The sequence below is a fragment of the Bombina bombina genome, chromosome 7, assembly GCF_027579735.1.
Source record: "Bombina bombina isolate aBomBom1 chromosome 7, aBomBom1.pri, whole genome shotgun sequence".
Lineage (NCBI taxonomy): Eukaryota > Metazoa > Chordata > Amphibia > Anura > Bombinatoridae > Bombina > Bombina bombina.
The window spans coordinates 257,573,853-257,645,941 of record NC_069505.1 but is presented as its reverse complement, the minus strand read 5'-3'; the positions used below and the strand labels follow the sequence as shown (position 1 = coordinate 257,645,941).

The window sequence follows — 72,089 nt, the reverse complement described above, 5'->3', positions numbered from 1 at the left end:
ATTGCTGATTCCCTATGCAGGACATTATTCATCTGGTATTAACCTTGGTATCCTGTTGGTACTGTAACAATTGGTGGCAAGCGACGGAATGAACCTTATCGCCCAGAAGAGCAACTACACAAGCCAGTAACCTCAGGAAGAGGGGGATTATTACAATACTGACTAAGATGGAAAGAGTACCAGGGACAGAAGGAACCAATGGGCCCAGCATATCAGACAGAACCCCTGAAGAAGCAAGCTTTGATCGGGCGGTTAAAATAAGACTGGCATATTATGGCCCCAACCCATCTGCGGAAATTATCGACCGGGTCATAGCAGCTGCGGAGGCCAACCTACTTCGCCAAAGCGGCGCTTCAGCAGCCCAAATCACAGCAAACCCAGGGGAAAAGGGAAAAGTAAATTTTGCAGCTTTTAAAAACTTCCTGGAAACAGAAGGAGAGATTGATGGGTACCTTGCGGATTTTGAGAGGCAATGTGCACTACACAAGGTACCCGCAGAGGACTGGGTCACGATATTATCCGGAAAATTATCCGGCCGGGCCAGTGAGGCTTTTCGGGCCATTCCAGATGAGGAAGTCGGGGATTATAATACTGTAAAAGAGGCTCTGCTCTCCAGGTATGCGGTTACACAGGAGGCATACCGGAGGCGGTTCAGAGACACTGTTAAAGTAGCTGGAGATTCCTACCTTGAGTGGGCATGTAAGGTGCACCGCACAGCAGCTCACTGGATAGCGGGGTGCCAAGCCGTATCTGGGGAAGAGGTGCTGCAGCTATTCCTGTTGGAACATTGCTTCGACAAGTTACCCGCAGGAGTTCGAGAGTGGGTTCGGGACCGTAAACCCTCCACCCTGCATGAAGCGGCTCGCTTGGCAAATGAGTATACAGATGCCCGCAAACTGGACACTGCTACCACTAAGCCCCCTGCTAGAGTGGAGTACAGACCCCCAGTCACCCCAGCAGCTGCCAGTTACCAAACCCCAGCACACTGCTATACCACACGGCCTCCGGCCACGAACTACCCTCAGAGAACCCGGTTCAATTCGCGGGGCTACTCACAACCGATTCGGAGCTTTGGATGTAAGCAACTAGGGCACAAAAGACCAGAGTGTCCCCTAAATGCAGCGAACCAAGCACAGTCCTGGAGAAGACCTGCCGGCGGAATCACACGTAACCCTCAGCCTGCGGCCCGCTACGTAGAGGCGCAAGAATGCTGGGGCATCCTACATGAGGCAGACCTTGTGCAAGCTGCCCACCGGAATAACCGGCAACTGGTTAAAGTGAATGGGAAGGAGGTCAGTGGTCTACGGGATACTGGTGCTACCATGACCTTGCTTCGAAAGAACTTGGTGTCTGAGAAACAGCACACAGGAGACACTGTGGCTGTGAGGGTACCAGGGGGCACTGTGTTCCGCCTACCTGTTGCCAGGGTACATTTGGATTGGGGAGTGGGCGCTAGACCTGTGAATGTGGGGGTCATGAAGGATTTACCCGCTGATGTTCTCCTTGGAAATAACTTAACCCCCCTTGTTTCTGCCTACGCTCCTATGGGTCCCGCTGATGTTAACCCTGTGACTACCCGTGCCCAGATCCGTGCAGCAGAGACTGACCCACCTGCTGCTAAGCCCCAGGATGCTGAGCTCAGTAAATCTCTATCCGCTATTGATACGTGGAAGTCCCGTTACAATGCGCTGATGAAGGAGAAGAGTCACGTAGAGGATAAAATGGTCACGTTAAATAATCACGTAACAGTGCTAGCGGGAGAGAAGAGGAGTGCAGAGGAAAAAGCACGTTTAGAACAGGAATCTCTGCTAGACAAGCTGCACCGACAGACTGCAGAAAACACCAGCTTGAGAGTAGAACATGAAACCTTAAAGACAAACTTAGCGACACTTGAGGAGAAGCTGACGCTGGCTCATAGTGAGGTGCAGCAACTCAAGGGCACCCTATGTCAGTATGAAGGGATTGTGGATACCTATAAAGAGCAGGTACAGAAAACTCGTAAAGAAGCTGATGGGATTTTGAAGGACTGTTTAGCCCTAGTCTGGGCACTGAGGAAGTTGAACCCTTGTTTGTATGGACAGGAATTCTCTCTCATAACGGGAATACAGATGGATTATCCTGGCAAACTGACATGCCTACCACCTCCTAGTCCGGTCATCCCCAGGTTGACCCGCAAAAGGGTCAAGCCGGGTCTGCCGGAGTGTTCCACAAGGGGGGAGCTATGTGACAGACCCTTCTGTCAGGACTGAAGGAGTTAACTGTGTTTAGCTTTAAGAAACTATTTTCTAAACACAAGTTGCTGGCTCCAGCTATAATTTAATTAGTGCTAAGCATTCTATTGTTTGATCACCTCCAGAGAGAAAACGCCTAAGTGATAAGAAGGGCCAAGAGTGTCTTGGGGTTGAAGTGTTTAAGTAATATAATTCTACTGTATCATGTCAAAGGGCTTGTTCCCTCCATGTAATGTACAACAGTCTTTCAACCCCCATCTGGGGTGGGTGGGTCAAACCTGTATAAATACTAGGCATCTAGCCTTTAATAAATGTCATTCTGTTTTAAACCTGAAAACTGGCTTGGTTGTGAATTGCTGATTCCCTATGCAGGACATTATTCATCTGGTATTAACCTTGGTATCCTGTTGGTACTGTAACAATACTCAAAAGGATTTTGATCAGCCCCAGACTGATCTGGATTTACAAAACCCTGCCAGTTTTAATGTTTCAACATATGTTTGTTTGCAAGACATGTTCAGTGACTGTAGTGCTTTATTGCTAATATGCACTCTACATAAAAATACTATTGTTAGTTTGAATTGAAATTCATTATATGTTGTAACATTTAACGTAAGATATATGATGAGCTTCATAAAAGTTCTTAAAGCATATACAGCAGCACTGAGGCAAAGGAGTAGCAGGGCAATCCAATAGTTAAAAAATATAACTTTTATTTAAACATGTGTTAAAAGAATACACAGCTCCAAACTCCCTGACTAGTTTCGTGCCCTATAGGCACTTAAACATAGGGTAAGTTTGTCAGGTGATAGTACCTCTATTTAAAGGGACCAATACACCTGTATACAATTAAATGAAACAACACATACATAAAATACAAATATGTGCATTTCTCATAAAAAAAAATAAAAAAAAATTCCATTTGCATGCACCAATTCTAAGTAAGAAAAAGCAGCTCACACAAGCTAGTTTGAATATGTTTACATTGTTCGTCATATATTATATATGTTATTTATGTTACTATATGTCTGATACTGCAAAAAATACACATAAAAAAGACACCAATACTACATGGTCTAAAAGACACATTCCAAATGGTGCTTAACTATTCTATGCATAAATCCAGAATTGCTATAAAACTGGATCATTAATTATGCAGTTTGATGGATCATCAAAAAAAGACCAAAAAAGAACAAAAAATAAATTTATTTATAATGATTTGCAAAAAGAGTTTCTTTTCAACAATTTGAAATTGCAAACCATGATTGGTATTTATGAAAGCCCATCAAAGAACACATATGTAAAAAAACAATTATTATGGAAAAGTTTTATATAAAGTTAAGGGATAAAAATTCACTTGAAAAAACAAACAAACAAATCCCCAGAGGGACAATTTGTAAAAAATACACATGATTTCATAATTAACATGTAATCGGATTCACCAATTATTGTTAACTTCTATTAAAAAATAATTTTTTCAAAAACAACACACATACTGTGTATTTTATGCTGAATATGAAATTATTGTTATATGAAAATATCCCTGAACCATTAAATTTATTATATAGAAATATGTACAGATATACACTCATTCACAGAAATGTATGGATCTTAAAGTGACTACTCCACAAAATAGCTCATGTCCCATTCACGATTCAAACCCAGGGGAGTGATGGTTTTCAATTTGTAAATCCAATATAATTCTTGTTTTGACAACAATTTACACCTATCACCCCCCTCATAAAAGTTCTTCCCTTCACTGATGTAGTGCCGGTTAAAATGTGCACCATGCCACTATTTAAAGGGACGTAAAAAATACAATAGTGAAATGCTCTAATATGCAAAGAGGTTAAACACATAAAGTTCACTACAGAGTGGTAATGCAGTGCTACTCCTGTGCCAAGCACAGCTGGTGAGACAAACAGGAGCTGCGTAGGTAAGTAGTGAAATAGCACAATACTGTAGATCATTTTACTGTGGCACCTTATGTCCCTTAAAGACATTCTAGGGTAAAAGTAAATTGTTCTATTTTGTTAGATCATTTTTTTAAAGAAAATTTCTTTATTTTACTATCGCCTAGATTACGAGTTTTGCGTTAGAGGCTATGCGGTGCTAACGAGCAGTTTTCTCTCATCGCTCACTTACATACAGCGCTGGTATTACGAGTTTTTACAAATCCGACGTTAAAAGACAAAAAGTGAGCGTTGAACAAAATTTTGCTCCAAATCTCACTTCAATATCAGCGCTGCTTAAGTCAGCGGTGAGCTGGTGTAACATGCTCGTGCACGATTTCCCCGTAGGAATCAACTGGGAGAGCCGGCTGAGAAAAAGTCTAACACGTGCAAAAAAGCAGCGTATAACTCAGTAACGCAGCCCCATTGATTCTTATGGGGAAACACATTTTATGTTTACACCTAACACCCTAACATGAACCCCGAGTCTAAACACCCCTAATCTTACACTTATTAACCCCTAATCTGCCGCCCCCGACATCGCCGACACCTACATTATAATTATTAACCCCTAATCTGCCACTCCAAACACTGCCGCCACCTACATTATATTTAAGAACCCCTAATCTGCTGCCCCCAACATCGCTGACACCTACATTATATTTATTAACCCCTAATCTGCCGCCCCCTATGTCGCTGCAACCTACCTACACTTATTAACCCCTAATCTGCCGCTCCCAACGTCGCCCCCATTATACTAAATTTATTAACCCCTAAACCTAAGTCTAACCCTAACACCCCCTAACTTAAATCTAAATAAATATTCCTATAATTAACTAAATAATTCCTATTTAAAACTAAATACCTGTAAAATAAACCCTAAGCTAGCTACAATATAACTAATAGTTACATTGTATCTAGCTTAGGGTTTATTTTTATTTTACAGGCAAGTTTGTATTTATTTTAACTAGGTAGAATAGTTATTAAATATTTATTAACTATTTAATAACTACCTAGCTTAAAAAAAGTACCTGTAAAATAAAACCTAACCTAAGTTACAATAACACCTAACACTATAATTAAATAAATGAAATACAATTACCTAAATTAAATTAGCTAAAGTACAAAAAAACACTAAATTACAGAAAATAATAAACAAATTACAGATATTTAAACTAATTACACCTAATCTAATAGCCATATTAAAATAAAAAAGCCCCCCCCCCCCCCCCAAAATAAAAAGAAACCCTAGCCTAAACTAAACTACCAATAGCCCTTAAAAGGGCCTTTTGCGGGGCATTGCCCCAAAGTAATCAGCTCTTTTACCTGTAAAAAAAAATACAAACAACCCCCCCAACATTAAAACCTACCACCCACACAACCAACCCCCCCAAATAAAATACTATCTAAAAAAAATAAGCTCCCCATTGCCCTGAAAAGGGCATTTGGATGGGCATTGCCCTTAAAAGGGCAGTTAGCTCTTTTGCGGGCCAAACCCTAATCTAAAAAATAAAACCCACCCAATACACCCCAAAAAAACCTAACACTAACCCCCTGAAGATCGACTTACCTGGAGACGTCTTCATCCAAGTCGGGCCGAGGTCCTCAACGAAGCCGGGAGAAGTCTTCATCCAAGCCGGGCGAAGTGGTCCTCCAGACGGGCAGAAGTCTTCACCCAGACGGCATCTTCTATCTTCATCCATCCGGCGCGGTAGTGGGTCCATCTTCAAGACATCCGGCGTGGAGCATCCTCTTCATCCGACGACTAAAGCTGAATGAAGGTACCTTTAAGTGATGTCATCCAAGATGGCGTTCCTTAGATTTCGATTGGCTGATAGAATTCTATCAGCCAATCAGAATTAAGGTAAAAAAAATCCTATTGGCTGATGAAATCAGCCAATAGGATTGAAGTTCAATCCTATTGGCTGATCCAATCAGCCAATAGGATTGAGCTCGCATTCTATTGGCTGATTGCAACATTGGAATGCGAGCTGGTTGTGTGGGTGATGGGTTTTACTGTTGGGGGGGTTGTTTGTATTTTTTTTTACAGGTAAAAGAGCTGATTACTTTGGGGCAATGCCCCGCAAAAGGCCCTTTTAAGGGCTATTGGTAGTTTAGTTTAGGCTAGGTTTTTTTTTATTGGGGGGGGGGGCTTTTTTATTTTAATAGGGCTATTAGATTAGGTGTAATTAGTTTAAATATCTGTAATTTGTTTATTATTTTCTGTAATTTAGTGTTTGTTTTTGTACTTTAGCTAATTTAATTTAATTTAGGTAATTGTATTTAATGTATTTAATTATAGTGTAGTGTTAGGTGTTATTGTAACTTAGGTTAGGTTTTTTTTTTACAGGTACTTTTGTATTTATTTTAGCTAGGTAGTAATTAAATAGTTAATAACTATTTAATAACTATTCTACCTAGTTAAAATAAATACAAACTTGCCTGTAAAATAAAAATAAACCCTAAGCTAGCTACAATGTAACTATTAGTTATATTGTAACTAGCTTAGGGTTTATTTTACAGGTAAGTATTTAGTTTTAAATATGAATAATGCAGTTAATGATAGGAATTGTATTTAGAATTATTGTAATTATATTTAAGTTAGGGGGTGTTAGGGTTAGGGTTAGACTTAGGTTTAGGGGTTAATAAATTTAATATAGTGGCGGCGACGTTGGGGCGGCAGATTAGGGGTTAATAAGTGTAGGTAGGTTGCGGCGACATGGGGGCGGCAGATTAGGGGTTAATAAATATAATGTAGGTGTTGGCGATGTTGGGGGCAGCAGATTAGGGGTTCATAAATATAATGTAGGTGGCGGCGGTGTCCGGTGCAGCAGATTAGGGGTTAAAATTTTTATTATAGTGTTTGCGATGCAGGAGGGCCTCAGTTTAGGGGTTAATAGGTAGTTTATGGGTGTTAGTGTACTTTTTAGCACTTTAGTTATGAGTTTTATGCTACGGCGTTGTACCATAAAACTCTTAACTACTGACTTTCAAATGCGGTAGGAATCTTGACAGGAGAGGGTGTACCGCTCACTTTTTGGCCTCCCAGGACAGACTTGTAATACCGGCGCTATGGAAGTCCCATAGAAAAAAAGACTTTACGAAGTTTACGTAAATCGTTTTGCGGTAAGGCCAAAAAAGTGTGCGGTGCCCCTAAACCTGCAAGACTCGCAATACCAGCGGGCATAAAAAAGCAGCGTTAGGACCTGTTAACGCTGCTTTTTTACCCTAACGCAAAACTCGTAATCTAGCCGTATGTGTTTTAACTTGCAAAGTGCAGATAATTTGCTGCTTTATTACAAAAAAAAGAAAAGAAAAAAGCACCAATACTGTCTAATAGATAATAATTTATTATGTGACCATAAGTAACATACAGAAAATAAAAGTTCAAAAAACCTCCAGAAGATAAAAGTAAAATAATCCTTTATTCGGTCTGCATTAAAAACACATCATAGAGTAACATTATTAGCAAGTAACATCTGTCAGTTTAGAACCTTCCTTCAGGATTTAGTTCTAAATGTTTGTTTCTGCTGCACAAATGCCTGGGTATATATATTAAACAATCAAGAATTTAGTTACACAAATATATGATTATGGATAAGCTGGACAGCCAAATTGCCAAGAGAAGACTAGGTAGGCAAGTCCTAACATTTAAATATACCTTGTCACAAGAGCTAACACTCTGTATTTAGTAAATTTGAAACATATAAGAGACAGTGCGACCCAAATTCAAGGTAGTTTTATTAACAATTATTGTTGCACAAATAAAAACACACTTACTAAACGTAAGTTCTTTATTGCATGCCCAAATCAACTGCCCAATTACGATCTAACTGCTCTCCGCAACTTCAGATGATCGGTCACGTTCACCGTAAACATCCGATAGAACACCTGTTGCAGCAGTCAACTACAGGTCTTCATGCTGGACATACCAAGCTCAACGCGTTTCTCCCGGAGTACGCCCAGGCTTTTTCAAGAGCGTTGAGCTTGGTATCGTGACCGATGACCGATCATCTGGAGTTGCGGAGAGCAGTAAAATCGTAATTGGACAGTTGCTTTTGACATGCAATAAAGAATTTATGTTTTGTAAGTGTGTTTTTATTTGTGCAACAATAATTGTTAAAAAAACTACCTTGAATTTGGGTCGCGCTGTCTCTTTTATGTTTCAATTTATCTAGATCTGCAGCTCCACTCGTGGAGGAGGAACCCACAGGAAAAGAAACGGCAGCACCTTATCTAGGAGGTCTGGTGTACAATAATTGTGAGATCAAGACTTCTTGAGATCCTAGCCGGGACTGGTATCTCCTTATGTTTTAAACCAGTAAGACTCCATTACAGTTTCAATCAGTAAGACTCCATTAATCACTTTGGAGCTGTAATTTATTGTTATTTAAACGGGGCTGTGTCTACTATTCACTTGTTGTTGTTTTTTATGTTTATACCTGTGTGCAAGCGCTGCTATATTGCTTGAGTTTATCTTAAGTGTTTTTTCTCTACTCTGCATTTAGTAATAAATATCTTCTCTCTAAGGACTGATGATTAAAAACTCTGGAGAGAAATCCCGCAAAAAGTTTGGTATTTTTTTTTAGCATGACCCATTAAGTCGTCAATTTCCTGGCTCTTAACCAAACATAATAATATAACCATTCACATATGAATAAAAACAGACACATGGATTTTTTTGGTATAAAAATCTGGCTACAGCCTGTTTATTAAATAACACTTACATTTTTAAACAAGACTTATAAATAACCACTATTAAAACAACAATAACTTATTGCAAATCAACCAAACGTTTTGTTTTGTGCTAGCCCCCATGTAACTTAACCTTTTCACCTTTCAAGATTAAAAACGTTTGACCAGGCCGTCTTTTAATTCCAGCTGGACATAGAAAGATGCTAAGTCCGTTCCTTTTTTTGACCTTCTACACAGCTCTAAGGGACCCCATGCCCAAGTAGCTAATTATCCAGCTCTCCCACCCCTTGGCGAGGCTACCAAATTCCGCTTTGTGCCATGGTCTGAAAATGATGATGACTAGCCCCCCGCTGTGACAATACCACAAAAATTCGGGGAGGGAGGGAAGATTAGTACCTATCTACTCCCCTAGTACTAAGTGGAAATATTTTTTTCTAATTAAGTACTACCCTTTTGGGACCTGCCTCTTTCTCCACCCAAAAAGAGCCTCACTCCTCCCAATATGTCAAGGGCCCCCTCCCACTATGTTCCTTCGCTAGCGGGGCCATACCTTATAATGTAAAGTATGTGCCTCCTATTCACACACAGACCCTGCAACAGCTTTCAAGCTAAAATCTGGGTTTCTACATTTATTTAAAGAAATATGAAACCCAAAAAAATTATTTTGTTATTCAGACAGAGCATACAATTTAAAAAAGTTTCCAATTTACTTCTATTATCAAATTTGCTTTGTTCCAATGTTATTCTGTGTTGAAGAGATACCTAGGGAGACATCTACCTAGTGCTGCCATCTAATGTTCTTACAAATGGATAACATTCTTGCAAAACTGCTGTCATATAGAGCTCCAGAAATGTGCTTGCTCCTAAGCATATGTCCATGCTTTTCAGCAAAAAGATACCAAGAGATCCAATAAAATTGAGAATAGAAGTAAATTAGAAAGCTAATTAAAATCACATGCTCTATCGGAATCATGAAAAAAAAATGTGGGTTTTTATATCCCTTTAAGGGATCTTGCTGATGAGATTTTGTAGAGAGGGTTCCAAGCCGTTCTCCACATAAAATACTGGACAATCTGTCTATAATTGGGCACAATGGAACATGGGGTGATACAATGCCCAACCAAAAGCTCTACCTTAGCCTATACTCTTGAAACTGCAATTTATATTTCTCCAACATTGGTGTGTCCAGTCCACGGCGTCATCCATAACTTGTGGGAATATTCTCTTCCCCAACAGGAAATGGCAAAGAGCACAGCAAAAGCTGTCCATATAGTCCCTCCTAGGCTCCGCCCACCCCAGTCATTCTCTTTGCCGTTGCACAGGCAGCATCTCCACGGAGATGGTGAAGAGTATGTGGTGTTTAGTTGTAGTTTTTTATTCTACTATCAAGAGTTTGTTATTTTAAAATAGTGCTGGTATGTACTATTTACTCTGAAACAGAAAAGGATGAAGAGTTCTGTTTGTGAGAGGAATATGATTTTAGCAGCAGTAACTAAAATCGTTTGCTGTTTCCACATAGGACTGTTGAGATGAGATAACTTCAGTTGGGGGAAACAGTTAGCAGACTTCTCTGCTTAAGGTATGACTAGCCATATTTCTAACAAGACTGTGTAATGCTGGAAGGCTGTCATTTTTCCCCTCATGGGGACCGGTAAGCCATTTTCTTAGTCTCAAACAGAATAAAGGGCTTAATATGGGCTATAAAACTGGTAGACACTTTTATGGGCTAGATCGATTGCTTTATTTGGGCATTTTATACAGCTTGAGGTTAAAATTCACACTTTATAACTTTGGGGAACATTATTTTCACGGCAGGCACTGGCTTAGACACCTTCCCAGTCAGGAAGGGCCTTCTTTGTAGTAGGCAGAGCCTCATTTTCGCGCCATTACTGCGCAGTTACTTTTGAGAGCAGGACATGCAGCTGCATGTGTATGGGTCTGGAAGTAGTTGAAAAGGTCCCTAGAAGGCTTCATTTGGTATCGTATACCCCCCTGGGTTTGGTAAAGTCGCAGCAAAGGCTGTAGCTGGGACTGTAGAGGGGTTAAAACTATAAACGGCTCCGGTTTTGTCATTATAAGGGTTAAAGGTCTGAAATTTGGGGTGCAATGCTTTGAGTGCTTCAAGACACTGTGGTGAAAATTTGGTTAAGATTGAACAATTCCTTCATAGTTTTTCACATATTCAGTAAAAAAGTGTGCCCTGTTTAAAATTTAAAGAGACAGTAACGGTTTTATTTTAAAACGGTTTTTGTACTTTATTGACAAGTTTAAGCCTGTTTAACATGTCTGTGCCTTCAGATAAACTATGTTCTGTATGTATGGAAGCCAATGTGTCTCCCCCTTCAAAATTGTGTGATAATTGTGCCATAGCGTCCAAACAAAGTAAGGACAGTACTGCCACAGATAGTAATGTTGCCCAAGATGATTCATCAGATGAAGGGAGTAGACATAGTTCTACATCATCTCCTTCTGTGTCTATACCAGTTATGCCCGCGCAGGCAACCCCTAGTACTTCTAGCGCACCAATGCTTGTTACTATGCAACAATTGACGGCAGTAATGGATAACTCCATAGCAAATATTTTATCCAAAATGCCTGCATTTCAGAGAAAGCGCGATTGCTCTGTTTTAAACACTGTAGAGCAGGAGGGCGCTGATGATAATTACTCTGTCATACCCTCACACCAATCTGAAGTGGCCATGAGGGAGGTTTTGTCAGATGGGGAAATTTCTGATTCAGGTAGAATTTCTCAACAGGCAGAACCTGATGTTGTGACATTTAAATTTAAATTAGAGCATCTCTGCGCACTGCTTAAGGAGGTGCTATCTACTCTGGATGATTGTGACAACCTGGTCATTCCAGAAAAATTGTGCAAGATGGACAAGTTCCTAGAGGTTCCGGTGCACCCCAACGCTTTTCCTATACCCAAGCGGGTGGCGGACATAGTGAATAAGGAGTGGGAAAAGCCCGGTATACCCTTTTTTCCCCCTCCTATATTTAAGAAATTATTTCCTATGGTCGACCCCAGAAAGGACTTATGGCAGACAGTCCCTAAGGTCGAGGGGGCAGTTTCTACACTAGCCAAGCGCACTACTATTCCTATCGAGGATAATTGTGCTTTCAAAGATCCTATGGATAAAAAATTGGAGGGTTTGCTTAAAAAGATTTTTGTACAGCAAGGTTACCTCCTGCAACCTATTTCGTGCATTATTCCTGTCACTACAGCAGCGTGGTTCTGGTTCGAGGAACTAGAAAAGTCGCTCAGTAGAGAGACTCCGTATGAGGAGGTTATGGACAGAATTCACGCACTTAAGTTAGCTAATTCCTTTATTTTAGATGCCGCTTTGCAGTTAGCTAGATTAGCGGCGAAAAATTCAGGGTTTGCAATTGTGGCGCGCAGAGCGCTCTGGCTAAAGTCTTGGTCAGCGGATGTATCTTCCAAGACAAAATTGCTTAATATCCCTTTCAAGGGCAAAACCCTTTTTGGGCCAGAATTGAAAGAGATTATCTCAGACATCACTGGGGGTAAGGGCCATGCCCTCCCACTAGATAGGCCTTTCAAGGCCAAGAATAAGTCTAATTTTCGTTCCTTTCGCAATTTCAGGAACGGACCGGGCTCCAACTCTGCAGCCTCTAGACAAGAGGGTAATGCTTCACAAACCAAACCAGCTTGGAAACCGATGCAAGGCTGGAACAAGGGTAAGCAGGCCAAGAAGCCTGCTGCTGCTACCAAAACAGCATGAAGGAGTAGCCCCCGATCCGGGACCGGATCTAGTAGGGGGCAGTCTCTCTCTCTTCGCTCAGGCTTGGGCAAGAGATGTTCAGGATCCCTGGGCACTAGAAATAGTTTCTCAGGGTTATTTTCTGGAATTCAAGGAACTACCCCCAAGGGGAAGGTTCCACATGTCTCACTTATCTTCAAAACAAATAAAGAGACAGGCATTCTTACATTGTGTAGAAGACCTGTTAAAAATGGGAGTGATACACCCAGTTCCAACTGTGGAACAAGGACTGGGGTTTTACTCAAATCTGTTTGTAGTTCCCAAAAAAGAGGGAACCTTCAGACCAATTCTGGATTTAAAGATTCTAAACAAATTTCTCAGAGTGCCATCATTCAAAATGGAAACTATTCGAACGATTTTACCTACAATCCAGGAGGGTCAATTTATGACTACCGTGGATCTAAAGGATGCGTATCTACATATTCCTATCCACAAAGATCATCATCAGTCCCTAAGGTTCGCCTTTCTGAACAAACATTACCAGTTTGTGGCTCTCCCATTCGGGCTAGCCACTGCTCCAAGGATTTTCACAAAGGTACTCGGGTCCCTTCTAGCGGTTCTAAGACCAAGGGGCATTGCAGTGGCACCTTATTTGGACGACATTCTGATACAAGCGTCGTCTCTGTCAAAGGCAAAGGCTCACACAGACATCGTTCTGGCCTTTCTCAGATCTCACGGGTGGAAGGTGAACATAGAAAAAAGTTCCCTGTCTCCGTCGACAAGAGTTCCTTTCTTGAGGACAATAATAGATTCTTTAGAAATGAAGATCTTCCTGACAGATGTCAGAAAGTCAAAACTTCTAAACGCTTGTCAAGTTCTTCACTCTGTTCCACGTCCTTCCATAGCTCAGTGCATGGAAGTAGTAGGGTTGATGGTTGCAGCAATGGACATAGTTCCTTTTGCGCGAATTCATCTAAGACCATTACAACTGTGCATGCTGAAACAGTGGAATGGGGACTTTACAGACTTGTCTCCAGTGATTCAAGTAGATCAGAAGACCAGAGATTCACTCCGTTGGTGGCTAACCCAGGATCACCTGTCCCAGGGAATGAGCTTCCGCAGACCAGAGTGGGTCATTGTCACGACCGACGCCAGTCTAGTGGGCTGGGGCGCGGTCTGGGACTCCCTGAAAGCTCAGGGTCTATGGTCTCGGGAAGAGTCTCTTCTCCCGATAAACATTCTGGAACTGAGAGCGATATTCAATACTCTCAGGGCTTGGCCTCAACTAGCAAAGGCCAGATTCATAAGATTCCAATCAGACAACATGACGACTGTTGCTTACATCAACCATCAGGGGGGAACAAGGAGTTCCCTGGCAATGAGAGAAGTGACCAAAATCATAAAATGGGCGGAGGATCACTCCTACCACCTATCTGCGATCCACATCCCAGGAGTGGAAAACTGGGAGGCGGATTATCTGAGTCGTCAGACATTCCATCCGGGGGAGTGGGAACTCCACCCGGAGATATTTGCCCAGTTGACCCAATTATGGGGCATTCCAGACATGGATCTAATGGCGTCTCGTCAGAACTTCAAGGTTCCTTGCTACGGGTCCAGATCCAGGGATCCCAAGGCGACCCTAGTGGATGCATTAGTAGCGCCTTGGACCTTCAACCTAGCTTATGTGTTTCCACCGTTTCCTCTCATTCCCAGGCTGGTAGCCAGGATCAAACAGGAGAGGGCCTCTGTGATTTTGATAGCTCCTGCGTGGCCACGCAGGACTTGGTATGCAGACCTGGTGAATATGTCATCGGCTCCACCATGGAAGCTACCTTTGAGACAGGATCTTCTAGTACAGGGTCCATTCGAACATCCAAATCTAGTTTCTCTCCAGCTGACGGCTTGGAAATTGAACGCTTGATTTTATCTAAGCGTGGGTTTTCAGATTCTGTGATAGATACTCTGGTACAAGCCAGAAAACCTGTAACTAGAAAAATTTACCATAAAATATGGAAAAGATATATCTGTTGCTGTGAATCCAAGGGATTCTCATGGAGTAAGATTAAAATTCCTAGGATCCTTTCCTTTCTCCAAGAAGGTTTGGATAAGGGATTATCAGCGAGTTCTCTAAAAAGGACAGATTTCTGCTTTATCTGTCTTGTTACACAAACGACTGGCAGCTGTGCCAGATGTTCAAGCTTTTGTTCAGGCTTTGGTCAGGATCAAGCCTGTTTACAGACCTTTGACTCCTCCCTGGAGTCTGAATTTAGTTCTTTCAGTTCTTCAAGGGGTTCCGTTTGAACCTCTACATTCCATAGATATCAAGATGTTATCTTGGAAAGTTCTGTTTTTTGGTTGCTATTTCTTCTGCTAGAAGAGTTTTCTGAGTTATCTGCTCTGCAGTGTAATCCGCCCTATCTGGTGTTCCATTCAGATAAGGTTGTTTTGCGTACTAAACCTGGTTTCCTTCCAAAGGTTGTTTCCAACAAAAATATTAACCAGGAAATAGTTGTGCCTTCTTTGTGTCCGAATCCAGTTTCAAAGAAGGAACGTTTGTTACATAATTTAGATGTAGTACGTGCTTTAAAGTTCTATTTAGAAGCAACAAAGGTTTTCAGACAAACGTCTTCTCTGTTTGTCGTTTATTCTGGCAAGAGGAGAGGTCAAAAAGCTACTGCTACCTCTCTTTCCTTTTGGCTGAAAAGCATCATCCGATTGGCTTACGAGACTGCCGGACGGCAGCCTCCCAAACGAATCACAGCTCACTCTACTAGGGCTGTGGCTTCCACATGGGCCTTCAAGAACGAGGCTTCTGTTGATCAGATATGTAAGGCAGCGACTTGGTCTTCCCTGCACACTTTTGCCAAATTCTACAAATTTGATACTTTTGCTTCTTCAGAGGCTTTTTTTGGGAGAAAGGTTTTGCAAGCCGTGGTGCCTTCCGTTTAGGTAACCTGATTGGCTCCCTCCCTTCATCCGTGTCCTAAAGCTTTGGTATTGGTTCCCACAAGTTATGGATGACGCCGTGGACCGGACACACCAATGTTGGAGAAAACAGAATTTATGCTTACCTGATAAATTACTTTCTCCAACGGTGTGTCTGGTCCACGGCCCGCCCTGTTTTTTTAATCAGGTTTGATGAATTTCTTTCTTTAACTACAGTCACCACGGCACCCTATAGTTTCTCCTGTTTTTTTCTCCTGTCCGTCGGTCGAATGACTGGGGTGGGCGGAGCCTAGGAGGGACTATATGGACAGCTTTTGCTGTGCTCTTTGCCATTTCCTGTTGGGGAAGAGAATATTCCCACAAGTTATGGATGACGCCGTGGACCGGACACACCGTTGGAGAAAGTAATTTATCAGGTAAGCATAAATTCTGTTTTTTTACAACTGAGCAGACATTTTACCCCTTGGCTGACAGTAACATACAAATAAATAATTGTACCTCTTTGGTTGACAGTAAGACACTTAAACAGAAGTGATTTGACCTGCATGAAGCTCCTCACTTCTTTATGCTCCATAGTTGTAATCCATTGGGGCATATGATGCATTTTATATTTATCTAAGACTCATTATACAAAACCGGACATTTAAGTGTCCAGTAGTTCTGTGAACATTTTACTGGACAGCCTTATAAAATAATGAACTGCCCTGTTGAATACTGGACACCTGGCAACCCTATCTGTAGATAATACCACCAGACCAGAGAGCTTTAGAGAATCAGGTCCCCAGAGAGAGCAGCATTAAAGGGATATGAAACACAAAACTTTTCTTTCATGATTCAGATAGAGAATACAATTTTAAAAAAGCTTCCAATTTACTTCTATTATCAAATATGTTTTTGTGCTACTCTTTGTTGAAGAGATATCTAGATAGGTAGGGAGCACATGCTGGAAGCACTACCTGACAGAAAATAGTGCTGCCATCTAGTGCTCTTGCTAATGTATAACATTGTTCAACTGCTGCCATCTAGTGCTCTTGCTAATGTATAACACTGTTCAACTGCTGCAATCTAGTGCTCTTGCTAATGTATAACATTGTACAACTGCTGCCATCAAGTGCTCTTGCTAATATATAACATTGTACAACTGCTGCCATCTAGTGCTCTTGCTAATGTATAACATTGTTGTAAAATTGCTGCCGTTTAGTGCTACAGACACTCTTGAACTTACCTTCCTGCTTTTCAACAAAGGATAACAAGAAAACAAAGAAAATTAGACAAAAGAAGTACATTAGAAAGTTGTTTAAAATTGTATGTTCTATCTGAATCATGACAGGAAAATGTTGGTTCTTCTGCCCCTTTAAATACTGATCTAAATTTTGTCTCTTTTCTTGTGAGCCTGTAACGGCTGTTTTTGGTTTCTGTGACTTCTATTTCAGGGATTTCTCACCAATATCTGCACTATATTTCGGAAGATACAAAAAAACAACAACAAAAAAAAACACATATTTTTGTGTTCTTAGTGAGTTTCTCTATTTTATTAAAGGAACATTAAATACAGTGAAAATGCACAATCCACGAATGCATAATAAAAAGAAAATGCAGCAGCACTGGCTCTGAATTTCAAATCCTGACTCTGGTATGTATGTATGTATTGGGTACTTGTAAAGCGCGGCTAATCACCCATAAGGGTCTCTGTTCAGTATGCTTTGCCCTTGCGTTGTCTCAGACCTGTTTGTGAGAGCTCCTGTGTATTACCTGGCTGTCTGACGTCCCTCCTGGTACCTGATCCCTGGCTTGTTCCTGACTCTGCTGTTCTCCTTGTTCCTGATTCCGGCTCGTCTGACTACTCGCTTTGGCTCCTGACTTGGCTTGTATGACTATTCGCTTTGGCTCCTGACTCGGCTCGTCTGACTACCAGCTCTGGCTTTGACTCCTGGCTTGTTATTTGACTTGTGGACTTTTTATTATTTTTTGCTATTAAAGGACTAGTCAACACATTAGATTTGCATAATCAACAAATGCAAGATAAAAAGAAAATGCAATAGCACTTAGTCTGAACTTCAAATGAGTATTAGATTTTTTTTATAACACATTTAAAAGTTATGTATATTTCCACTCCCCTTGTACCATGTGATAGCAATCAGCCAATCACAAATGCATATACGTATAGGCTGTGAATTCTTGCACATGCTCAGTAGGATCTGGTGACTCAAAAATTGTAAATATAAAAGACTGTGCACATTTTTTTTAATGGAAGTAAATTGGAAAGTTGTTTAAAATTACATGCTGTATCTGAATCATGAAAATTTAATATAACCTGAGTGTCCCTTTAATAATGGTGTGATTATTTTTAATGGTGTGATTATTTTTAATGGTGTGATTATTTTCTCAGTCTGATTCCTGGCACCCTGACAATAATACAGTATTATTATTTTTGCCCCTGCCCCTGGAACAATACGTGTGGGGTTGGGTAAAACCTTATGTTGCTCTAATTGACTTGCTTAGTTGTATAATATTATTTAACTTAGCTAATTGCATAGACGACCCAGTTCAGTCTCAGGAACAATATTTAATTTTTCCCCTCAATGTGTTCTTGGGAAACAAGGCTGTAGTGTTCAGAATTCCTGTTCTTGCCCCTGCCTAGTTTTTTTGTCTGTCCCGTAATCAAAAAATACCTTTCAATGTTTATCAGACGTTTTCAGGTAGGATTAGGGAGATTTCTAGGCAGTGGCCACAGGTGCATTGTAGGCAGAATCACTGGATGTGACATGAGTGAGGGTGGGCAAGCCATAGGCACAGTCTGGTAGGCTGTGGGCAGAGCTAGAGCAGTAGCTGGTTGTCCTTTGGAAACTGTAACATTTACCCAGAAGAAGCTGTAGGAGGGAGAGCTCCCAAACGATGATGATCCCACAGTATGCAAGGTGGTTGGGGGCTGCAGACATTGCAGCCTTCTCTGGCATTAAAAAGGGTTGATCCCAATCATAGCCCTATGGTGACTGTGAGAATATTATACTGGGAAGTCACATGGGTAAAACCTCAGTATAGTCCAGTGTTTTTCAACTCCAGTCCTTGGGGCACACAAGTGGATCAGATTTTCCTTATATCTGGACTAGAGCAATGGTGAAATAATGAGCTAATGTGTGAGAGCATGTTAGTAACCGTGGTTACTGATCAGCTGGTTATTTCACCTTTGCTCTAGTTAAGATATCATGTAAATCTGGCCTGTTGTTGTGCCCTGATGATTCATTTAGTGCATGCTATTGATATTCTGTGACTGTGATTGGCTAAAAGCATTCGGATACCACTGTAGCCTATAGTGATGTAACATATTCTGACACACTATGGCTAGGGTTGCCACCCAGAGAGTATTTGTAAGATTCTGATAACTGATAATAAAATATAAACATAAAGATAAGGCCCAGGTATGGCTCCAACATTTCCCAGAGATTTTCTGGGACAAGAACATGGAGGGACTTGTGCTGGGACTCACCTGCGCTTCTGTGGGTATCTGCGACAAGGTGTGTGGTATGAGGGGACTGCAGAGATGGGCATATTGTCTGACAGTCCCTAGACACCCGGACATTTACCCTGACTGGGGAAGGTGCGGAAGGGAAAGCGGGCAGATTTCCTAGCCGCCCCAGATCTTACAGGATTGTCACAGGATGATCTGGTGGCTAACCCGGGTGAGGTCACTTTCCTGTACACAGATTCATAGTTATGGGGGTACAGCGTTGGAATTTAAACAAATTAGCAGCTTCTGTCTGAGTTCTAATGCACTATTATTATTGCAAATGTTTACTAATTTGCATAGCTGTGAGCTTACCCTCCGTATGGCACACAAACTATACACAGTATTAGACTAATTCACTTCAATAACTTATTTGTTACATTCGTGAGTAACAGTTTTATATTAAAGCAAGAGAGCTGTCACTCTGCTTTCTCGGATATGAAGGGTTAAATATAACTGTTGACAGTCAGACCCTGTTGCTAAAGCCGAAAAAAGTTACTTAGCAACACAAACGGAAGTGACATTTTACCCGTAGCGTGACACAATCGTTGTCCATTCAGAAAATTGACTGAGAATACACGGTCCAATCAGGATCTAGGGTGTGGGCGGTGCTTCCGGAAGCCTTGGTAACCGCATGGTAACGCGCCGGTGTGAGGCTGATTCCCGCTCTGGTGCTGTGAGTTGTCACCGTGTTCCTTTCACAGACACCGGACTCGTTACTACAGGCAGCGATCACTCATTCTCCTGAGTTTAAATAGTTGGCTCCACTATGAAGATCGAGGAAGTAAAGAGCACCACGAAGACCCAGCGAATCGCTACGCACAGCCATGTGAAGGGCCTAGGCCTGGACGAGAGCGGCTTGGCCAAGCAGGCGGCCGCTGGGCTTGTGGGGCAGGAGAATGCTAGGGAGGTGAGAACCGTAAGAGGGAATAGCTGTAGCTTGAAATGCTGCCTGGCACTGGGCTTTACTGATACAAACAGCACCGTGTCTGAAGCGAGTGTGCACCTCTGTAGTAATAAATGTAGGCAAGTGAGTGTGCACCTCTGTAGTAATAAATGTAGGCAAGTGAGTGTGCACCTCTGTAGTAATAAATGTAGGCAAGTAAGTGGGCACCTCTGTAGTGATACATGTAGGCAAGTGAGTGGGCACCTCTGTAGTGATACATGTAGGCAAGTGAGTGGGCACCTCTGTAGTGATACATGTAGGCAAGTGAGTGGGCACCTCTGTAGTGATAAATTTAGGCAAGTGAGTGGGCACCTCTGTAGTGATACATGTAGGCAAGTGAGCGGGCACCTCTGTAGTGATACATGTAGGCAAGCGAGCGGGCACCTCTGTAGTGATACATGTAGGCAAGCGAGCGGGCACCTCTGTATTGATACATGTAGGCAAGCGAGCGGGCACCTCTGTAGTGATACATGTAGGCAAGCGAGCGGGCACCTCTGTAGCGATACATGTAGGCAAGCGAGCGGGCACCTCTGTAGCGATACATGTAGGCAAGCGAGTGGGCACCTCTGTAGCGATACATGTAAGCAAGCGAGCGGGCACCTCTAGCGATACATGTAGGCAAGCGAGCGGGCACCTCTGTAGATACATGTAGGCAAGCGAGCGGGCACCTCTGTAGTGATACATGTAGGCAAGCGAGCGGGCACCTCTGTATTGATACATGTAGGCAAGCGAGCGGGCACCTCTGTAGTGATACATGTAGGCAAGCGAGCGGGCACCTCTGTAGCGATACATGTAGGCAAGCGAGTGGGCACCTCTGTAGCGATACATGTAGGCAAGCGAGTGGGCACCTCTGTAGCGATACATGTAGGCAAGCGAGCGGGCACCTCTGTAGCGATACATGTAAGCAAGCGAGCGGGCACCTCTAGCGATACATGTAGGCAAGCGAGCGGGCACCTCTGTAGATACATGTAGGCAAGCGAGCGGGCACCTCTGTAGATACATGTAGGCAAGCGAGCGGGCACCTCTAGCGATACATGTAGGCAAGCGAGCGGGCACCTCTAGCGATACATGTAGGCAAGCGAGCGGGCACCTCTAGCGATACATGTAGGCAAGCGAGCGGGCACCTCTAGCGATACATGTAGGCAAGCGAGCGGGCACCTCTAGCGATACATGTAGGCAAGCGAGCGGGCACCTCTAGCGATACATGTAGGCAAGCGAGCGGGCACCTCTAGCGATTAAATGTAGGCAAGCGAGCGGGCACCTCTAGCGATTAAATGTAGGCAAGCGAGCGGGCACCTCTAGCGATTAAATGTAGGCAAGCGAGCGGGCACCTCTAACGATTAAATGTAGGCAAGCGAGCGGGCACCTCTAGCGATTAAATGTAGGCAAGCGAGCGGGCACCTCTAGCGATTAAATGTAGGCAAGCGAGCGGGCACCTCTAGCGATTAAATGTAGGCAAGCGAGCGGGCACCTCTAGCGATTAAATGTAGGCAAGCGAGCGGGCACCTCTAACGATTAAATGTAGGCAAGCGAGCGGGCACCTCTAGCGATTAAATGTAGGCAAGCGAGCGGGCACCTCTAGCGATTAAATGTAGGCAAGCGAGCGGGCACCTCTAGCGATTAAATGTAGGCAAGCGAGCGGGCACCTCTAGCGATTAAATGTAGGCAAGCTAGCGGGCACCTCTAGCGATTAAATGTAGGCAAGCCAGCGGGCACCTCTAGCGATTAAATGTAGGCAAGCCAGCGGGCACCTCTAGCGATTAAATGTAGGCAAGCCAGCGGGCACCTCTAGCGATTAAATGTAGGCAAGCGAGCGGGCACCTCTAGCGATTAAATGTAGGCAAGCCAGCGGGCACCTCTAGCGATTAAATGTAGGCAAGCCAGCGGGCACCTCTAGCGATTAAATGTAGGCAAGCCAGCGGGCACCTCTAGCGATTAAATGTAGGCAAGCCAGCGGGCACCTCTAGCGATTAAATGTAGGCAAGCCAGCGGGCACCTCTTTAGCGATTAAATGTAGGAAAAGCTAGCGGGCACCTCTAGCGATTAAATGTAGGCAAGTGAGTGGGCACCTCTAGCGATTAAATGTAGGCAAGCCAGCGGGCACCTCTAGCGATTAAATGTAGGCAAGCCAGCGGGCACCTCTAGCGATTAAATGTAGGCAAGCCAGCGGGCACCTCTTTAGCGATTAAATGTAGGAAAAGCTAGCGGGCACCTCTAGTGATAAATGTAGGCAAGTGAGTGGGCACCTTTTTACTGATAAATGTAGGCAAGTGAGTGGGCACCTCTTTTCTCAGTGCTTACAAGCTTTAGTAACTGTAGGCTGCCCAACTGTATGTGTCGGGGACCTTCATGCCTTAGTAAATCTTAGGCTGCGCGTAAGTATGTGTCAGGGTGTGTATCTCTCTTTTAGCAGTGTAGGGGCACTAGTGCCAGAAGGACATTATCTAACCATTTAGAGTATGTGATTTCTGCACTATAATGTCCCTTTAATGGCTGACAAATTTAAGTTAAACTTCGGAGCCGGACACAAAATTATAAGGAGCTTATAACTGATTTTACTTGAGAACGAAGAATTGATGTTATCACTTGTACAATATTCACCTAGAAATGTTAGTCCTTTTTTTGTGGCTAGTAAACCAGAGCAGTTAGTATGATAAGCTTGCTCAGCCTGTGTTCTTTCGAAAAAAAGCTACCTTGTCAAGATTAGCTACCTCGATGTGTGCATGCTCACAATTACGTAATTGCATTCCACAGATGATTCAACACAATCTTTGAAATGCAATTAAGTCATTCTAAGCATGTCCAATATTCTGCGCTATGTGCAAATCTACTGTGCAAACAAGTTTTAATGTCAATGGACCCTTTTAGCAAATTACCATTGTCCACAGAACAGTCCTGGGTAACATAATTAGAAAACACACTATCGGAATTAGTTACTGACAGTTTAAAGTACTCATGCGCGCATGGAGATCATTGCTTTAAAATAGAATAGATTTTCATCTGTCAAGATTAGCTGCCTGTGCACATGCTTATAATTATGTAATTGTGAGCATGCGCACATCGAGGTAACTAATCTTAACAAGGTAGCTTTTTTTGATAGAACACCGGGTCATTTTGTCGTTACAAATGAAAACTGTGTTATAAAGATTTGTACACTTTAATTTCATCAAAGTTTTCTGAGCTGAATTTATTTAAATTATTTTAAATATTCTATCTAAGCAGGTGGAAATATTAGTCTGTTGGGAAAGTATTTATTTAAAGGGACATAAGTACAAAAAACTAAATGTTATTACACTGTTGCTGGTATACAACTATATTTAGCCCCTCCAGATGGGTTAAACATATGTAAGCTCTATAGCAGCACTGCACTACTGGGGGCTAACTGAACACATCTTGTGAGCCAATGACATGAAACGTGTGTAGGCACCAATCAGCTGCATGTTAAGAAAAAAGACATGGCTTTATTCAGATAAAATAAATCCTCTTAAGATAAATGTTAAATGTATTTTACGTTAAATTTTGAGCCATATTAAATGTTTTTCATTTGATGCGCTCTCTGGTTCTGATCTGTACTTTATGGCAGTTTAGTCAGTGAAGTGATACAGAATTTGGCGAGCCTGCTGTCAAGCTTTGCCATGTGGACCATATTGAGCATTTATCTGATGGTAGCGAACCAGAGCCTGGAACTCTGAGAGAAGACAAGGATCAAACAAGCAGGCGCTTCCATATGCTCTGTGCATGAAGTGAGAGGTCATTTAAGGTAAAAGCCAACTGGTTAGATCAGGGCTTGACAAATCCCAGTAGCCAGGGTGTCACGACTACTAATTTTCATTTTGGCTTAAAACTTTTTGGATTGTTTTAAATGTGTATAAATTCCTCTTGTTAAAGTTATGGTAAACTTTACATGCTTTAAAATCAGATCTGGAATCTAAGCAATATTTTAGATGTAACTTAATTTTAAATCTAGCCGTGCCATTCTAATACTCCGCTCTCTGGCTGCCAACTTCAAAAATATTTTTTTTCAGTTAGCTGGCATTTTGAAATGTTCTCCGATGGGCGCTCTAGCTACAACAAAATGCGTACGACTAGATCGCTGTTCAGAGAACAGTTCAAACAGTTAGCTCACAAAAGGAAAAAAAAAGAGTTCAAAGTGTGTGGCCGTAGCGCGGTTTATTAGAATGGCACGGCTAGATTATAAAGTAAGTTACAGTGCATCTTCATTAGAAGTGATCAGTTAAAGGGACAGTCAACCATATAATTGTTATTGTTTTAAAAGATAGATAATCCCTTTATTACTCATTCCCCAGTTTTGCATAACCAACACAGTTATATTAATTATACTTTACCTCTGTGATTACCTTGTATCTAGGAACCTTCTTCCAGCCCCCTGATCACATGACTGTGACTGTTTATTATCTATTGTCTTAAATTTAGCATTGCTTTGTGCTAGATCTTAAATAACCCCCGTGCCTGAACACAGTTTTATCTATATAGCCCACGTGTACTTTCTGTCTCTTTGTGTTGAAAAGAGATTTAAAAAGCCTGTGATAAGAGGCAGCCCTCAAAGGCTTAGAAATTAGCATATGAGCCTACCTATGTTTAGTTTAAACTAAGAATACCAAGAGAAAAAAGCAAATTTGATGATAAAAGTAAATTGGAAAGTCGATTAAAATTAAAAGTCCTATCTGAATAATGAAAGTTTAATTTATACTAGACTGTCCCTTTAAAGTGTCTGTTAGGTTTTGGACCTGTTATAAAAACATGTTTACCATCACTTTAACTAAATTGTTGCTTTTTTCCAATATTGTAAGTGGCTCCTGAGTTTGCTTTATCTATATCAACCTTTTGTTCAGATCCTAATAAACTACTGTCTGATCATTTACCTTTATTGATGTTTCCTTGTTAATCTCTAATTGTCCAGTAAGGGAACTCCTTGTTCTTATTTCCCCCTCACCTGTTGGCTATGACCCTCATGTGATGTCTTCAGTGCAGCTATTTTCTAACGTGTGTGTGTATTGTCCTGGGTGGAGTTTTGTGAAGCCAAAATGCATATGACTTGCGGCCTTTTACAGTTTAATGTGTTTGTTTTTTTATTTATTTTTGCATGAATTTAATTATTTAATAAAGTGCCTCTTTTTTTTAATCAATCTCCAAGGTTTTGTATTTTTAAACAATGTAGCTGTAACCATATAATAGAGGCATCATCAGTCAATAACCTGGTAGAATAATAGTTCTGTCCTTTACACTTTATTATATTGTGTTTGGCACAGAACATACATGTTAGAATGTGTTCAGGGCTTTGCTAATGTGCATATAGTGATGAGCAAGGGATCTGGGGACAGCTTTGATACAGTCTGAAGGGCCTGTATAATATGTTCCCATTTAATTGCAGGCATGTGGTGTAATAGTGGAGCTAATCAAAAGCAAGAAAATGGCTGGAAGAGCTGTGCTGTTGGCAGGACCTCCTGGAACTGGCAAGGTATTTTATTTTTCAGCATGGTACTATTCACCTGGATCCTATTTAACCATGAAAATTCAATTTCACTTTATATTCTGAGTATTGGTGATGCCCCCTTGTGTTTGAATTCATCAAGCTCTGGGCTACTTAGAAGATTGCCCACAGTATGTACGAAAACCCATCACTGTTAAAACTGTTGTGTGCAAAACTTTATTTAGCTTATAAAGATGCTGTCAGTTTAGCTCCCTGTCTGCCAGAAGCCTGCAGTTTATTCATGACAGTGATTTGGAGCATGCTCTGGCAGTGAATCAGTTAAAATCTTGTACGTTTCAGTCCTACTCTTTGAATTAAAAGATTAATATTGAAATTGAATGTAAACTTAAGGTTTGGGTCTGATCTGAGATATTTGGTTGTCAGAGAATTTGCAGAATCATGGCGTCTAATCTGATGTGCGAATGGGGGGGCTGATTTGTTGAACATATTTTATGTGTCAGGATAAGACTGGGCTAGAACTATGATCCCTTAAACAACTCACCTTACAAAACCCAGCTTGGTTTTTAAAGTGAATGTAAACTTGAGCAAACTTGCTCAAGTCATAGATTATAATTTAAAAAATGAGTGACTTTCATTCATAAAATTGATCATTTATCCTGATCTTCTTAGATTTTTACATTTTAATGCCAGAACAATAAGCGCCATTCCTCCTCCCACCATAGTCATCAGTTAATTGACAGATAACTCATCTGCAATCCACCAATCAGCGTTCAGCCCCTTAGCACAAATGTCACGGCCCCAGGAGAAACAACTAGTAGTGGATTGCAGATGAGTTATCTGTCAACCAACTGAGGACTTATAGCGGGCAGAGGTACGGCGCTTATCTTTCTGGCATTAACATGTAAAAATATAAGAAGATCAGGATAAATTACAGATTTCATGAATGAAAGTTACACACTTTTTGACGCTCAAGTTTACATTCACTTTAAAAACCAAGCTGGGTTTTGTAAGGTGAGTTGTTTAAGGGATCATAGTTCTAGCCCAGTCTTATCCTGACACATAAAATATGTTCAACACATCAGATTAGACGCCATGATTCTGCAAATTCTCTGACAACCAAATATCTGAAATCAGACCCAGTCCCCACAGCCACATATCTGCATCAGACCCTAAGGCAAGGGGAGAAAATAAGTCTTGCTGTCACATTTCTTTATAGAGATCCAGAAAGGTGACAAGTGACATGCTTTTAAATGTTGCTAAGAATGACACACAAAGAATTCTGCCCTGGTGTCAGGCTATGTAAATGTTACACAATAAAACACAGAATAACACTATAGAAACACATTATAAGCTTATGGTATCAATAATAATAAAGGGAATGGTGTGAAAATGTAATTTTGCCCTAAAATCCTGTATTTTATGTGACCTAGGATTGTACCATACATATTCAACTACACAAAATTCTCAACACATGTAAAAAAACTCAAATAAAAACGTCTAACCCTTCATAAAAATGTGTGTATGTATGTACGTATAGGTTTGTGTGTCTAAAATCCCTAATCATGATATCAATTCTGGTCAAGCAGCTTGAAGGTTGCTTTTCAAAATGTTCAGGTACAGCAAGAAATTATAAAAAAAAAAAAAAACTGAAAATCCCAGTTTACTTTAATTATCAATTTACTTTGTCTTTGGTATCCATTGTTATAGAGCATACTTAGGTAGGTTCAGGAGTATGCACGTGTCCTGAGCATTATATGGCAATAGTGTTTGTAACAATGGTTTTTACAATTTAGTACTTGTGTTGTCCTTCCCCTAAGCCGCACCTTACCAGGGAGTGTTTTCTGAACTATTTTGTGGCCCACATGACAGCACGCCTCCATTACCTCCCACCTAAGCTCGCACACATAGAATTACACAGTGCGGGGCAACAGATGCCTAGAGCGTGTGCAACAGGTCACTTCTGCCGAGCTTTGTACACCTCTGGAGACAGCTGTGCACACTCATAACATCGCGTTTATAGCACAATCGGTATTACTGTAATAGGATAGACCTTAAATTAAAGGGCCATTATACACTCATTTTTTCTTTGCATAAATGTTTTGTAGATCTATAATTTTGCTTATTTTTAAAGAACATTGCTCTGATTTTCAGATTCCTAACCAAGCCCCAAAGTTTTATTTGAATACCGTCAGCTACCTTCTCCAGCTTGCTCCTGTTTGTGTATAGGGACTTTTCATATGCAAAGGGGGAGGGGGGAGTGTCTTATGTACCACTTGCAGTGGGCTTTCCAGCTGCCTTTTCAACAGAGACAAACTGACAGCTTCTAAGTAAGTTTTTAAACAGTTTTATACTGGATTTTTATATCAGTATCTGTGCATCTTATTCTTTATAATAGTGTCTATTACATGCAGTTATATGAAAATGAGTTTATACTGTCCCTTTAATGATAAAAAAGCAGCGAACCTGTGGGCGGACTGTTGACACTACCCTGGAGTAAGGTTTGAGTACAATTTTTAGCCATAAATTATGTTTTTACACAACTGAATAATATTGATTAGAAGTAATACTCAGGGCATGGTTAAAATTGTAAAGGTTCAATGTCTCTTTAAACATTAATGATTCCGATATGGACTGTGTGTTACGAAGAAAAAAAACAAGTTAATCTACTTTTTTTTTTTTTTTTTTTTCTGCAGCTCTGATATCTGCTACAAAATCATTTTAATGTATTGGATCCTCTGCTTTTTTTGTTCATTTGCAGACCGCTTTGGCTCTGGCAATTGCGCAGGAATTGGGCTCTAAAGTACCGTTCTGTCCAATGGTTGGCAGTGAGGTCTATTCTACAGAGATTAAGAAAACAGAGGTCCTAATGGAGAATTTCAGACGAGCTATTGGTAAGTTATTGACACAGGTTTATCCGTTTTAGAAACTATTTGTATGGTTAAATGTGGCATAACCTGCTTCTAGGGTTGCACCGAAATTTCGGCCAAAAACATTTTTGTTCATTTCGTTTTTTTTACCTGTTTTCGGTAAAGTTATTGTGTAGCATATTTCATATTTGATGCTAGCCGAGAGCTGCTGTTTGAGCTCATTACTTGACTTACTGTTTTGCATATAATAGATTTCTTGGACTATTTCTTGGACTATACTTTACTTGGATAATTAGTTAAAACTAAAACTGTTAAATCTGATTCTGTTACACTAAATGCAGAATAATACAGTATATTGATATTTAATATTAAGTAGGGATGCAGAAACGTTTTGGCCGAAAATGGCATTATCCTGGATTTTCGGTTTCGATGCATCACTACCTGCTTACCTTATGTGTGTTTGTCTAGAAAGTCTGATGTGGAAATTATATGCACGAAGGTGAAAAAGTTCTGGATTTCTGTACAATGTATTTGCTAAAGCTTGTATGATCTCTCCAAGGTGAAAAGATGCTCTATAATTGTTTCTTTAGCAAAAGCCTGACTTTAGTTTATTCTTAGACTGTGTTAAGAAACATAGATATTGACAGCATATAAGAGCCATAGGCCCAGTAAGTCTGCCCGGTATTTCCTAAAAGTATAAACATATCTTGTTGTTTTCCTTTTGTACACTACACATTTGCTACCCTATTACAATTGTGTACACCCTCTACAGAGGTGGTAGGGACACACTGTGAATAAATTATATGCACATATAGTGCCTGTCCTCTTGCATTTGCCGCTGGAGGTTGAGAATTAAAGGGACCTAAAACCCAAAACATTTAATTCCGATAGAACATACAATTTTAAACAACTTTACCAGTTTACTTCTGTTATCTTTTGTTCAACAGGGATGTAAGCTCAGGTCTGTACACGTGTCTGCAGTATTATAACAGTTATACCTTAGCCAGAGAACCTAGATGGCAGTAATATTTCCTGTCATGTAGTGCTTCAGGCATTTGCACTTTTTACCTAACTAGGTATCCCTTCAACAAAGAATAACATGAGAACAAAGCATAATAGAAATAAATTGCAAAAAAAAAATTAAATTGTATTCTCAATATGAATAATTAAAGAAATAAAATTTGAGTTTCGTTTCCCTTTTTAACCCCTTAATGACCGGACCATTTTTCAATTTTCTTACCCTTAATGACAATGGCTATTTTTACATTTTTGCGGTGTTTGTGTTTAGCTGTAATTTTCCTCTTACTCATTTACTGTACCCACACATATTATATACCGTTTTTCTCGCCATTAAATGGACTTTCTAAATATACCATTATTTTCATCATATCTTATAACTTACTAAAAAAAAAAAAAGATAAAATATGAGGGAAAAAATGGAAAAACATACTTTTTCTAACTTTGACCCCCAAAATCTGTTACACATCTACAATCGCCAAAAAACACCCATTCTAAATAGTTTCTAAATTTTGTCCTGAGTTTAGAAATACCCAATGTTTACACATTCTTTGCTTTTTTTGCAAGTTATAGGGCCATAAATACAAGTAGCACTTTGCTATTTCCAAACCACTTTTTTTCAAAATTAGCGCTAGTTACATTGGAACCCTGATATCTGTCAGGAATACCTGAATATCCATGGACATGTATATATTTTTTTTAGAAGACATCCCAAAGTATTGATCTAGGCCCATTTTGGTATATTTCATGCCACCATTTCACCGCCAAATGCGATCAAAAAAAAAAAGTTCACTTTTTCACAAATTTTGTCACAAACTTTAGGTTTCCCACTGAAATTATTTACAAACAGCTTCTGCAATTATGGCACAAATGGTTGTAAATGCTTCTCTGGGATCCCCTTTTTTCAGAAATAACAGACTTATATGGCTTTGGGGTTGCTTTTTGGTAATTAGAAGGCCGCTAAATGCTGCTGCGCACCACACGTGTTTTATGCCCAGGAGTGAAGGGGTTAATTAGGGAGCTTGTAGGGTTAATTTTAGCTTTAGTGTAGTAGACAACCCCAAGTATTGATCTAGGCCCATTTTGGTATATTTTATGCCACCATTATACCGCCAAATGCGAGCAAATAAAAAATAAAAAACTTTACATTTTTCGCAATTTTAGGTTTCTCACTGAAATTATTTAAAAAAACAGCTTGTGCTATTATGGCAGAAATTGTTGTAAAATCTTCTCTGGGATCCCCTTTGTTCAGAAATAGCAGACTTATATGGCTTTGGCGTTGCTTTTTGGTAATTAGAAGGCCGCTAAATGCTGCTGCGCACCACACGTTAATTATGCCCAGCAGTGAAGGGGTTAAATTAGGTAGCTTGTAAGGAGCTTGCAGGGTTAATTTTAGAGATCAGCCTCCCACCTGACACATCCCACCCCCTGATCCCTCCCAAACAGCTCTCTTCCCTCCCCCAACCCACAATTGTTACCGCCATCTTAAGTACTGGCAGAAAGTCTGCCAGTACTAAATAAAAGAGGTTTTGTTTTTTTTTTAAATAAAAATAATAAAGTATTTTAGCTGTGATGGACCCCTGCCTTAGCCCCAACCTCCCTGATCCTCTCCCCTACCTAATTACCGCCATCTTGGGTACTGGCAGCTGTCTGCCAGTACACAGTTTGGCCCCAAAAAACAAAGTATTTTTATTTTATTTTTAACTTAACTCTTTCTGTAGTGTAGCAGCTCCCCCTCCCAGATCCATTTATATTTGAATTTTTTTTTTTACTTTTCTCTCCCTTTCTGCCCTCATTGGTGTCAGTGTGGCTAATGCGCGCGCGTGTACATGTACATGCGTGCCTCGTGCACGCGCACTATGTTCACACGCCTCGTGCACGCGCACGCACGCTCCCTCCCACCCGGACAACTGCACCATCGATTCCGGTGCAGAGAGGGCCACAGAGTGGCTCTCTCTGCATCAGAGGCTTGTAAAGGGGTATTGCAGGATGCCTCCATATTGAGGCATCACTGCAATACCCTCAGAGCTGCTGGAAGCGATAGTTGTCTAACAGAGTGCTGGAAGCGATCACAGACGTACCAGGTACGTTCATTTCATTAACTGTTAGTTTTTGCATGACGTACCTGGTACGTCAGCTGTCATTAAGGGGTTAAGTTTCTTCATGTAACAGTCAAGGTGCAGCAGTTAATAATAATTTAGTACCCAGTGTGTTTAAGACCCAATCTAAAGAGGTCTGCTCTGGCGGAAGGAATTTTGTCAGTACTTTGAGGTCCCTCAATTTTTTTTTTTAGAAAGGTTAAAGGGACACTCGGGTTAAATTAAATTTTCATGATTCAGATACAGCATGTAATTTTAAACAACTTTCCAATGTACTTCCATTAAAAAAAAATGTGCACAGTCTTTTATATTTACAATTTTTGAGCCACCAGATCCTACTGAGCATGTGCAAGAATTCACAGACTATACGTATATGCATTTGTGATTGGCTGATTGCTGTCACATGGTACAAGGGGAGTGGAAATATACATAACTTTGAAATTTGTTATAAAAAAATCTACTACTTATTTGAATTTCAGACTAAGTGCTATTGCATTGTCTTATCTTGCATTTGTTGATTATGCAAATCTAATGTGTTGACTGGTCCTTTAACTTTAGCCTGAGAGCTGCGCTATGCAGGGGGTTTAGCCTGAGAGCTGCGCTATGCAGGTTTTCCATGTGAATGAGAGACATATACATTTAAATTATAATGCTAAAAAGCAGATTTTTGCATGATTTATTTTCGTGGCAATGAGTTCTTGATCATAAGGACCTTGGAGTTTAGCTTTGAAATTAAATGGTTTTTCTCCTGTTAAGTGTAGTCAGTCCACGGGTCATCCATTACTTATGGGATTATATCTCCTCCCTAACAGGAAGTGCAAGAGGATCACCCAAGCAGAGCTGCTATATAGCTCCTCCCCTCTACGTCATACCCAGTCATTCTCTTGCACCTAACTAATAGATAGGACGTGTGAGAGGACTGTGGTTGTTAAACTTAGTTTTTATTTCTTCAATCAAAAGTTTGTTATTTTAAACAGCACCGGAGTGTGTTGTTTTTTCTCAGGCAGCATTAGAAGAAGAATCTACCTGAGTTTGTGTATGATCTTAGCGGTCGTAACTAAGATCCACTTGCTGTTCTCGGCCATTCTGAGGAGTGAGGTAACTTCAGAACATGGGACAGCAGGCAGGGTTCACCTGCAAGGAGGTATGTTGCAGTATATTATTTTCTAAGGAATGGAATTGACTGAGAAAATACTGCTAATACCGATGTAATGTAAGTGCAGCCTTAAATGCAGTAGTAGCGACTGGTATCCGGCTGATATGTATGTATGTTTACACTGAGGTATTTCTGGGGAATGGAACTTAACTAAGAAAATACTGTATACATTTAAGTTATATTTGAGCCTCCACTGCAGTGAAAGCGACTAGCAGCAGGCTTATTAATAACATTTCATAATTTTATTTTTAAAACGTTTACTGGCATGTTAATCGTTTTTTGCTGAGGTACTTGGTGATAAAACTTTATGGGCATGATTTTTACCACATGGCTGTCGTTTGTTTCTGAATAAAATCAGTTTACTGAGCTTCCCCACTGTTGTATTATGAGTGGGAGGGGCCTATTTTAGCGCTTTATTGCGCAGTAAAAATTCAGTCACAGTCTTCCTATTTCTTCCTCCATGATCCAGGACGTCTCTACAGAGCCCAGGGGTTTCCAAAACTAGTTTTCAGGGAGGTAATCACTCACAGCAGACCTGTGAGAGTGTGTTTTGACTGTGATAAAAACGTTTATATTAAATTGTTATCCGTTTTTGGGTACTAAGGGGTTAATCATCCATTTGCTGGTGGGTGCAATCCTTTGCTAACTTAATGCATTTACTGTGAAAATTTGGTTGCTATAACTAATTTGGTTCATTGTTATTTCAACTGTGACAGTTTTTTGTGCTTCTTAAAGGCACAGTAGCGTTTTTTATATTGCTTGTAAATTTATTTGAAAAGTATTTTCCAAGCTTGCTAGTCTCATTGCTAGTTTGTTTAAACATGTCTGACACAGATGAATCTCTTTGTTCAATATGTTTAAAGGCCAATGTGGAGCCCAATAGAAATTTGTGTACTACTTGCATTGATGCTACTTTAAATAAAAGCCAATCTGTACATGTAAAGAAAATTTCACCAGACAACGAGGGGGAAGTTATGCCGACTAACTCCCCTCACGTGTCAGTACCTTCGCCTCCCGCTCATGAGGTGCGTGATATTGTGGCGCCAAGTACATCAGGGCGGCCCTTACAAATCACTTTGCAAGACATGGCTAATGTTATGACTGAAGTACTATCTAAATTGCCAGAATTTAGGGGTAAACGCGATCACTCTGGGGTAAGAACAGAGTGCGCTGATAATAATAGAGCCATGTCTGATACTGCGTCACAATTTGCAGAACATGAGGACGGAGAGCTTCATTCTGTGGATGACGGATCTGATCCAAGTAAACTGGACTCAGACATTTCAAATTTTAAATTTAAGCTTGAGAACCTCCGTGTATTACTAGGGGAGGTATTAGCGGCTCTGAATGATTGTAACACGGTTGCAATTCCAGAGAAATTTATGTAGGCTGGATAGATACTATGCGGTACCGGTGTGTACTGACGTTTTTCCTATACCTAAGAGGCTTACAGAGATTATTAGCAAGGAGTGGGATAGGCCCGGTGTGCCCTTTTCCCCCCCTCCTATATTTAGAAAAATGTTTCCAATAGACGCCACCACACGGGACTTATGGCAGACGGTCCCTAAGGTGGAGGGAGCAGTTTCTACTCTGGCTAAGCGCACCACTATCCCGGTGGAGGATAGCTGTGCTTTTTCAGATCCAATGGATAAAAAGTTAGAGGGTTACCTTAAGAAAATGTTTGTTCAACAAGGTTTTATATTACAACCCCTTGCATGCATTGCGCCTGTCACGTGGCATTCTGGTTTGAGTCTCTGGAAGAGACCATTAGCTCAGCTCCATTGGATGAGATTATAGACAAGCTTAAAGTCCTTAAGCTAGCTAATTCATTTATTTCTGATGCCGTAGTACACTTAACTAAGCTTACGGCTAAGAACTCCGGATTCGCCATTCAAGCGCGTAGAGCGCTGTGGCTTAAATCCTGGTCAGCCGATGTGACTTCTAAATTGCTTAACATACCTTTCAAAGGGCAGACATTATTCGGGCCCGGTTTGAAAGAAATTATCGCTGACATTACTGGAGGTAAGGGCCATGCCCTGCCTCAAGACAGGGCCAAACCAAGGGCTAAACAGTCTAATTTTCGTGCCTTTCGTAATTTCAAGGCAGGAGCAGCATCAACTTCCTCCGCTCCAAGACAGGAAGGAACTGTTGCTCGCTACAAACAGGGCTGGAAACCTAACCAGTCCTGGAACAAGGGCAAGCAGGCCAGAAAGCCTGCTGCTGCCCCTAAGACAGCATGAAGTGAGGGCCCCCGATCCGGAAACGGATCTAGTGGGGGGCAGACTTTCTCTCTTCGCCCAGGCTTGGGCAAGAGATGTCCAGGATCCCTGGGCGTTAGAGATCATATCTCAGGGATATCTTCTGGACTTCAAAGCTTCTCCTCCAAAAGGGAGATTTCATCTTTCAAGGTTGTCAGCAAACCAGATAAAGAAAAAGGCGTTTCTACGCTGTGTACAAGACCTTTTACTAATGGGAGTGATCCACCCAGTTCCGCGGTCGGAACACGGACAAGGGTTTTACTCAAATCTGTTTGTGGTTCCCAAAAAAGAGGGAACCTTCAGACCAATCTTGGACTTAAAGATCCTAAACAAATTCCTAAGAGTTCCATCGTTCAAAATGGAAACTATTCGGACCATCCTACGTATGATCCAAAAGGGTCAGTACATGACCACAGTGGATTTAAAGGATGCCTACCTTCACATACCGATTCACAAGGATCATTACCGGTATCTAAGGTTTGCCTTCCTAAACAGGCATTACCAGTTTGTAGCCCTTCCCTTCGGGTTAGCTACAGCTCCAAGAATCTTTACAAAGGTTCTGGGCTCTCTTCTGGCGGTACTAAGACCGCGAGGAATAGCGGTAGCTCCGTACCTAGACGACATTCTGATACAAGCGTCAAGTTTCCAAACTGCCAAGTCTCATACAGAGTTAGTTCTGGCATTTCTAAGGTCGCATGGGTGGAAGGTGAACGTAGAAAAGAGTTCTCTATTGCCACTCACAAGAGTTCCCTTCTTGGGGACTCTTATAGATTCTGTAGAAATGAAAATTTACCTGACAGAGGACAGGTTATCAAAACTTCTAAATGCTTGCCGTGTCCTTCATTCCATTCAACACCCGTCAGTGGCTCAATGCATGGAGGTAATCGGCTTAATGGTAGCGGCAATGGACATAGTACCTTTTGCACGCCTGCATCTCAGACCGCTGCAATTGTGCATGCTAAGTCAGTGGAATGGGGATTACTCAGATTTGTCCCCTATGCTAAATCTGGATCAGGAGACCAGAGATTCTCTTCTATGGTGGCTTTCTCGGCCACATCTGTCCAGGGGGATGCCCTTCAGCAGGCCAGATTGGACGATTGTAACAACTGACGCCAGCCTGCTAGGATGGGGCGCTGTCTGGAATTCCCTGAAGGCTCAGGGATCATGGACTCAGGAGGAGAGACTCCTTCCAATAAACATTCTGGAATTAAGAGCAGTTTTCAATGCCCTTCTGGCTTGGCCTCAGTTAGCAACTCTGAGGTTCATCAGGTTTCAGTCGGACAACATCACGACTGTGGCTTACATCAACCATCAGGGAGGGACAAGGAGTTCCCTAGCGATGATGGAAGTTTCAAAGATAATTCGCTGGGCAGAGTCTCACTCTTGCCACCTGTCAGCGATCCACATCCCAGGCGTGGAGAACTGGGAGGCGGATTTCCTAAGTCGCCAGACTTTTCATCCAGGGGAGTGGGAACTTCATCCGGAGGTGTTTGCCCAACTGCTTCAGCATTGGGGCAAACGAGATCTGGATCTCATGGCGTCTCGCCAGAACGCCAAGCTTCCTTGTTACGGATCCAGGTCCAGGGACCCGGGAGCGGTACTGATAGATGCTCTGACAGCACCTTGGGTTTTCAACATGGCTTATGTGTTTCCACCCTTCCCGATGCTTCCTCGATTGATTGCCAGGATCAAACAGGAGAGAGCATTGATAATTCTAATAGCGCCTGCGTGGCCACGCAGGACCTGGTATGCAGATCTAGTGGACATGTCGTCCTGTCCACCTTGGTCTCTGCCTCTGAGACAGGACCTTCTGATTCAGGGTCCTTTCAAACATCCAAATCTAATTTCTCTGAGGCTGACTGCATGGAGATTGAACGCTTGATTCTATCAAAGCGGGGATTCTCGGAGTCAGTGATTGATACCTTAATACAGGCTAAGAAACCTGTTACCAGGAAAATTTACCATAAAATATGGCGTAAATACTTACATTGGTGCGAATCCAAGAGTTACTCATGGAGTAAGGTTAGGATTCCTAGGATATTGTCTTTTCTACAAGAAGGTTTAGAAAAGGGTTTATCTGCTAGTTCGTTAAAGGGACAGATCTCAGCTCTGTCTATCCTTTTACACAAACGTCTGTCAGAAGTTCCAGACGTTCAAGGCTTTTTGTCAGGCTTTGGCTAGGATTAAGCCTGTGTTTAAGACTGTTGCTCCGCCGGGGAGCTTAAACTTAGTTCTTAACGTTCTGCAAGGTGTTCCGTTTGAACCCCTTCATTCCATTGATATCAAGCTGTTATCTTGGAAAGTTCTGTTTTTAATGGCTATTTCCTCGGCTCGAAGAGTCTCTGAGTTATCGGCCTTACATTGTGATTCTCCTTATCTGATTTTTCATTCAGACAAGGTAGTTCTGCGTACTAAACCTGGGTTCTTACCTAAGGTAGTCACTAACAGGAATATCAATCAAGAGATTGTTGTTCCATCATTGTGCCCTAACCCTTCTTCAAAGAAGGAACGACTTCTGCACAATTTAGACGTCTGTGCCCTGAAATTTTATTTGCAGGCAACTAAGGATTTTCGTCAAACTTCTTCCCTGTTTGTCGTTTATTCTGGACAAAGGAGAGGTCAAAAAGCTTCGGCTACCTCTCTCTCTTTTTGGCTTCGTAGCATAATACGTTTAGCATATGAGACTGCTGGACAGCAGCCTCCTGAAAGGATTACAGCTCATTCTACTAGAGCTGTGGCTTCCACTTGGGCCTTTAAGAATGAGGCCTCTGTTGAACAGATTTGCAAGGCTGCAACTTGGTCTTCACTTCATACTTTTTCAAAATTTTACAAATTTGACACTTTTGCTTCTTCGGAGGCTGTTTTTGGGAGAAAGGTTCTACAGGCAGTGGTTCCTTCCGTGTAAAGATCCTGCCTTTCCCTCCCGTCATCCGTGTACTTTTAGCTTTGGTATTGGTATCCCATAAGTAATGGATGACCCGTGGACTGACTACACTTAACAGGAGAAAACATAATTTATGCTTACCTGATAAATTCCTTTCTCCTGTAGTGTAGTCAGTCCACGGCCCGCCCTGTTGTTTACGGCAGGTCTAAAAAATTTTTATCTTAAACTCCAGTCACCACTGCACCCTATAGTTTCTCCTTTCTCGTTTTGGTTTTGTTCGAATGACTGGGTATGACGTAGAGGGGAGGAGCTATATAGCAGCTCTGCTTGGGTGATCCTCTTGCACTTCCTGTTAGGGAGGAGATATAATCCCATAAGTAATGGATGACCCGTGGACTGACTACACTACAGGAGAAAGGAATTTATCAGGTAAGCATAAATTATGTTTTCTTACTCTGAGCATATAAATTAACAATGGTAGCTGATGGCTATGCTTCGAAAGTGGGTGTTAAGTCAAAGGAACATACCCCCTGCCCAAAAAAAGTTAATGATTCAGATGCAGTAGTACACATCTGACTGGAGCAATTTTATAGCTGTTATACATTTAAAAGAATAAAAGTCAAATAAATGTTAGAGCATGTCATTTTAAGACTATTGACCCTGCAATACTGTGAGTTCAGCCACTTGCAAAGGGGGATTAAATATTTTTTTTATTTTATAATTATAAAGGGCACTTGTGATTTACCTTTTATTGGTGGACATTAACCCTTTCAGAGAAGGCATTAGAGATTTAGCTTTATAGCTGGGCACAGTAGCTAATGTCTCCTCAATGGTTTGAGTTCCCGATGTGTGTGAGCGTTTTTCTTGGGAGTAACATAATTTTTTTGCTCAGAAATCTACTAGAATATTGTGAGAGATTGCAGGCATTTGTAATTCATTTGCTGGTTTATAGAATAAATCCGATTTGAACAGTTTGTGCCTTTTTTGTGCTCTGAAATGGCCGACCCTCCTCTGAGAGGTTGAAACAGACCATAACTTATGTACTATGAAAAAGCTCCTAAATTGTTTATTATGAACATAAAATGTTTATTAAAATGCCCCTTTTCTGTATATTCTGTGCTTTTGAACAGCTCAAGCTAACAACCTTGTTTTAGTGTCGGGTAAAGCCGTTTAATGGTCTATTCTAGTGCATTTAGTTCATTTGAATTCAAATCTGATATTGTCATCAATCCGAGCTTTGCTGCCCCTTACAGGACAAGTTTCTTAAATAGAAATTTTAGTTTGCTAAAAAAAACTCCCTAAATATGGTGATTCTTGTGTTTTTTTGTTTTTTTTAAATGTCTTGTTTAGTTGTTCAGTACTAATTCAGGTAAAGAGTGTTACAAACTTGCTGGCAGTGCAGCAGTTAAAGACTAGAAGGAAACGGCCTGTAAAGAGGCGGTTTGTGAACGCATAGATCGAAGAGGATCACCAGGCTGTCTTTATTATTGAAATCACTGGTGATCGTTTTCTGAGCCTCTGTGTCCACAAGCCTTAAAGCCGAGAGGACAAATCTCCCTTTTTAATCCCAGAGTCAAATAAAGCTTGACCCTTCATTGATTTTTTACAAAGAAAGGGGACAACCAACATTATCTAGTCGTTAAATTCCTGTCAAGTCAGGGGTAAAGGGAGGGGAGGTAGAAAAACCTCTTGAGCAGAAATGAAAAGAGAAACGTCTGCAATATTTCCTCCATGTGATGAAGTTGCCTGTCAAGGATTTGGAAATTTGAACCAACAGATGAAACTTGTGTCATCTGCGTTGTCATTCCTAGAGATAAGGGCCAGAGAATTAAATCATCGCCGGCAGCCGGCGATATTGTTACCGCAGAACATTCTCTAAATGTCAGCACGGGCGAAGGTTCTAAACAAATATTACATTCTGTTAAAGGCTTGCATTTATTTATTTTTTTCTTTTAACCTTACACTTTTTTTGTGTGGCTTTTTGGCTTTTCTATTTTTTTTTATTTTAATAAATAAATAAAAATATTTTTTATATATATATATATATATATATATATATATATATATATATATATATATATATATATATATATATATATATATATTCTCTCTATATATCTATATCATATGTAAATATATTTAAACTAATTGGGATCATTTGACACGCGCAGTATGAGAAACCACTTTGGATTTGAAATGACATTGCTGATGATGATTTACACAGCAGTAAAATGTTTGTATTTTGATTGTATGTATATATAGCTGCTTACTAATGTAATAAGTAGATTGACTGTCCTGTGCCCTTGTATATGGTTTCTTGAGACACCACTATATACTATAATGTAAATATATAATTACTGACTACACGGAGAATTAACATAACCTTCTGACTCAATAGTAAACCTCATTATTTGCCATTGGGACACAGATACTATAGAAGATGGAGTAAATGTGCTGTCATTTTTCTCTTTTAAGAGAAACAAGCAGGTAGTTTATATCGCTAAGATTATGAGTCCTGTGTTGTCTGTGAATGAGTAGAACATTGGCTGTGTAGTGGGAATCTTTATTATACAATTACCAGAGATGTGTTTTTACTACTGTAAATATGGTTATATCCAAAATCTGAGGTTTACAGTCTCTATTACAACTCCAATCCTTTTCCCGGCCATTACTCCATCTGTTCTCCTTTATAGCCGCCCAATAATGTTTACATTCATTATTAAAGCTTTTTCTGATCTTTCCACACAGTTTACTCTGCACAGATTTGCCCTGGAGGGAGCATAATAAAAATGGAAAAACAAAATATTTGTAGTGACATCTGAAAAGCTGTGAGTGTAGTAGGGGGTGGTGAAGGAAAATGTATCTTAATGTTGAACAAATCAAAATTTTTATACTTCATGCATGAATTACTTTTTTAGCTGAAATAGGAGTTATTTTTCTCCTCCACAAAGGGCAAAAGAAAATTGTTTCTGCCAATGATTTAAACGTCTTTCATGTGCTTGTAATGAATTGTCCGCTGGAGGCCAGCCCGTGATCTTATTTAGCCTTAGAAATTTTACAACACTCATAACTCATAGGGTTTTTCTTGTTATCTTGTTTGTCTAAGCATATCGGTGTAAGCAGCATTCAAATTTCTGTAAAAATAGCTGTAATAAATGTCAATATACCAGGCCGTATAATGTGCTTTTGGAAATAATCTAGGGAAACCCAAAATGACATCAGTACTGAAATAGGTATATAATTGTGTTCAGCCCTGGTTTAGGCAAATTCACCTAACTTGGAAGCCAGACAGGAGCAAGCTAATTTTATGTTTGGAGCCAGGCAGTTTTGAATATGGATAAAAGTAGTAAAATTGAATATAAATAAATAAAATCTTTGGATCCCTGGCATTTATGTTATCAAGTTATGTTCTCTGTTAACTTGTGAGGAAATCTAATTTTACCAATAACTAAATGAACAGCGGGGTAACTACTCAAAAACCACCGTGGGACTTAAATTATCCTGTTATGTCTAGTAATTGTTGCCATGGAAGCTGGACGTAATAGAGGTGGGCTACACAGAAGCTCTGCTCCAGTAGGGAAAAGCCACACTTGTTTTAAACCACAGCGATCTAGCGTGTTGAGAAGGTCATCCTACGAATCGAGAGCCTGAAAACCTTTCCCCTAAAAGCAGAAGCTTGGACACTGCAACTTCTATAACTCAAGGTTAAAAAATAAAAGATTCTGCTGGAGTTTATCTACAAATATTAAGGGGGAAATTTGAGTCAAAAACATTTGTAGGCAATAACTTTTATAATGCCCACCCCCTGGACCCATGCCTTAAACAGTCGAATGCAAGGAACATTGAAATGGTTAACATTATCTTTTTTGTTTGTTTTGGGTTTTTTTGTTAGTTTTTTCATTAAAAGATTTTTTAACAAGTCCTGGGATTTACACCTATTTTTCAATGTTATTTGAATTAGATTATTAATTTATACCAATATTCATGTGTGATATATGGAATCTACAAATAGTAAATCACCAGGAGAGACAAAATAAGTATTTTGGAGATACCAATTTATTTGTATAAAATTGTATAAATTAATAATCACTGTGATTGGATTTAAAATTACTCAGTATTCATAACTTGCTCTATTCCCCCCCCCACCAAACTATTTGTTACTCAGTACTTAGAGGTGATAAAAATATAATATGGAATAGTAAACTTCTAAAGCTATTGTGCTGCTTAATGCAATGTAGAAACAGTGTATTAAGGTGTGGTCTTCCTAATGATCATTCTATAATTTACTAAATGAATAATTAGTCCTTAACATTTCTTGCATTTCTATATTTAGTCATAGAAGACCATTTTTACAGAAGGGGAAATGGTCACAGCAGTAGTGGAATCCTTTAGAATAGGGGACATAAGTAGCCACACTTTTATTTTACAGTCTGCCTAAGCAATAATCGTCCTGCCATATGATCAGATTTGTTTGAGACAAGGGTGGGGTGTCGTCATTTTACGGTTGTGCAGTTATAGTGCTTACATCAGAGCTCTCTCACAATGATACAATACTGTTGTGACTAAGTGGAAGGATGTAATGTCCCTCCAGAAAATTCTTAGCAATTAGATTAATCTACTAGACATGCCTCCAATAAACTCTATATATAAAAGCATTGTGAAGGACAAATGCACTGTTCTATTATCACTGGTGACAAGTCTTTAAACAGTTATTGATTTATTTGTATTGTCTGAAATGTATTTTGTTGGTTTTCTTACTAATATAATTGCAAGGAACCCTGGGTATGTTATAATGAATTATATCAAGGGGTGCCTGGTGGAACTAAAGCACATAATACAATCGGAAAAAGGAACAAAAATAGAGTACCCTAGCCCCCAGCAACGTCCCATAGTTAAATAAAAGGAATTAAAGGGTCACTCAAGTCAAAATTAAACTTTAGTGAATCAGAACAGCAGTTTTAAACGACTTTCCAATTTACTTCCATTAACAAAATGTGCAAAGTATTTTTATATTTACACTTGAGTCACCAGCTCCTACTGAGCATGTGCAAGATTTCATAGAATATACCTATATGCATTTGTGATTGGCTGATGGCTATCACATGGTACAGGGGGAGTGGAAATAGACATAACTGAAAATTGTCAGAAAAAAATCTACTACTCATTTGAAGTTCAGACTAAGTGCTATTGTGTTGTCTTTGCTGATTATGCAAATCTACTGTATTTACTGGTTCTTTAAGTGTTATGGCGTAACTAAAGCTCTCGGAAACCTGTGCATTGTGGCTTTAGCTCTCGCTCTAGTTAAATGACTAAAGGGTTTCAGTCGTCGTTAATAACAAGCTGCATTTTTTAGATGGAAATAAGATCATTTTCTCCTTGGATTTCTAGGTCTCCGTATAAGAGAGACAAAAGAAGTCTATGAGGGGGAAGTAACTGAGCTAACGCCTTGCGAGACGGAGAATCCTATGGGAGGCTATGGCAAGACAATCAGCCATGTCATTATAGGCCTGAAAACTGCCAAAGGAACCAAGCAGCTGAAGGTAAGCTTTACTGTGTACGTACCCTCTTGTGTTGGGAATACTAGCGCATTGTTATTGTATACTACTAGCTTATTGTATGTTAGCAGGTAGCTTACTGCAACCCCTAAGAGGAAGCCATGCCGTGTAATATCTGTACACATATATTAGCTCCTTGCACAAATGTATCTCTCTATTTAATGGAAACCACAATAAAACAGCAGCAGTAGTAGCTGCACATATAGCAAACCCAAAGATTTTAAATATGTTCTCTCCTTCTTGCGCCCAGTACTTGTAGTAACTTTGTGGGCTTTAAATTTTTTTTTTTTTTTTTTTGTTCTTTTTAACGCTATGTAGCACCTCCTAGTAAGTAATGTAAGCTCTTGTCCGTGCTTCCTGTTTACTGTAGTAGATGGGAGCGTGTACATCACATCTGAGGTGTAATAATGTGCAGAGCTACAGATTAGTTAGATGGCTCTCAGTGTTTGCGGAGCTAACCGTTAACGTCCTGTGTGCACTGGTGACGATTTACATCTCACAGTAGGAATCAGTTACTAGAAATATAGGCATAGAATGTGCTGGGACCACATCATGAGTCTGTTTGGTTACACACATAAAAACCTCTTGTCCGCTACACTGGCTAAAGTGTTGTAACTAGACTCACGTTTTGTTCACAATTTCAGCTGGATCCCAGTATCTATGAGAGTTTGCAGAAGGAGCGGGTGGAAGTTGGAGATGTGATCTATATAGAAGCAAACAGCGGCGCAGTAAAGGTATTTATATTTCACTCATTTGTATGAATTTAATTTAGATACAAAAAATAATCCTGCAGCTTTGCTGGCCCAGGAGACCAAATGCCCAGATGGACTAACCCGCGTACGAGTGGCTCCCTTGAGATGCTTTACTGCTCATAGGTTTTAGTTTAAGGGTTAGTCACTAGTACATGTTGGGAATAGGCAGATCATTACATTTTTCTAATGTGTTTTTAGCTCGCCATAAACAACTTAGATTATATATTTTATTTTTTTTACCTTTTTTTTTTATAATGTATCTCTGAATAGAGTACAGTATCAACATACTACACAGTGATTGTTTGATAAGTGTAGTAGCTTTGTTTTTATATATGTCGCTAACTGATATAGTAAAGTAGATACAATAAATATTGTTGATGGTTTTGGGTCCCTAGAATGCAAATTGTTGCAAATTTGGCTCACAAAATGAGTATAAACATTTATTTCTAAGCAGATATTTTGCAATACTGTGCTAAATTGCAGATAGATACTGCACATATATAAGAATGACTTTAATGTCCCTTAAAAGCCCTGATCCTTGACCCCACACCATTTTGCTGTGAAATTACAGTTAGAGAAAACTTTGGTTTACAGAGATTGCTAGATAACTATGAATGCCCTTATATCAAAAAGGTGTTTATAGATTTCTAAAATATGTATTTAGTCCATCTAGTTTTGCTGTTGGCCTAATAAAATCTGGTGTGGTGAATTATTTATCTGTGATCCTAGATTTCATTTGGTTTTAGCGCTTTGTAGAAAATAAATGGACAAGTTCCCCACCTCACAGCTGTCAACGTTACTGTAATTTGTAGCCAAGTCCTTTTTCTGGCTGTCAGCAGCAAATCAGTTACGGGATTGGCAGCCACGCTGACCGCACACCTGTGTTTTTACTTCCCCCATCCTACAGAGACAAGGCAGATGTGATACCTACGCCACTGAATTTGATCTGGAAGCAGAGGAGTATGTTCCTTTGCCAAAGGGTGATGTCCACAAGAAGAAAGAAGTGATTCAGGACGTCACTCTGCACGATCTGGATGTGGCCAACGCAAGGCCGCAGGTACATGGGTTTTGGGCGGGATTGCCATGAAATCCGTGGAAAGTACAATGTGTGATCTACACTGAGGCTTTAAGAAAATAAACTATAAAAAAATTGAAGTATAGTTTGAGCATCACAAACAAGCTTAGACCTCCTGCTGTCATAAGTATCCCACATATCCAGACGTTTTGTGTTTGTTTTTTAGGGTGGACAAGACATACTGTCTATGATGGGGCAGTTAATGAAACCAAAGAAAACCGAGATCACAGGTATTGATGGGGATTTGCTGCATTTGTGATAGTGGTTTAACCTGCGCAAGTCCCAGTTTCCCTTATAAAATTAGAATCTGTGGGGAATAGGTCCAAGAAGGGGAAGAACAGAGCAGCTAAGGGATTGGTGATTTTCCTCTTGGACTTTGCAGTATTGAAACTGACACCATTTTTCTTCTGTTTTTATTCATCAGACAAATTGAGGGGGGAGATCAATAAAGTGGTGAACAAATACATTGACCAGGGCATTGCGGAGCTGGTTCCTGGTGTGCTGTTTGTAGATGAGGTGCACATGCTGGATATTGAGTGTTTCACTTACCTGCACCGGGCCTTGGAGTCCACACTAGCTCCAATTGTCATCTTTGCCACCAACAGAGGCAACTGCCTTATCAGGTATGCTGTCTTGTTCCCAGGTGCCTGCTGGGAAGTGGGCTGAAATGGAATAAAGGAGAGATGGTGCCACATATTGTGTTACTGCATCTTAAAGTGATAGTAAATTACACTTTAATCTGTGTGCCATCCCCACCTATATTACAATCCTTTGTTTGCCTTACCGTTTTCATAGTCCCTCTGCCCCTTCCTATAGTGACATATAGAGCTGTTCCATCCGGATAATGTGCTCACCCAAGGGGAAATTAAAGGGATAGTCTAGTCAAAATTATTAAACTTTCATGATTCAGATAGAGCATCAATTTTCTTATTTACTCATATTCTCAATTTGTCTTTGTTCTTAGAATCCTGGTTTTTCAAATAAAGATAGCAAGAGGAGGCAGACCATTTTTGGTTCAGTAGCTGGGTAGCACTTTCTTATTGGTGTCTAAATGTAGCCACCAGTCAGCAAGCACTTCCCAGAGGCTGAACCAAAAATGGGCCAGCTCCTAAGCTTACATTCAAATAAAGATACCAAGTGAACAAAGAAAAATTAATAGGAGTAAATTAGAAAGTCGCTTAAAATTGCTGCTCTACCTGAATCATGAAAGTTTAATTTTGACTAGACTGTCCCTTTAATGCTGCTCCAATGGAACACGAGTGCAGATTCACTGTTGGCTAAATGGTTGCCTGGAGTTACCTTTCAGCAGTATTGAGCTTGTGCACAACGTCTTGTTGCTGTCGGGCGCTCATACATTCTTTTGAGTGAGCTATGCTGCACTGTTAATGATTGGATGATCGGCCGAAACGTCATCTTAAGGAGAAAAAAAAAAACCCTCACTCAAGGGAGGCAGACTGCAGGGGTAATGTATTCACATTATATATTTTATATTTAATCCACTAGGTGATACTTTATTATCACTTTAATTAGATTAAAGGGATAGGAAAGTCAAAACTAAACGTGCATGATTCAGATAGAGCATGTCATTTTAAGACGCTTTTTAAATTCACTTCTATTTTCAAATGTGCTTCGTTCTCTTAGTATCCCTTGTTAAAAAAATAAATATGCACATATCATACACTAGTGGGAGCTGCTGCTAATTGGTGCCTGCACATATTTGTCTCTTGTGATTGGCTAAATAGATATCTTCAGCTTCCTGTCAGTAGTGTAATGTTGTCCCTTCAGCAATGGATAACAAGAGAATGAAGACATGTTGATATTAGAATTAAATTGGAAAGGTGTTTAAAATTGTATGTTCTATCTGAATCATAAAAGAACATTTTGGTTTTTACTATCCCTTTTTAAGTACCAAGAAAAGGATTTAGTTTGGCATTTCATGTGCTAAAATGGAACCAACTGCTATTCTTGTGCTGCAAATTCCAAATTCTTTTTCCCAATCGGAAGAAGCTGTTTACTTGATCAGAATATTATTAAAAGCTTTTCTTCTAAGTTGCCAAAGTGACGGTGGTGTTTTAAACCAAATAGCTTTTAGAGATTGCAGAGTGCCTCCATTTTCATATTTTTTGGTTAGGATTAGGAGGATTTGTAATCTTCCTAAAATATTGCATTTTTCTGGAATAATGACTGGATGAGCCCACATCCCAGAGCTTGTTTTGCATTTCTAGTTTAGGACTAAATATGTGTGGATGAGCAGCATGGCTGTGACTTGCAAATTTTGTTAGTCACTCAACAATTTTTTTTTTTGTCACTCAGAACACTACTGAAATGCAAAGAAACGTTTAGTATTTTAAAATGTATTAAAGGGCCATGATACCCAAATGTAGAGAAGCAATTAAGTGATGCAACAAAATTTCCCTCTGTAGCCACATCCCATTGTAATTGGATTTTAAGCAGTGAATCGGGATGCTAGTCCTGGGACTTGCTAGGGAACGTGCATCTGGCATGCATAAACACAGTCATGTTATTTCCTTATACAGTTTAGGAAAGTTTACTATGAAATCTCTCAAGATCACAGTAAAGGAAAGTGTCAGCTTTTTTTTTTGTGTGTGTGGGGAGTGGAACGCAAAGTCAACTTTTAGCGACCTTGATAGAAACATAGGCAATTTCTCAAACCAAGGTAGGAATACTCTGCCCACTAAACAGACAAATTTCATGAAAAACAAATGCAACAAATTTTGCTGCAGACTTGTCAAACATTTGCCTCCAAATATTTTTAAAAGAAAAGAAAAAAATAGTATTTTTTTTTATATACATAAAAGTATAAAAAAAAAATTTTTTCTTTTTTTTTTTAAATATTTGGAGGCAAATGTTTGACAAGTCTGCAGCAAAATTTGTTGCATTGTTTTTCATGAAATGTGTCTGTTTAGTGGGCAGAGTATTCCTACCTTGGTTTGAGAAATTGCCTATGTTTCTATCAAGGTCGCTAAAAGTTGACTATGCGTTCCACTCCCCACACAGACAAATAATAAACCTATGAACCTTTTAAGGACACAATAATAAAATGTTCTAATAATAATGCTTACATGGTGCTAGCGCAGCAGTGCACGTGGCTGATTTGCAACTGCATGTACTGCTGCTGACTGACTCGCCAGCCTTGTCTCCCCCAGGAGTGGTAGTGCACTAAGTGGGTTAAACATGCACCCTTTATCACTGCATGTATAATGCAATAGAGCATTTTACTAATGCACTTACAAATTGCATAATTTGTTATCAGAATAAATATAAGGAATTTTAATTTCCTTTTTAAGATTGTAGTTAAAGCGTCTAGAAGTTTATTCTCATTAAAAGCATGACCAGGGTACACTGCTAAACTAACAGCACAGAGTGTGATTTGCTGTAATACCGAAGTCCATAATGAGATATCCAAGTAGATTGTTTTCCTTAAAGGGACAGTTAACACCAGAATTTTTGTTGTTTTAAAAGATAGCTAACCCTTTAATTACCCATTCCCCCAGTTTTGCATAACCACAGTTATAATAATACACGTTTTACCTCTGAAATTACCTTTATCTAAGCCTCAGCAGACTGCCTCTTATTTCAGTTCTTTTGACAGACTTGCATTTTAGCCAATCAGAGATGTCTCCATGGTAAATTCATGTGCATGAGCTCAATGTTATCTATATGAAACACGTGAACTAATGCCCTCTAGTGGTGAAAAACTATCAAAATGCATTTAGATTAGAGGCGGCCTTCAAGGTCTTAGAAATTAGCATATGAACCTCCTCGGTTTAGCTTTCAACTAAGAATACCAAGAGAACAAAGCAAAATTGGTGATAAAAATAAATTGGAAAGTTGTTTAAAATTACATGCCTTATTCGAAACATTAGTTGTGTTTTTTTTTTTTTTTTTTTTTTTTTTTTTTTTACTTGACTGTCCCTTTAACACCTGCTGGATTTAGTTCAGGGACGTCCTTAATGATCTACTCAAATGATAAATAGTATCATTGCAATTGCCCGTGGGAAGAAACCTTGTGATCTATATGTGCTGTGTGTGCTATCTAGTGGAGGACTGGCTATTTTTGTTTATACATTAAACACTAAATAAATGATAGAAAGAAGGATGCATTCCGTTCAAAGATTAGTCTGAGAATAACATGTAGATGTATTTTTTAATTTTCATTAGCTGTTTAAATATTGACAAAATAAGTGTAAAGTTTTAGTGTCTATAAAACAATGGGAGCTGCAATGTTGTAACTTAGGTTACCTTCTCTGCTGTGGCAAATTAGGGACAGTTATAAATAGGTCACTAGAGTGTGCAGCCAATGGCTTTCTGGAATATAACTGTGATCTACACGTCCATTTCTAATACTAACTGAAAAACTCACAATTTTAGAATGGAATTACAGGAAAAGGGGACACAATAATGACAGTATATTGCAGAAATATATATATATAATTTCATCTCATCTCATATTACATCTCAGTGTTTGTTTAATGTGTGTGTATATATAATCTGCACATAGTGTGTAAAAACATGTTGCTTGGTCTGTATTGTTTGGAGCTCATCCTATGAACTGTGTGACGTGGGGACAATGAGTGCCAGAACTTGTGGGACATAATTCTCACTGCGCCTCCCATATATTTGTGCTGCCCTTATCCTGATGGCCTAAGCAGACTTAACTCGGGCTTTATCATTTTCCACAGGGCTATGGGAGGGAGAGGACCTCCTAAACCTGCTGAGCTGTCGGGCAGATTTTAAAGGTAAGTGCTGACTTTTTATTCTGGGTCTGGGAAGTGGATCTCAGAAGAAGTAGAGCACTTTATTTTACAAAGTGGGATCATAACTCCTATTGTTAAGGGAGGGGACCCTGTGACAGCAAGTTGGAAGCAGGCACTGGGGCTAGAAGGGCTTAATCACTAGGGCTAAGTAAGGTGCTTAGTTGGAGGTGATGACTAGATTTTCTGACAGTCTCAAACGTCTGGTGGACATATTTGGGCTAACTGATTCTGTCTGCAGAGCATCTCTATCATGCGGTGGCAATATTTTACCTCAGGCTGGACAAGAGGTTGTTATCTACCGGTGGCTTAATGTTTTCACACTGTAATAATAGCGACCGGGAGTTTGGTACTTGTCATGCCCACAATGGGCGGGGCTTGTTTCGCGCCATTTTGAGCTGCTCATTCTATTTTTCTGAAGGAGACAGGTTAAATGCCGACCGATAGTGTGATGTTATTATGTCCTAGAGGGACGGAGCCAAGCGCCGTCTTTGGACTGCGCTATCCATATTAATTTTGGCAAGCAAGCTCAGTCTTTACTCTTGTCTCAGGGACCGGACAGCGTCACAGCTGCGTTCCGGATCCATTTATAAATTAAAGTGCAACTATTAAATTTTTCCTTATGTGTAGCTACGTTTTTAATTTAAAAAAAAAAAGTAAAGTTGGAGAGGTACTTGGTTTCTGTGAGATGGTCACTTCAGCAGGATTAGGCTGAGGTGTAGATATGTATACCAAGTTAAAGGGACGCTGAACCCAAATTTTTTCTTTCGTGATTCAGATAGAGCATGAAATTTTAAGCAACTTTCTAATTTACTCCTATTACCACATTTTCTTCATTCTCTTGGTATCTTTATTTGAATTGCAAGAATGTAAGTTTATATGCCGGCCCATTTTTGGTGAACAACCTGGGTTGTCCTTGCTGTTTGGTGGATAAATTCATCCACCAATAAACTGCTGTCCAGAGTACTGAACCAAAAAAACTTAGATGCCTTCTTTTCAAATAAAGATAGCAAGAGAACGAAGAAAATTTGATAATAGGAGTAAATTAGAAAGTTGCTTAAAATTGCATGCTCTATCTGAATCACAAAATAAAAAAATTGGGTTCAGTGTCCCTTTAACTTTCTTCTGCACATTAATATATAAAGTTACATTTTAAAATTTAAAGACACAGGACCGTTTTTTATACGTTAATTTTTTCTTTACAAAATGTAATATGTTTTTGTGTTTAACTCTTCCCTTGTGAATCAGAAGGAACCAAGGGATCCTACTAGTGTCTATTTGGTTCTATGTGGTGTTCTCAATGTGCTTATACAAACAATTTTTTTTTTTTTTCTGAAATACTCTAAGGCGCATGCTGTTTAAGAGAAATTAATGGCATAACTTGACCATCTTCAATAAACTCTTAATGTGTCCCAAATAATTCATAGCCCACATGCAGTGCCCTGTGCTTCCTTTCATACTCCACCTGGAGTTACCTTGCATTTCATGCATTGTCTGTTTGTCCATACTGTAAAAAGAAGTACAAAAGGACATATATTCATTCAATATTCTGAATTTTTCTCCCTGTATATGAAAGAGGAGGATACTTCGGTAGTATATGAGGGGGAATTTTCAAACTTAGATGGGGTTCCTGAAGTTGCCTTTCATTTAATTTTAGCTTGATTTCCTCCATTTGTAACTTGTGGAGGTTTTTTATCTACTCTGGAAGACTCCGACTCTACCGGCGTAGTCTATCCTAGAGAGCCCAGTTAATTATACTAAATGTGCCCTTCATGGTGGAGTTTTTTTTCTTATACCATACAGGGTTATACCAGGGCTTGCAATGGCAGGCAGCGGTGTGCATTACTACCGTCACTAGTGCGGTGGCATATTGATTTGATGCGTTGTCTGATGCTTTCAGGACAGCTCTTATACTTGCTAATTCTTTTTTTTACAGATGCTTCCCTTCAAGTTATCGATCAGGGAGCAGTGATTTCGGGTTCCTCTATTCTAGCTCGCAGAACCTTATGGTTAAAGCCTTGGTCTGCGGAGGTGTCCTCTATGTCTAAGCTTCTAACTATTCCTTATAAGGAGCAGACCTTGTTTGGACCTGGCCTGTCGGAAATTCTCTACAATATCACGGGAGGTAAAGATCTGTTTCTCCCGCAGGATACGAGTATCAAACAAGGATGACAGAGCAGTTTTAGTTCCTTTCGGAATTAAAAAAAAAAAAAAAGAGAATGTTTCATTTTCTGCCTCCGAACAGGATCAGATTAGGCCTGCATGGAGAGCCAATCAATCTTGGAATAAGGGAAAACAATCCAAGAAAGCTGGCTGTTGAATGAAGGACAGCATGAAGGGTATGCCTCCGATCCGGATCTTGTAGAGGGCAGACTTTCCTGCTTCGCTCAGGTTTGGTTTTGAGATGTTCAGGATCCCTGGGTAATAGAAATAGTGTTCCAGGGATACAAGTTAGAATTCAAGATTTTTCCTCCCAGAGGCAGGTTTCTGTCTCAAGATTGTCTGCAGACCAGACAAAAGAGAGAGGCGTTCTTACAATGCGTAAGTGACATTTCCAACCTGGGAGTGATTGTTCCGGTTCAGAAACTAGGTCTGGGATTTTATTACAATCTATTCATAGTTTCCCAAAGAAAGAGTGAACCTTCAGGCTAATTTTAGATCTCAAGAATCGGAATACATTTTTCAGAGTACCGTCCTTAAAGACGGAAGCTATTCGTTCCATTCTCCCTTTGATCCAAGAGGGTCAATTTATGACATTGGATTTAAAGGACGCGTACCTACATGTTCCCATTCACAGGGATCATTACAAGTTTCTAAGGTTTGCTTTTCTAGACAAACCCTTCCAATTCGTGGCTCTTCCCTTCGGTCTTGCCACAGCTTCTAGAATTTTCTCAAAGGTTTTGGGATCGCTGTTGGCGCTGCTTCGGTTTCGGGGCATTGCAGTGGCGCCCTATCTGGACAACTTACTGGTACAGGCGCCATCCTTACAACAAGCAAGATTCCACACGGAAATATTGTTTTCCTTCCTGCAAACTCACGGTGGGAAGGTAAATTTGGATAAGAGTTCCTTAGTCCCAAATATAAGGGTACTTTCTTGGGAACCATAATAGATTCCCTATCGATGAAGATTTTTCTGACAGAAGTCAGGAAGTTAAAGATTTTCTATACTTGTCTAGCTCTTCAGTCCACTCCTAGACCATTAGTGGCTATGTACATGGAGGTAATCGGGCTGATGGTAGCAGCAATGGACATCATCCCGTTCGGTTCCATCGCTGACTTCAGTTAAATATGCTTAAGTAATGGAACGGAGATTATGCGGATTTGTCTCCTCGAATACATTTGGAGCAGGAGACAAGGGATTCTCTTCAATGGTGGTTGTCTCTGGATCATCTTTTTCAGGGAACCTGCTTTCGCAGACCATTTTGGGTGATTGTGACAAAAGACGCCAGCCTTCTAGGGTTCCCTAATAGGCTCAGGGAGTGTGGACTCAGTCAGAGTCTGTTCTTCCTAGAAACATCCTGGAGCTGAGAGCAATCTTCAGTACTCTTCTGGCCTGGCCTCCGTTAACCTCTGTCCAGTTTATCAGGTTCCAGTTGGACAACATACCTTCAGTGTCTTACATCAATCATCAGGGAGGAACTAAGAGTTCCTTAGCGATAACAGAAGTAACCAAGATAATTCAGTGGGCGGAGGCCCATTCTTGTTGTATGTCGACGATCCACATCCCAGGGTTGGACAACTGGGAGGTGGAATTTCTGAACAGGCAGACCTTTCATCCGTGGGAGTGGGAACTCCATCCGGAAGTGTTCTCCAGCCTGATTCTCAGGTGGGGTCAGCCGCAATTAGACCTCTTGGCATCTCCAAAGAGTGCCAAGCTCCTGAGATTCGGGTCAAGGTCCAGGGACTCCCAAGCGGAACTGCTAGATGCTGTGGCGTTTACTTGGACCTTCAGTCTAGCATACCAAATTCCTCTGTTTGCACTTCTTCCTCGGGTCATTGCTCGGATTAAGCAGGAGAGGACATCAGTGATCCTCATTGTTCCTGCTTGGCCTCGCGGGATTTGGTATACGGATCTGGTGAATATCATTTCTGCCACTGTGGAGACTTCCGTTGAAGAAGGACTTCTAATTCAAGGGTCCTTTCACCCAAATTTTAGTTTCTCTGAGGCTGACTACTTGGTGATTGAACGCTTAATTTTGTCTAAGCGGGGTTTTTCTGACTCCGTCATAGTGACCATGATTCAGGCTAGCAAGCCTGTAACTAAAGGGATTTACCATAAGATATGACGTAAATATCTATTTGGTGTGATTCCAAGGGCTACTCATGGAGTAGAGTTAGGATTCCTAGAATTTTGTCTTTTCTCCAAGAAGGATTGGACAAAGTCTTATAGACTAGTTCCCTAAGGGTCAAATCTCTGCATCATCTATTTTGTTACACAAACATCTGGCGGAGGTTCCAGATGTACAATCATTTTGTTAGTCCTTGGTCAGGATCAGGCCTGTGTTTAAACCAGTTACTCCTCCATGGAGTCTGAATATAATTCTTAAACGTCTTCAGGTGGCTCCGTTTGAGCCTATGCATTCCTTAGATATTAAGTTGTTATCTTGGGAAGTTTTATTTCTTGTTGCTATTTCCTCTGCTTGTAGAGTGTCAGAGCTCTCTGCTTTTCAGTATGAGTCTCCTTACTTTATTTTCCATTCAGATAAGGTAGTTTTATGTTCTTCTGAACTTTATTCAGGAGATTGTTGTTCCTTCCTTGTGTCCTAATCCTTCTTCTCAGAAGGAACGACTCTGTACCGTTTGGACGTGGTCCGTGCTTTAAAGTTTTCTCCTGCAGGCGACTAAGGTTTTTCGTCAGTCTTTTCTTTGTGGTTTTCTCAGGAAAATGTAAGGGACCGAAGGCTACGGCTACTTCTCTTTCTTTTTGACTGAAGAGTATCATACGTTTTGCATATGAGACTGCTGCAGAGAGAGTTACAGCTCATTCCACAAGGGCAGTTGCTTCCTCTTGGGCATTCACAAATGAAGCTTCTGTGGAACAGATTTGCCAGGCTGTAACTTGGTCCTCTCTTCACACTTTTCAAAGTTTTTCAAATTTGATACTTTTATTTCGGCTGAGACCGCTTTTGGGAGAAAGGGTTCTTCAAGCAGTGGTGCCTTCCGTTTAGGTTCCCTGTCTTGTCCCTCCTGTATCATCTGTGTACTCTAGCTTGGGTATTGAATCCCATTAGTAATTAAGATGATCCGTGGACTCATCGTGTCTTAAAAAAGAAAAGAACATTTTTATGCTTACCTGATAAATTTGTTTCTTTTTTGACACAATGAGTCCACGGCCCGCCCTGTTCTTTTAGACAGGTTGGGGGTTATTGTAAACTTCAGACACCTCTGCACCTTGGCTTTTCCTTTCTCTTCCTAACTTCGGTCGAATGACTGGAGTCGGAGGGAAGGGAGGAGCTATTTAACAGCTTTGCTGTGGTGCTCTTTGCCTCCTCCTGCTGACCAGGAGGTGAATATCCCATTAGTAATTAAGATGATCCGTGCACTCATCGTGTCAAAAAAGAAACCAATTTATCAGTTAAACATAAATTTTCTTTTTAATGTTGTTGTGCAGACATGATAGGCCCTGTGTAATTTTAGAGGGTGTAAAGTGTCACCAGATCTTAATTAGCAACTTGATTGTATTAATAAAAATTTGTTGCGATATTAGTTTTGTCAACACCAAAATAAAATTTCAGCTTCTGTAACTTGTGATTCTTGTGTTTAAATGTATTTTAGGGGTACAGAAGACATCTTGTCTCCCCACGGAATACCTTTGGATCTTTTAGACAGGGTGATGATCATAAGGACCATGCTGTATACACCACTTGAAATGAAGCAGGTATGCTCAGCTTCGTACAAGACTTGGACACTGTTATTCTTTCATGTTGTGTTTACATAACCCTAAAGTTGTTGTGTTTTTATTTAGGGTCAACTACAAAATTTCTGTTATTGGATGGTGCAAATATTTAAATATAAAACATACTTAAAGGGATACGAAACCCACAAAATTCAGACTGAGCATGCCATTTTAAAAAAGTTTCTAATTTAGTTGTATTATCAAATTTGCTTAATTTCCATAATGTGTTGAAGCGATACCTAGGTAGGCATCTGGAGCGTTATATGGCAGGAAACAGTGCTGCCATCTAGTGCTCTTGTAAATGGATAACATTCTAGCAAATCTGCTGCCATATAGTGTTTCACAAATGGGCCGGCTCCAACAAGAGAAACCAAAAGAACGAAAAAAAAAAATGGGTAGAAGTAAATCAGGTGTTTAAAGTCGTATGCTCTATCTGAATCATAAGACGCATTTTGACTGAAAGGTTGTAATTACAAAACAGGAATAAAACATTGTGCTGACAATTTTGGATACCAGCAGAAAAGCAGCACATTCTGTTTGAGTGTAGTCATATGCAGCGATGTTTTAAATTCTAGTTTTGTAACCAGGTCTTAAAATGTGGCGCTGCTTTTAAATGCAGTTTATGACCTTATGGCATCAGACCTCTGTATCACTGGGCTGATTAAAATGATGACCCTGTAGACCACAAATATTTATTCTGTGTTTGCAGTCGGTGCCTCTTAGAAAGTTATGTTGGTGCTTATGCGTTCTCACCGATAGCACACCCTCAGGTTTAATTTAAACAGGCTCCCATTGCTATCTTGTTTATGAAGCTGCCAAAGTGAAAAATACCTGTATTATATGATGCTTGCTATCTCAGCAGTACAACACACAGCATCGTTATCCGGACTGGCCCTTATCACTCAGCTGCTAGCGCTCACTCCTGGGACAGCTGTGCCACCTTCCCTCCAACTCCCTGCACAGTGTGCGCTACTGTCTGCTTTGTATCTCGCAGTATAAAGATATTCATGTTCACATGAGACTCCTAAAATTGCATTAAGATTGATGCTCACGGATGAAGTTTGTGCTTTAGCACATTATCAGTCCATGACTATTTAAAAAAACAAAAAACTAAAAAAACAATTGGTAGGCAATTTCATGTTTATGTCCCCAAGTGGTGTTCAGTGGATCTAAGGGGTCTGTAAGCCTGTTCAGTTTCTATAGGGCTAATGCACAATTTGACGTAGTCTCTGCTTGCTGGTAATGTATTTCTGTAGTATGATTTGGTTAAAGGGACACTGAACCCAATTTTTTTTCTTTCGTGATTCAGATAAAGCATGACATTTTAAGCAACTTTCTAATTTACTCCTATTATCATTTTTTCTTCATTCTCTTTGTATCTTTATTTGAAATGCATGAATGTAAGTTTAGATGCTGGCCCATTTTTGGTGAACAACCTGGGTTGTTGCTGATTGGTGGATAAATATAAATTCATCTACCAATAAAAAGTGCTGTCCAGAGTACTGACCCAAAAAAAAGCTAAGATGCATTATTTTTCAAATAAAGATAGCAAGAGAATGAAGAAACAATTATAATAGGAGTAAATTAGAAAGTTACTTAAAATTGCTGTTCTATCTGAATCATGAAAGAAAAATGTGGGTTCAGTGTCCCTTTAAAGCACCGGGGAAGAGTAACTATTTCATTGCTAGTCAGGAGTGTTAAGAGTAAAACAAATATTGTATGTGCTAGCCCTGAATATGCAGCTTTAAAATGTATACTATGGGCAGGTTAACACAACATTGTAATTCCTTTTGCTATTCAGAGTTCATTAAGAGCATTTAATCTTAAATATGAATATATTGTGAAAATTGCTTTACTTTCTTCTGAACGTGCCAAGGAGGCACAGTTGACTAGTATTTTTCTTGGCTCTCCATAAGCGTGTTCCTATGGATACACCTTTAGCCAGTCCAGAGGCAATACAGGCATAATTTATGGGAGCACGCCTCTGGATGGCTAGTGACATGAGCAGGAAGAGAATTAAAATAAAAAAATCTCTAACAAGAATGTCCCTTTTATGTGTAGGTTATATTTTGATAAGTTACCTAACAATTATGGGACAATTAATGCTGTGCTGAACAGGTGACAAAATTCACTTTTGTTCCAGATCATAAAAATCAGAGCACAGACGGAGGGAATAAACATTAGCGAGGAAGCCTTGAATCACTTGGGAGAAATTGGCACCAAGACAACGTTAAGGTAAGTGATGAGTACCTGGGTCTGTCAGTCTTCCTGTCCTTACAGCATCTCTGTGGGGTGAGCTCCTGAGAAATATCCCTACGCAGTGGCACAGCTCAGGTAGAGCGATGTGTGTTGTCTAAATCAGAGTAGTACAGGTGCATTATAGAGCTTAATAAGACAATCGGAGAGAAATCTTCCTTCTAGACAGAATGCTTGTTCGACGACTTTAGAATTTTTATTTACCAAAACCTTATTTATTCCATCATAGAATTCTGAAGAATACAGTGGTAACCGTGACAGTTTAAGCTGATGAAAAAGTATTGCTTGTTTTTAGCAGCTAAAAAAGGCTCTTCGTACAGAGTTTTTAGAGATAATGTTGCAAGTTAATTTCATTCAAGTTTTTTTTTAGTGTTCAGTGAATTTAAAGGGCCCTTGACTTACAGTTAACCAGTTTGCTTCTTTATGGGAGTAGTCACTATGCTGTGCATTTAAACCGACATCTAAGGTAGATCCCATTGCAAGGAATAGCTACCCCAAACATGTTTATGGTGTTAAAGACCTTTATTCCCTCTGTCCTGGCAGATATTCTGTGCAGCTTCTGACTCCGGCTAACCTACTTGCCAAAATCAACGGAAAGGACAGTATCGAAAAGGAGCACGTGGAAGAAATCAATGAACTTTTCTATGATGCCAAGTCCTCTGCCAAAATCTTGGCTGAACAGCAAGAAAAGTATATGAAGTGAGTGAGTTCAGGTGATCTTTTGTTAAACCTCATGAAGCGGAAGCTAAGGTGTAAATGCTCAACTGAACGGAAACTCCTCACACCATCTCGTTGCGGCCCTACCATGAGGACTGGGACATTAAAACGGTAGAACGTGACAGTTTTCCATTTGCTCTTGTTGAATAGAAAAATGACGACTTGGATTATTTAAACTGTGCTCTTTTTTTTTCTCCAAAAAAAATATATTAAAAAAATAAAAAGCCAAATACATCATTGACTTAAAAAAAAAAAAAAAAGAAATATATATATATATATATATATTTTCTTGTTTGTTTTTTTTTGTTTTTTTTTGTTCTCCTTTTCAAGGAGACAAAGATCAATTTTTATGTGCACAAATGTCTTGTCAGTCCGATGCTTCATATATCTACAAATTTCTTCCTCCACATGTTTTTATTTGGACTTACAATATCAAAACCGTTTATTGCCTGAGACATTTTGGATTAGAAATACTATTCAGATGATTCTCTCAGCAATGTTTAGAAAATCAGAAATAGTGAGTGTGTGTGTATATAGATATAGTATGTGTGTGTGTATATACACATATGTAAAAAAACAAAAACAAAACATGAAGGCCGCCAAAAAAACACATTTTTCTCAGCTTCTCAGCCCCCCCACAGCTGCCTTCTCACTTTCTTAACCCTGACTCCTTCACCTAACACCTTCTGTATCCTCTCAGCTCCCTTCTGCTTCACACACAGCCCCCTCCATACCCTCTCAACATCCCTCTCCCTCACACACACACACACACACACACACACACCCTCACCCTCTCATTTCCCTCTCCTCACCCTTTCAGCTCCTTAACACACACAGCACTCTCCTCACCCAGTCATCCCATATCCCTCACACACAGCGCTCTCCCTCACACACACAGCCCCCTCACCCTCTAAGCTCTCCCTCACACACAGCCCCTTCACCCTCTAAGCTCTCCCTCACACACACACAGCCCCTTCACCCTCTAAGCTCTCCCTCACACACACACAGCCCCTTCACCCTCTAAGCTCTCCCTCACACACACACAGCCCCTTCACCCTCTAAGCTCTCCCTCACACACACACAGCCCCTTCACCCTCTAAGCTCTCCCTCACACACACACAGCCCCCTCACTCTCTAAGCTCTCCCTCACACACACAGCCCCTTCACCCTCTAAGCTCTCCCTCACACACACAGCCCCTTCACTCTCTAAGCTCTCCCTCACACACACACAGCCCCTTCACTCTCTAAGCTCTCCCTCACACACACAGCCCCTTCACTCTCTAAGCTCTCCCTCACACACACAGCCCCCTCACTCTCTAAGCTCTCCCTCACACACACAGCCCCTTCACCCTCTAAGCTCTCCCTCACACACACACAGCCCCTTCACCCTCTAAGCTCTCCCTCACACACACACAGCCCCTTCACCCTCTAAGCTCTCCCTCACACACACACACAGCCCCTTCACCCTCTAAGCTCTCCCTCACACACACACAGCCCCTTCACTCTCTAAGCTCTCCCTCACACACACACAGCCCCTTCACTCTCTAAGCTCTCCCTCACACACACACAGCCCCTTCACCCTCTAAGCTCTCCCTCACACACACACAGCCCCCTCACTCTCTAAGCTCTCCCTCACACACACAGCCCCTTCACCCTCTAAGCTCTCCCTCACACACACACAGCCCGCTCTCCCTCACACACACACAGCCCCTTCACTCTCTAAGCTCTCCCTCACACACACACAGCCCCTTCACTCTCTAAGCTCTCCCTCACACACACACAGCCCCTTCACTCTCTAAGCTCTCCCTCACACACACACAGCCCCTTCACTCTCTAAGCTCTCCCTCACACACACACAGCCCCTTCACTCTCTAAGCTCTCCCTCACACACACAGCCCCCTCACTCTCTAAGCTCTCCCTCACACACAGCCCCCTCACTTTCTTAGCTCTCCCTCACACACAGCCCCCTCACTCTTTTAGCTCTCCCTCACACACAGCCCTTACCCCTCCACATGCACACACCTCACACACCCTCATATACACATATCTGTCTCAAACGTTTTCTATCACACTCACAGGCAGACACTGAGTACTGACCTCTTAGTTAAAATCACTGCTCAGCAAATATTTACACACACATAGCTTCTGTAAAGGGACAGGGAGAAGATCAGTGTGTGTTCTGTGCAGACCGGAGGGAGGAGTTCATTCAGGTTACTTCCTGTGTTGAGCAGTGGTGCTGATCTGAAGCAAAATATTGTAAACTTGAGACACAATTTCCAGGATGCCTAATTTTATAGGCATTGCGCATATACTCTTTAGCTTCAACTGTACAGTGTAGAGATTAGCATAACAATGAAATACTGAACGGCTACAAGTAAAAGACAGTGGATCATGTTAGAGGAGGAGTGGGGGACAATAACTGCAGCTTGCAACAAGAGGTTAGAGAAGTAGTATAAGCCTTATACTACTGCTCTAATTAACCTCTTGTTGCAAGCTGCAGTTATTGACCCCCACTCCTCCTCTAACATGATCCACTGTCTTACTTGTAGCCGTTCAGTATTTCATTGTTATGCTAATCTCTACACTGTACAGTTGAAGCTAAAGAGTATATAAGCAAAGCCTATAAAATTATAGGCATAAATATTGTGTGTATTTATATTATATATTGCATATGCATTGGATGTTATACCAGTCTTGAGAAAAGCTTATGTATTAAGCCACAATGCTGACATGTATTTTATGTCATTTTTAAAAAAAAAAATGTTTGTCTATGCTTTCTATTTTAAGGGGACAGTAAACACAAAATTAAATGATTCAGATAGAGCATACAATGTTAATCAAATTTAATTTGCTTTGATCTCTTAATATCCTTTGCTGAAAAGCATACCATGGTAAGCTTAGGAAAAGCAATGTACTACTGGAAGCTAGCTGCTGATTGGTGGTTGTACATATATACCATTTCTTATTGGATCACCTGATCAACTAGGTTCCAGTAGTGCATAGCTGTTCCTTCAACAAAGGATATCAAGAGAACCAATTTTGGTAATAGAATAATATTGGAAAGTTGTTTAAAATGATTAGCTCTGTCTGAAAATGTAAATAAAAATGTTGTTTAATTACTCTTTAAAGACCTGAGAGTGCCTGTCCTTCTAAGTTGTTTGGTTACATTGAATACTTGTGACATCGGTTGTCTGTGTTTATGCTGCAAAATGACACAACATCAGATTCCCATAATTAACACTTTGCTGAACAGATACTCTGTGTTTTTCTTTCTCTTCTACCAGTGTGAAATGTACAGCAGAGTTCAAGCTTTTTGTATTGCTGGGAAATCTTCTCTGTGAATAAAATCTCTAGTGCATGTATGTTACTGTTTTAAAAGGAAATGACAATTAAATTTTCATGATTCACATAGCGGTTGCCTTTTTAAAAACCTTACGGTTTACTTTCAGTATCACATTTCTCAATATTCTTTAAAGGGCTTGATTTTTTTTCTTCCCTATTGTTTAAAAACTATAAATAATGCCTTTACTACCCATTTATTTCCCAGTTTGGCATAACCAACAGTCGTATTAATACACTTTATTACCTCTAAGCCCTTGAAGGCTGCCTCTTATCTCAGTGCATTTTATTAGCTTTTCTCAGACAGACAGTGCTAGTTCATGTGTGCCATATAGATAACAACATTGTGCTCACTCCATGGAGTTGTTTGAATCAGCACTGAGATAAGGTGGCAGTCTGCAGAAGCTTAGATACAAGGTAATCGGGTAAAAAGTGTATTTATATAACACTGTTGGTTATTCAAAACTGGGGAATGGGTAATAAAGGGATTATCTTTTTAAACAATAAAAATGTGTGAGTAAACTGTTCCTTTAAACACTAATTACATTTTATAGGTTTAGTATTGAGGTTATTCCCCGTCTCTCTCTAGTCATCAGTACTGCCATGATGAAATCTGATGTGTTTGCACATATATAGCATCTCTTCTTTAGAGACCTGCAGTGTAACCTAGGTTCCAAAATGGCAGCTCCCATAATTAGAGTAAGGTGATTGAAAAGTATTTAGTGTTTAATTTCCATTGAAGAGCATATCTAAATATGCTCAAGCGTGTGCCTGTTGAGCACTATATGGAAGCATTGTTCGTAACCATGCTTTATAAACTGTTGCACTATGAAAGTTTATTTCCGTATCCCTTTAAGACAAAATGTCCTATTACACTTTCCCACATTTTTGCTGATGTTGTCCATCTGTCTGTCCCTTTAAGGATGCTGCTGTAGGTCCAGTACGGCTTTGTCACTCCCTCTGTCATTAAGGTGTTGAGATTTGCCACATAACTTACTAGGTTTGATTCATCAAACGTTCTCTTGTGCAAAGACCTGTAACTGTGAATTAAACCGACGAGACTTTCCTCCGTATTAGTTATGTTCCCAAACTGCTGCAATTATCAAATCCATCTGCTCAGTGAAGTTTTTACTACCAAATTGCTATGATGGTATGGAGCGTCCGATTCATTATGTGCTGGAAGCAGGGGCTGCCGAAACAGGGCATATTTGTTACATCTTATCAGCCTGACACCTAATCTAGCAACAATTACAGCAGACACATCTATCCTCAAATTTCAATTCCAGTAAGGCAGAAAATAAATGTAATGTTGCACTGGGAGTGCTGCTTGTAGAACGGACTGAGTTTTTTGCATACAGCATAAGAGATGAGTACAGTGCGATGTTGTAAAGGGTAACAGACCTGCTTGTACAGTGGCAAAGCAGACTTGCAGATTAACATCTAATCCTTTCTTTGCGTTTTACATATGTTCCTATTGCATAGTGCAATAAATATGATCAGACACACAGCAGGCAACAGATAATTGTTTTATGGTATATAAGCAAATAACGGATTTACTTACATGAGCTACGTAGGTTGTTCCTGATAACATACAGTACATTGGCCATACATAGAATGATCCTTTTTGTGGTGTGAATTTCTTAAAAATAATACTTGGGAGATGATTAATAGAACAAATATTATGCATTGTAGTGGTCATCTGAGAAGGTTTAGATTCAGTCAGTTTGTGTTTTTTTTCTTTAAATCTCTCTCTAGAGCCACAAAGAGCAGCTGTACTGACTTTTATAGTTAATTAACACTATACCTTAAACATATCTTAAAATGATGGATCAATATCTGTTCAAAATATTTTTACGATCTTAAAAAAAAAAGTTGTTCCTTTTTAAAAAAAAAAAAAAAATCAAATAAGTTTGCAAAAGGCAACACTGTGCACTCTTAGCTGTGACGACAAAAATGTTTGAGACATGAAACCCAAAATTTCTGTCTCAGAAGTATCTGTTGGAACTTTGCTGCCTGATATTGGTTCTACCAAAGCTAAGTGCATTTGTTGTAAACTTGTGGAGATTATATCTCCGAATGTCATTTGTAATAGTTGTCATGATAAACTTTTACATGCAGATAATGTGTCCATCAGTAATAGTACATTGCCGGTTGCAGTTACTTCAACTTCTAATGTACATTATATTCCTATGAATTTTAAAGAATTTGTTACTGATTCTATTCAGAAGGCTCTGTCTGCTTTTCCGCCTTCTAATAAACGTAAAAGGTCTTTGAAATTTCATCAATCTTATCAAAAGTTTTAAAATGACCGACAACATAATGAATTATCCTCCTCCTGATGAGGATCTATCTGATTCAGAAGATCCTTCCTCAGATATTGACACTGACAAATCTACTTATTTATTTAAAATGGAGTATATTCGTTCTTTGTTAAAAGAAGTGTTAATTACTTTGGATATTGAGGAAACTAGTCCTCTTGACATTAAAACTAGTAAATGTTTAAATTCTGTTTTTAAACCTCCTGTGGTTACTCCAGAGGTTTTTCCTATTCCTGATGCTATTTCTGATATGATTTCTAAAGAATGGAATAAGCCGGGTACTTCTTTTATTCCTTCTTCAAGGTTTAAAAAATTGTATCCTTTACCAGAAATTTCAATAGAGTTTTGGGAAAAGATCCCCAAAGTTGATGGGACTATTTCTACTCTTGCTAAAAGTACCACTTCCTTTGAAAGATTGTACTTCCTTTTTAAGGATCCTTTAGATAGGAAACTTGAATCTTATCTAAGGAAAGCTTATTTATATTCGGGTCATCTTCTCAGGCCTGCAATTTCTTTAGCTGATGTTGCAGCTGCATCAACTTTTTGGTTGGAAAATTTAGCCCAACAAGAATTGGAATCTGACTTATCTAGCATTGTTCGCTTACTGCAACATGCTAATCATTTTATTTGTGATGCCATTTTTGATATTATCAAAATTGATGTTAGTTCCATGTCTTTAGCTATTTTAGCTAGAAGAGCTTTGTGGCTTAAATCTTGGAATGCTGATATGACATCTAAGTCTAGATTGCTATCTCTTTCTTTCCAAGGTAATAATTTATTTGGTTCTCTGTTGGATTCTATTATTTCAACTGTTACTGGGGGGAAGGGAGTTTTTTTGCCTCAGGATAAGGGTAAATCTAAGGCTTATAACCGGTTTAGTTCCTTTCGTCAAAATAAGGAACAAAAACCTAATCCTTCCCCCAAGGAATTGGCTTCCAATTGGAAGCCTTCCTCAAATTGGAATAAATCCAAGCCATTTAGGAAACAATAGTCAGCCCCTTAATCCGCATAAAGGTGCGGCCCTCATTCCAGCTCAGCTGGTAGGGGGCAGATTAAGGGTTTTCAAGGATATTTGGATAAATTCTGTCCAAAATCAATGGATTCAGAGAACATTGTCTCTCAGGGGTATCAAATAGGATTCAGAGTAAGACCTCCTGTGAGAAGATTTTTTTCTTTCACGCATCGCAGCTAATCCAGTAAAAGCTCAGGCTTTCCTGAAGTGTGTTTCAGACATGGAGTTTTCAGGGGTAATCATGCCAGTTCCTTTTCAGGAACAGGGTCTGGGGTTTTATTCAAATCTATTCATTGTCCCAAAGAAGGAAAATTCATTCAGACCAGTTCAGGATATGAAAATTTTGAATCGTTATGTAAGAGTACCAACTTTCAAGATGGTGACTATAAGGACTATTCTGCCTTTTGTTCAGCAAGAACATTATATGTCTACAATAGACTTGCAGGATGCATACCTTCATATTCCGATTCATCCAGATCATTATCAGTTCATGAGATTCTCTTTTCTAGACAAGCATTACCAATTTGTTGCTCTTCCATTTGGCCTAGCAACAGCTCCAAGAATCTTTTCAAAGGTTCTGGGTGCCCTACTCTCTGTAATCCGAGAACAGGGTATTGCGGCGTTTCCTTATTTGGACGATATCTTGGTACTAGCTTAGTCTTTACGTTCTGCAGAATCTCACACAAATCAACTAGTGTTGTTTCTTCGAAAACATGGTTGGAGGATCAATTTACCAAAAAGTTTCTTGATTCCTCAGACAAGGGTCACCTTTTTAGGCTTCCAGATAGAGACAGAGTCATGGACACTGAATCTGACAAGAGACGTATAAAATTGGTTGCAGCCTGTCGGCACCTTCAGTCTCAGTCATTCCCTTCAGTGGCTATGTGCATGGAAGTTTTAGGTCTCATGACTGCAGCATCGGACGTGATTCCCTTTGCTCGTTTTCACATGAAACCTCTCCAGCTTTGTATGCTAAATCATTAGTGCAGGGATTATGCAAAGATATCACAATTAATATCCTTAAATCCCAATGTTCGACACTCTCTGACGTGGTGGTTAAATCACCATCGTTTAGTTCAAGGGGCTTCTTTTGTTCAGCCAACCTGGACTGTGATCACAACAGATGCAAGTCTTTCAGGTTGGGGAGATGTTTGGGGATCTCTGACAGCACAAGGGGTTTGTAAATCTCAAGAGGTGAGATTACCAATCAATATTTTAGAACTCCGTGCAATTCTCAGAGCTCTTCAATTTTGGCCTCTGTTGAAGAGAGAACCGTTCATTTGTTTTCAGACAGACAATATCACAACAGTGGCATATGTCAATCATCAGGGTGGGACTCGCAGTCCCCAAGCTATGAAAGAAGTATCTCAGATACTTGTTTGGGCGGAATCCAGCTCCTGTCTAATTTATGCGGTACATATCCCAGGTGTAGACAATTGGGAGGCGGATTATCTCAGCCGTCAGACTTTACATCCGGGGGAGTGGTCCCTCCATCCAGATGTGTTTTCTCAGATTGTTCAGATGTGGGGTCTTCCAGAGATAGATCTGATGGCCTCTCGTCTAAACAAGAAACTTCCCGGATACCTGTCCAGATCCAGGTATTTTCAGGCGGAAGCTTTGGATGCGTTGACACTTCCTTGGTGTTATCAACCTGCTTATATTTTCCCGCCTCTAGTTCTTCTTCCAAGAGTGATCTCCAAAATCATCATGGAGCGATCGTTTGTGTTGCTGGTGGCTCCAGCATGGCCTCACAGGTTTTGGTATGCGGATCTTGTTCGGATGTCCAGTTACCAACCTTGGCCACTTCCGTTAAGACCGGACCTATTGTCTCAGTCAGTTTTTCCATCAGGATCTCAAATCATTAAATTTGAAGGTGTGGAAATTGAACGCATAGTGCCAAGTCATAGAGGTTTCTCTGACTCAGTGATTAATACTATGTTACAAGCTTGTAAATCTGTCTCTAGGAAGATTTATTATCAAGTTTGGAAGACTTACATTTCATGGTGTTCTCATAAATTCTCTTGGCATTCTTTTAGATTTCTTAGAATTTTACAGTTTCTTCAGGATGGTTTGGATAAGGGTTTGTCTGCAAGTTCCTTGAAGGGACAAATCTCTGCTCTTTCTGTTTTATGTCACAGAAAGATTGCTAAACTTCCTGATATTCACTGTTTTGTACAGGCTTTGGGTCGTATCAAGCCTGTAATTAAATCAATCTCTCCTCCTTGTAGTCTTAATTTGGTTTTGAGGGCTTTACAGGCTCCTCCATTTGAGCCTATTCATTCTTTGGACATTAAACTACTTTCTTGGAAAGTGTTGTTCCTTTTGGCCATCTCTTCTGCTAGCAGAGTTTCTGAGCTATCTGCTCTTTCTTGTGAGTCTCCTTTTCTGATTTTTCATCAGGATAAGGCGGTTTTACGGAACTTCATTTAAATTTTTACCTAAGGTTGTGAATTCTAACAACATTAGTAGAGAAATTGTTGTCCCTTCCTTGTGTCCTAATCCTAAGAATTCTTTGGAAAGATCCTTACATTCTTTGGATGTGGTAAGAGCTTTGAAATATTATGTTGAAGCTACTAAAGATTTCAGGAAGACTTCTAGTCTATTTGTTATTTTCTGGTTCTAGGAAAGATCAGAAGGCTTCTGCTATTTCCTTTGGCTTTTTGGGTAAAGCTTTTGATTCATCAAACTTATTTGGAGTCGGGTCAGGCCCCGCCTCAGAATTACAGCTCATTCTACCAGATCAGTCTTTTAAGAATAATGCTTCAGTTGATCAGATTTGCAAAGCGGCAACTTGGTCCTCTTTGCATACATTTACAAAATTCTACCGTTTTGATGTATCTGCTTCTTCAGAAGCAGTTTTTGGTAGAAAAATTCTTCAGGCAGCTGTTTGTTTGATTCTTATGCTGATGTTTTAAGTTTTTCTTGTCATTAAGAATAAACTTATAATTTGGGTTGTGGATTATTTTTTCAGCGGAAAATGGCTGTTTTTTATTTTTATCCCTCCCTCTCTAGTGACTTTTGAGTGGAGTTCCATATCTTGGGTATTGATATCCCATACGTCACTAGCTCATGGACTCTTGCCAATTACATGAAAGAAAACATAATTTATGTAAGAATTTACCTGATAAATTAATTTCTTTCATATTGGCAAGAGTCCATGAGGCCCACCCTTTTTTATGGTGGTTATGATTTTTTTTGTATAAAGGACAATTATTTCCAAATTCCTTTGTTGATGCTTTTTACTCCTTTCTTTATCACCCCACTACTTGGCTATTTGTTAAACTGAATTGTGGGTGTGGTGAGGGGTGTATTTATAGGCATTTTGAGGTTTGGGAAACTTTTCCCCTCCTGGTAGGATTGTATATCCCATACGTCACTAGCTCATGGACTCTTGCCAATATGAAAAAAATGAATTTATCAGGTAAATTCTTACATAAATTATGTTTTTCCCATTTAGGGAGACTATTAGCTGGAGGCAATTTGACTTTGTAAGTCTGTGTATAAACTATTCACAACCATCAATTTTTTTTTTTAATTTTTTTATTACTTTTGCCAATATTTTTCAAACTGTATAGTAAAGTCACCCACCTCAACATGCGCGATTGCTTCCTTGAACTGCCATTTTCGCAAACTATCTTTTCTTCCTCACACTTTTGCAGATGTGCACACTGGTCTGTCTTTTTGCTTGTGAAAAACACTCATTTTGTCATTTACAAATCTCAAACTACTCTGAAATGTTATTCACAACAAAACTTGAAAATGTGAAATTAAAAAAAATAAACAAGCAAACCAAATTTTAGCCAATTTCATTATTCAAGTCCAAAGTTATGACATTTAAAAAAAAAAAAAAAAAAAAATAATACAGTGACACAAATGTTGTCAAAGATTCTGCACTCGCTAGACTTGTATCAGCAAAAGTAAAACTTTTTTTTTATTACTTTATTAACAAAACTTTAACTAATGGTAAATAATTAATAATCTGATTAGCACAGTGCATAACAAAATGGATTATAATGTGAATCAATACCGATGTTTACTCTGCTCCTCTCTTCTTCCTGCTTTCTTGAACCTGTCACCTAGAGAGCGGTCCCACCCTCTCCCTATTTCATTCTCTGGGCTCCGTGTCTTCAAGGATTGTTATGCACATGCGTTAAATATGGTGTATACTCTGGAGCTGCATAAATAATTAGCACATAAGCAATATGAGTAATGGGCAGGTATGTAACGTCCAAGGACGCCAGCTGGCCCGGGTTATGATCGGCAGAAGTAAGAACGTGACCAAATAAAATAATAAGGTTAAGAGGAAAGGCTGCATGATTTAAATAGTTTCTGTGATATACTATTATAAACGCATAATTACACACAACTAATGAATGAAAGTGCCATTTATTTTAAAAGCTTGTACACATGCAGCGTTACATATGCACTTTATTATCGTTAAAGATGCCTGAAAAGGCTACAAAAATAAGAATTATGTAATCATTAACACTGAAGACACAATTACTAACATTAGTACAGGTACAAATCCAGAATTCCAAAATGTAAATTTTTTAATTTATCTATTTTTATAAATTTATCAAAAATGACTTTTTCTCTGCCTGTGTCTTTGGTTTGATTTTTGTGATTTAAAATGCAAATCTATTTTCTCCAACATTGGTGTGTCCGGTCCACGGCGTCATCCATAACTTGTGCGAATATCTCTTCCCCAACAGGAAATGGCAAAGAGTACAGCAAAAGCTGTCCATATAGTCCCTCCTAGGCTCCGCCCACCCCAGTCATTCTCTTTGCCGTTGCACAGGCAGCATCTCCACGGAAATGGTGAAGAGTATGTGGTGTTTAGTTGTAGTTTTTTTATTCTACTATCAGGAGTTTGTTATTTTAAAATAGTGCTGGTATGTACTATTTACTCTGAAACAGAAAAGGATGAAGAGTTCTGTTTGTGAGAGGAGTATGATTTTAGCAGCAGTAACTAAAATCGGTTTCTGTTCCCACACAGGACTGTTGAGAGGAGATAACTTCAGTTGGGGGGAACAGTTGGCAGACTTTTCTGCTTAAGGTATGACTAGCCATATTTCTAACAAGACTGTGTAATGCTGGAAGGCTGTCATTTTCTTAGTCTCAAACAGAATAAAGGGCTTAATATGGGCTATAAAACTGGTAGACACTCTTATGGGCTAGATCGATTGCTTTATTTGGGCATTTTATACAGCTTAATGTTGAAATTCACACTTCATAAAATTGGGGAACGTTTTTTTCACGTCAGGCACTGGTTTAGACACCTTTCCAGTCAGGAAGGGCCTTCTCTATAGTAGGCAGAGCCTCATTTTCGCGCCATTATTGCGCAGTTACTTTTGAGAGCAGGACATGCAGCTGGAAGTTGTTGAAAAGGCTCCTAGAAGGCTTCATTTGGTATCGTATACCCCCCTGGGTTTGGTAAAGTCGCAGCAAAGGCTGTAGAGGGGTTAAAACTGTAACCGGCTCCGGTTTAGTCATTTTAAGGGTTAAAGATCTGAATTTTGGGGTGCAATGCTTTGAATGCTTTAAGACACTGTGGTGAAAATTTGGTTAAATTTGAACAATTCCTTCATAGTTTTTCACATATTCAGTAAAAAAGTGTGCCCTGTTTAAAATTTAAAGAGACAGTAACGGTTTTGTTTTAAACCGTTTTTTTGTATTTATTGACAAGTTTAAGCCTGTTTAACATGTCTGTGCCTTCAGATAAACTATGTTCTGTATGTATGGAAGCCAATGTCTCTCCCCCTTCAAAATTGTGTGATAATTGTGCCATAGCGTCCAAACAAAGTAAGGACAGTACTGCCACAGATAGTAAAGTTGCCCAAGATGATTCATCAGATGAAGGGAGTAGACATAGTTCTACATCATCTCCTTCTGTGTCTACACCAGTTTTGCCCACGCAGGAGACCCCTAGTACTTCTAGCGCGCCAATGCTTGTTACTATGCAACAATTGACGGCAGTAATGGATAACTCCATAGCTAATATTTTATCCAAAATGCCTGCATTTCAGAGAGAGCGTGATTGCTCTGTTTTAAACACTGTAGAGCAGGAGGGCGCTGATGATAATTGCTCTGTCATACCCTCACACCAATCTGAAGTGGCCATGAGGGAGGTTTTGTCAGATGGGGAAATTTCTGATTTAGGTAAAATTTCTCAACAGGCAGAACCTGATGTTGTGACATTTAAATTAGAACATCTCCGCGCACTGCTTAAGGAGGTGTTATCTACTCTGGATGATTGTGACAACCTGGTCATTCCCGAAAAATTGTGTAAGATGGACAAGTTCCTAGAGGTCCCGGACGCTTTTCCTATACCCAAGCGAGTGGCGGACATAGTGAATAAGGAGTGGGAGAAGCCCGGCATACCTTTTGTTCCCCCTCCTATATTTAAAAAATTATTTCCTATGGTCGACCCCAGAAAGGACTTATGGCAGACAGTCCCTAAGGTCGAGGGGGCAGTTTCTACACTAGCCAAGTGCACTACTTTTCCTATCGAGGATAATTGTGCTTTCAAAGATCCTATGGATAAAAAATTGGAGGGTTTGCTTAAAAAGATTTTTGTACAGCAAGGTTACCTCCTGCAACCTATTTCGTGCATTATTCCTGTCACTACAGCAGCGTGGTTCTGGTTCGAGGAACTAGAAAAGTC

At 40.1% G+C, this 72,089-nt stretch overlaps 1 protein-coding gene across 1 annotated transcript; it reads left to right on the top strand.

Moving 5' to 3' along the window:
- The first annotated feature begins 19,675 nt into the window (after positions 1–19,675).
- Positions 19,676–58,986, top strand: RUVBL1 (RuvB like AAA ATPase 1). The gene is made up of 11 exons (XM_053688956.1): positions 19,676–19,961; positions 25,390–25,476; positions 28,208–28,340; positions 43,119–43,270; positions 43,930–44,019; positions 44,945–45,094; positions 45,279–45,342; positions 45,537–45,735; positions 55,663–55,765; positions 57,927–58,018; positions 58,583–58,986. Exons 1-11 carry the CDS (start codon positions 19,821–19,823, stop codon positions 58,740–58,742), a joined length of 1,371 nt encoding a protein of 456 aa, XP_053544931.1. The 5' UTR covers positions 19,676–19,820; the 3' UTR covers positions 58,743–58,986.
- Positions 58,987–72,089: the final 13,103 nt, after the last annotated feature.

Coding starts and splice junctions, on each gene's coding strand:
- RUVBL1 (XM_053688956.1), top strand. CDS start 19,821: ATGAAGATCGAGGAAGTAAAGAGCACCACGAAGACCCAGCGAATCGCT. Junction 25,477..28,207: donor GACCTCCTGGAACTGGCAAG/GTATTTTATTTT, acceptor GTTCATTTGCAG/ACCGCTTTGGCTCTGGCAAT. Junction 28,341..43,118: donor GAATTTCAGACGAGCTATTG/GTAAGTTATTGA, acceptor TTGGATTTCTAG/GTCTCCGTATAAGAGAGACA.